General features: G+C 38.2%; 3 protein-coding genes across 6 annotated transcripts in view; 2 read left to right on the forward strand and 1 right to left on the reverse strand.

The window, feature by feature from the left end:
• Positions 1-1,865: 1,865 nt before the first annotated feature.
• Positions 1,866-16,306, forward strand: LOC116264481 (putative E3 ubiquitin-protein ligase LIN). 2 transcript variants are annotated; one of them, XM_031644747.2, is made up of 7 exons: positions 1,870-3,248; positions 4,226-4,343; positions 5,634-6,598; positions 8,467-8,611; positions 8,703-8,951; positions 15,196-15,505; positions 15,833-16,306. In XM_031644747.2, the coding sequence occupies exons 1-7, from the start codon at positions 1,954-1,956 to the stop codon at positions 15,982-15,984; spliced, it is 3,234 nt and encodes a 1,077-aa protein (XP_031500607.1). In that variant the 5' UTR covers positions 1,870-1,953; the 3' UTR covers positions 15,985-16,306. The 2 variants fall into 2 exon arrangements, with proteins under 2 accessions (XP_031500608.1, XP_031500607.1); XM_031644748.2 differs by lacking the exons at positions 15,196-15,505; positions 15,833-16,306 and having other exon boundaries at positions 1,866-3,248; positions 8,692-8,925.
• A 10,427-nt stretch (positions 16,307-26,733) lies between these two features.
• Positions 26,734-36,070, forward strand: LOC116263904 (dolichyl-diphosphooligosaccharide--protein glycosyltransferase subunit DAD1). The gene is made up of 5 exons (XM_031643724.2): positions 26,734-26,910; positions 27,031-27,078; positions 35,409-35,496; positions 35,629-35,672; positions 35,752-36,070. Exons 1-5 carry the CDS (start codon positions 26,827-26,829, stop codon positions 35,833-35,835), a joined length of 348 nt encoding a protein of 115 aa, XP_031499584.1. The 5' UTR covers positions 26,734-26,826; the 3' UTR covers positions 35,836-36,070.
• A 22,064-nt stretch (positions 36,071-58,134) lies between these two features.
• Positions 58,135-72,089, reverse strand: part of LOC116264635 (uncharacterized) — a 16,641-nt gene continuing 2,686 nt past the window's right edge. For 2 of the 3 annotated variants that reach the window (XM_031644963.1, XM_031644962.1), the window contains exons 2-9: positions 71,278-71,408; positions 69,394-69,482; positions 67,948-68,086; positions 61,169-61,243; positions 60,635-60,756; positions 60,471-60,546; positions 58,611-58,670; positions 58,135-58,454 (exon numbers count right to left, since the gene is read on the reverse strand). In XM_031644963.1, coding sequence (XP_031500823.1) covers positions 58,326-58,454; positions 58,611-58,670; positions 60,471-60,546; positions 60,635-60,756; positions 61,169-61,243; positions 67,948-68,086; positions 69,394-69,482; positions 71,278-71,391 — 804 coding nt within the window. In that variant the 5' untranslated portion in view covers positions 71,392-71,408 and the 3' untranslated portion in view covers positions 58,135-58,325. Of the gene's footprint in view, positions 58,455-58,610; positions 58,671-60,470; positions 60,547-60,634; positions 60,757-61,168; positions 61,244-67,947; positions 68,087-69,393; positions 69,483-69,706; positions 70,184-71,277; positions 71,409-72,089 lie in introns of those variants that run through there. The other variant, XM_031644964.2, reaches the window with a different exon arrangement.

Here is a 72,089-nt window from a genome sequence, read left to right on the forward strand (position 1 = left end):
AATGTCCTTTAAAAGGTTAGTTCAAAGTGACTTGCATCACTACCAACTCTGTTCTGATCTTCAAAAGGTGGGTGCATCAAACAACTTAAGAAGGATTGGTGAAAATATAGATATAACCTAATTTGTGGTAGACAAATTTACATCGACTTCCTAAACTGCCATTTTGGAAAATGAACTTTTTTATAGTGTTGTTCTCACAAAACTTATTTTGTCATAAGTGAACTAGAGTTTTTAGATTGAGGGATTCCGTGTCATCAACTACGTGCATGAGAAATATATATGGATTTATAACCTAACAACTTCATTATCTCTCTGTTCGTGTTCGTTAAATATTTGTCTATTGAACATTCAGCATATATAAATAAAAGTGAACTCACTTACTAGGATTACTAAAGTTGCTAGAATTGAAAATGTGGTTTATCTCTATATATAGGGAGGTTGGATACTATCAATTGTTAGGTGCAACCTCACAATTTCATCAGTTTTTTTTTTTTGGTAATATTCAATAGTAGAAATAAATGTATAGAGAGAGAGATGAACAATTTTTTTTTTGTATTTTTTAGATTAGATTGTCAGGACGGAGTTATATATAAAAATATATATGTAAATATGGAAGTTTATGGATCATTTAGTTTGGGTTGAGTAGAGTTGGTAAGCGTTATATCTCACTTTTTCTTATCTTATTTAATTCACTATGTTTAACTCAATCGAAATAACTAACTAGAGCTCTTTCATATCTGCACTTAGGTGCTTTGGAAATTAGGTATTAAAAAAAAATATAATGGAGGACAATACCAAATTTGATGTTGGAAAAAGTTTAAAAAGGGCAAAATGTTGCAAAACCTCTAAGAAGTCGCTTGATTGGGATGGAATGGTGGCTTTGCGCAGCACATGATGCCCACACCCAGTGCCCAAGCTAGAAGGGAGGGGAAAGGCGGCGAACTGAATTTTAAAAATTTTGCTGGGGTTAAACAATATTTTTCAAAAAAGTTTTATCACGGTCAAATCAAAGATTTTCAAAATGATACGAAGTACACCATGTGTTCTGTGAACGAAAATCAGACAAGATATAAAGACTACATGCACATGTATTTCCTCCTAAAGCTAGGACATGACAAAAGATCATAAAAGTGTTATGTTTCCTTCAAGGCAGGTCCAGCGTACAAATTAAGTTGAAAACTCCTTGTCTTTGTTAGTGAAAAAATTTAAGTGATCCTCTTAACCTTTGTGGTTCTGTTGCTACGGGCAATCGATAGAATTAAGACAACATGGTAAGGTCCCCCATCACCTGGAGTGGTGCTCCACTTCTCCAACTGAAAATTGGAGACTGCAAACGAGCCCAGTGAACCAATCTCTGACAGGTGGGATTTTTGGCCGAGTCGTTTGAGTTTTGGTGTTGACTCGCTTGGGTCTTGACTCGTTGTTTAGTGAGAGGATGATTCTAAGTCAACTTGGTGAATTTGGAGCCGATATGTCAAGCTAGCCAATAATATACAACACTTTTTTCCACAAGGTTTAGGAGAGTACCCACAAGAATCAAACTAATAATACAACCAGCACAGCACGAACAATTAAGGTATGCTATGCGTCCTAAAGCAATCCAAAGCAACTAAACAAGCATTCTTGAAGCAATCCAAAGCAAGTAAACAAACATTCTTCATATTTTGTGCATAAGATCCGAGTGTATAGCTATACTTTGCGGAACAGAAATCGGGAAACGATTCGAGACGACACATGGGCGTTTCAGTTTTCCGTTTCGAAAATGAGAATCTCCAATCGAAGGGTACTTATGTAATTTGCTTTGAGTTTAACAACAGTACGGCCATCGTCGTTTTTCATATTTGTCTTTCGCTCCCTCTCTCTCATTTATCTTCACTCCTTCCCCACTGGACCAATGGAGCTCACGGTTCCAAGGTTTTGCTTCGCTGTCTCCGGCGACCACCAGGCCGGAAAATGCCGCTCTCCCTCGAGGAGCTTCTCGCCCAAGAAGGGTTCCGGCGACGCCCCCCGACTGAGCGTTCCACGCCACGCCGTTCTGTACAGTCGCCGGCGGGACCCGACCCCGCGGGGCCGTCGGAGTGGCGACCGCCTCTACGGTCGGCCAGGAAGTCGCGGAATTCGGGGGCAGACTCCGCCTTTGGCATCCAGCTCTGCCGGGACACCACCACAAAGGGGAGGACGAGATCCCTGCGCAGATCAGAGTCGGGGTCGGGGTTCCCGACTCGGGGGAGCAGCGCTGGGACACCGGCGTCCGAGACGAGGAGCGCGAGGGACGCCAGGGACTCCGGGTTCCCGATCCAGATCTGTGGAGAGAGCAAATTGTTGTCTCAGGGATCTCATCGCCGGATACCGTCTGAACTGTCGACACCCCGGCGGTCGGTACGAAAACCGGTCCTCTCAGACGCCGAGTCGAGGATCTCCGCTCGCGTGTGCCGGAACGGCAACGCAGCCGCCCCCGTGACGACGGCGGGGTCGGCAGGCTGCGGTCCTGTCACGGTGGACGACGATTTCCAAGCGGTCGTCTCCATCCTGAGCGGGTTCGCCGGAAAATTCATCAAGGACGAGCGGTTCAGAGTCTCAATTAGGGATAGGTGCTGCGCGTGCTTGGATCTTGATCCCGATTTGGAGACATGGGGAAGTTCAGCGAGGCGGCCGGAGGACGCGAAGGTTCTGTCGAGCTTCCGTTCGGGAGTAGAGGCCGTGGAGCGCTCGGCGAAGAACCGAGCCGATGCCGCCGCAGCTGAATCGCTGCGCGGCCCGGTCCGATCGCTCGGCGCCGTCTCCGGTCTCGCGTCATCAAAGAAGCGGCACCTCGAGACATCGGGGATACCCAATTCGCGGCTTGGAGCCTGCGCGGAGCTATACCTCTCTGTGGCGTACAAGCTCGCCCGGGATGACCGTGCTTCAGCGAAGCATCTGCTGCAGGTATTCTGCGACTCGCCGTTCATGGCTCGCACGGCGTTGCTTCCGGAGCTTTGGGACTACCTCTTCCTGCCGCACCTGCTGCACCTTAAGGTGTGGTACAACCAGGAGCTGGGTTCCCTGTCGGAGGGCAACCACGTGCACTCAAGGAGGGTTAGGGTGTTGGGTGGGCTCTACAACGAGCAGATGGACATGGGCACGCTCGAGTTCGCCACCTACTACAAGGACTGGGTCAAGAACGGTGTTCGGAGCGCCGACTTCCCGTCCATCTCTGTCCCCTCCAGGCCCAAGCTCAGCAACGCTCAGCCATTGATCCGAAAGAGTCTGTAAGTTCCTCTTTCACACAGTCTGACTCAGTCACGTTCAAGAGCACTCGGAACACGTAATTACAGTCTTAGCTTGTCACACAATGAGCATGATGCCGGTCGTGATGCAGTCTTGCGTATAATTCTTTGAATTTCCGATTGTTGTGGCCTTCGAATATTTTCCGGTTTTCGCTCTGCAGTCCCTTTGGGGGAAAGCGAAGGGTAGTTTCCCTAGTCCCTAAGCACCGAAGTCACTCCGATGTTATGCGAACTCTTGGTTGCTTTTGTCTTTTCGAGGGAAATGGGATTCGCTTAAGGGAGGGTGGGACACGGACCACATGGTGCTTATCATTTGACTCATGATTAGGGGTGGTTTTAACGTAGACGGGGATAAAGTGGGTTTGGTTTTATCGCTACTAAACCTGGTTTTCGCGGGTTTTCTGGACAAGTTTGAATGTTCAATATAGACCCCAAGCAAGGCCGATAAAGTTGGCCAGCTCGAGATGTTAAACTCGGGATTGTGGTGGACCCAACACGTTGAATCTTATTTTCCCTCGAATAAGCGACCAGCATCTTACAGATAGAATAAGTCAGTGGAGTTCAACTTTTCGTTTAACAATAACACGGTCTGGTACCCAATTCCAATGCTGTTTTCGAACTTTAAACCTGCCCTTGTCGTTTTATCGAGTGCCATATCCAAAATATTCTCAAAGGTGCCTGTTTTACCGCTTAAGGAGGCCGAAAGCGTGGCAATCGATGTGCAGCTCATTTAATTATTCACCGTTGAAAGGCATGCGCGCTGGCTTGCTTTCGGAACCTAAATCGAGATTGGCAAATCCAAAAAAGTCACACGGTGACACTTGACTTGCCTCCGGCCCTTTTTCGTGCAAGCATGGAGCCTCAGTCATGGTCCGCTCTTGGTTGCCAACAGAAAGCCATGTCCACTAGCAAACCAGCTAACCGTTGCATATGGTAATAATCGACCTCCTCTGCTTTAGGTATCAGACTGTGTTCAGTCCTGCATGTGAAGTGGAGTGGGATGGAAATGGAGATCGCCTTCCTCGAAACCATGAAGAGCCCCCTGGTAAACGTCTGTTGAGAGCTGCATCCAGTAATGTAAGCGGCTCTCTCTCTCTCTCTCTCTATACACACACACACACACACACATATATATATATATATATATACCTTGCCTTCCCGCTGTGATCAGTATAGATGCGTTTAGCGTTTGTAGTGTACTAGCATGTTTAAAAAAGTAACGTTTTTCTTAGCCTAGAAAACTCAATGTATTTTCAGCTCTGCTTTTTTAATTAACGAGAAAAACCATGTCGCAGCTGACGTTCTGGTAAGTAGGGCAATAATATAAATCACACCGTCCCTATAAGTCACATGCTGTCGGGCTGGAGTTAGGAAAACAGCGGAAAGAGTATGGAAATTCAGGGAGATTGCATGCACAAGTGGTAGTAATCAGTTTTCGTGTTATTCCTTAGCTTTTTGGTCTGCTACTTTATAGGAAAAGTGGTTGTAAACTGATTGGTTGCTAATTTCTACTCCATCCGTTCAAGATTTGTGCATTTAGTCGATACCGTAATCATAAATACAGTTTTCGCAATTTGGATTTTCTTGGGAAGTAGTGGGAAATCTTGGAAGTTGAAAAAAATTATAAAGAACAAAAGAAAAAAGCTATACCACAAAGGTTTTTTGTTCTTTCGTGTAAAAATATAGAGAAACAAGTAAGTTTTTTTTCCTCTCGGAATATTTTGCCGATATTATGGGCCCGCTTCAAAACGGCAACAATGTGGGGATATTTTCAAAATATTGAGATATCTGTGACCATGATCGACGCTATAAACTTTATCGTTGGATTTGCTCGTGGGCCTGTGGTATCTCAGAAAGAAAGGTCTGAGTTGTATTGTGTTCTAGTTATGATTCTAGGCTTCTAGCATGCTTAGCTGAGTTTCTCCCGTAATGTAAATTGTAATGGAGGTGAGGCGTCGTTTGTCATGCTTTGCCACAGGATCGTTTTCTGTCCATGCAAAGTACCAACAGCCGAAAACGAGAAGGCCATAAAACTTGATTTACAAATAGATCCAAGTTTTCAAACATAAATTGAACTTGAAAGGCCATAAAACTTGTTTTGCCAATAGATTCCTCGAGTTAATTAACCCGAAACTGCTGCAGTTGTCGTCTCTCTCTGTGTGGATTATCTAAACTTATGTTTTTCTCTTCTTGTAGTCATCTTCCCTGTTCTCGTCTATTATATTTTGACGCTGTCCACTAGGCATTTATTTGCTTGTATTTGAGATGATCGGTTTTGTATTTCTTAACTTCAAATTGACAATTTTGTTCTCAGATATTTATATTTCTTTCCAATGTTGCTAACATTGTTAGTTCTTTCCAAGGCAGAGTGCACTGGGAAATCGAGAACAGTCCTCGACTCGCAAATGGGCAAACGCAAGACTGGATTTGACATCTGAGCTTTTGGCATCAGAATATTTTCATTTGTTTTCGTGTCATAGGCAACCAGAAACGGGATCTGCTATCTGCAATCACACTGAGAAAAGTAATGATTTTGGGGAACTTAATCTTGGTATTTCAGGCAACGATCTTTCTAGACCCATTAAGGTACTCTATACTTCCGATAATCTTAGCGATTGTGAAATTGCTGTACGTCTGATTGCCAAGGCCTGGTTGGATTCACAAGGTGATCCAATGGTAGAGTTATCTCTATCAAAAGCTGCAGTTGTTGAAGGGATCTTAGAAGTGATTTCTTCATCAAAAGATGATGAGATTTTGGAACTGTCTATGTCAATCCTAGCTGAATTAGTAGTGAGGAACAAAGTCAACAGGCAAATAATACTCAATGCAGATCCGCAGCTGGAAATTTTTGTCAGATTGCTGAGGAATGATGCTCTCTTTCTAAAAGCTGGTGTGTTGCTTTATCTGTTGAAGCCCAGGGCAAGGCAGATGTTATCTCATGAGTTGGTGGAATTGATCCTTAGGGTTTTACAGGATGGTGATAGAATACAAAGCCTGTTCACCGTTAAATGTAGCCCTCGAGTAGCAGCTCTTTACCTGTTAGAACAAATTCTTACTGGTTTTGACATTGATAAAAATGTAGAGAATGCCAAACAAGTGGTTTCCCTTGGAGGCCTTGAGTTACTGATCCGAACACTTGAAGTGGGTGATTCCCGTGAAAGGAAAAGCGCTACAGGTCTTTTAAACTCTTGCATCCAAGGTGATGGAGACTGCAGGCATTACTTGGCTGAAAACATAAAGAAGTCTTTTATTCTTGAGCTTTTGCTGAGCAATGAAGGCAAATCTAGCTCATCTGCCTTATCATTGCTGATAGAGCTGTTATGCTTAAACGGGTATGCCTGTCTCGTCTTAGGACTTATATGTATTTATCTTGCTGTTCTACTTCTTGAATATCGGCAGAGCAAGTATTTATCTTTGGATAACCACATCAGGACAAACAAGCAAGTATACTGGAAAAGCACAAGCATATCATAATTTTATATCATTTTGCATTTCATCAGATTGTTTATTTTTACATATTCTCCTCTACTTAAAAATAAAACAAGAACAAGTTGGTATATTATATGCAGAATAATAAAATGTGATGAGTATGAGTATTCATGTTCATGTGTCCTCTTTCTGTTGTTTGTTTGAATATAAAAGACGAAGAAGTTGACAAACTATAAACAGAACAAGAGCATGTGCAGAGGTGTCTCCTTCAGGTTGAACTTGACAAAATGCATTAGATGAACCGCTGCAAGGCCCACTTGTCTCAATGTGGCTCTCATTATGAATGAATGTCAAACCATTTCTTTCCTGAATTTTAAAGTTTTAAAACTGAGATCCAGGCATGTAAAAGATGACAAGAAATATTCATTTGTTTATGGTATGGTCAAAGGCCTAGATCCATGGGAAAATTCTCAAACTTCCAATTTCCCTTTCACAAAGTGCCATGTGTGACATTCTTCAATCTCAAATAAGGAAAGAGGACAATTGATCTCCATCTCAGTCACAAAGCTTTTGCTTCCTTAGAAAATTGTGCTTTTCTTTTATCCTAAGCAAAATCATGTCTATGAGACTTAAGTTCTAAAATCCATCAGACTGTCACAAATCGTTCTTTAGTTTCTCTGGAATAAGGAGTGCCAGTTTCCCTAATTGTATTTGTCTCCTTGCTCATTCTCCGAGTTGTTTACTTAACTCAACCAAGCTTTGTTGCAAGTTTCAGAAAATCATAGGAAAAAGCAAATGGGGGAATGTGGTCCACTTTGCTTTTTGTTTCTGTATCATGAAGAATGCTGCTTGACTGTTCAGGTTGATTTAGGGAGAGTCTCAATCGGTAGTAAAGAGTATCCTTCTACATAAAATGCTTCCAAATTTGTGTATCCTCATTCTCAATTTGTGCACATTCTGCTATCTTTAATGTCTACTTCCCACACAGCCTAATAATTTTAGGTCTAATATCTGTAGTTTGTAAGTTGCACTTCTCAATGTATGCGTTCCTGTGGAGGTGTAACTGTAGGACATTTCTCTGAAGTAATGGGACATTATTCTTCCTTTAGAGGAAGAATGTTGTTACATGCAGGAGTCAGGTTTATGATAACCAAAATAAACCCTAATAGACATTTTTTATGATATACAAAAATAGCCACTTGTTCTTATGGGAAAAGTCTTCATCTGATGTAGGTATTCACAATTTTCATTGCATGCTGAATGAACTTTACAGTGCATATGATGATAATTCCTGTTCGCTCTGGCAATTTTGTCAGACCATCATTGTGTTAATAAGTATATTGACGTGTTTGGGTCTCTCACATATTGTACACAATCAAAGAATGAAAAGGCCAATACTTTCCTTCTTCCATTTTTGAACTCATACAAATTGTTTATTTATCTTTCTCCAATTCCTCTTTGATGAAAATTTGACTGTATTTTCTTTTTCCTGTTTACATGAGCTAAACTGGAATGGACTCAAGAACATGCATTGACGGATTATTGTTCTCATTATGAGCATAGTACTTGTCTTTCTATATGGTTCTGTAAATTGCTTGTTCATGCTAGTTCATAGATAAAGAAGACGTTTCACTATTTTGGGTCCAAAGTCTCTTGGACATTGTTGTAGGAATGTCATAGATCCTTGTGAATATCTAGGTTACTGCAAACTTTGCTGTTTAACAGGACAATAAGGCAGTGAATTGATCTTTCTTGCCTGTACATCTGTCAGGAGAAGTCAGATCAACAAGTTCCTCGATGGACTGAAAAATGAAGGTTCAGTAAACACAATGCATGTCCTACTGGTCTACCTCCAACATGCGCCCATAGAGCAGCGGCCCTTAATTGCTGTTGTCCTCTTGCAACTTGATCTTCTGGTACATTTTCTTCATAAGCTCATTATTGAAATTCAGAAGAGCTATTTCAGAACCTCTATAGTCCCTATATGGAATGGCAGTTATCTTGCAGGGTGATTCTCTTGGGCACAGCATATATCGAGCAGAAGCAATTGATGCTATTATATCATTCTTGGACTTCACTTCGTATGATGTGAAGGTCCAAGAGCAATCTGCCAAGGCACTTCTGCTCTTGGGAGGACGTTTTTCTTACTCAGGAGAAACATCAATTGAAGTCTGGCTGCTAGAGCAGGCTGGCATGGATGACATTTGTTCAAACATGTTTGATGACAAGGTTGCTGTCATGGATGCTGCACATCAGGTATTTTTTGCCTGAAAATTTTAGTTCATCACTGAACATACATTGCATATCAAAAATTTGATGAGTATGGACATCCTGAAAATTATTCATTGGAAATTACTATCATTGTTGTCAATCTTGATTTTACTTGTTTATCCTCTTGAAAGGTCTTGCAAGACGTGGAGATTTGAAGTTCCCCATGCTTACTCTCGTTTTTCTTTAACACTCTTCAGCAGTTGATGAAAACTTTTCAGTATTTATTGTCATCTGCTCAGTTTTGCATAAAACTGGAAGGAGATGAATTTCTGCAGTAGCTTCTTCCTAAATTGAAATCATTGTAGCTCAATGATGAGCATGATAATTATGTCTCTACCATGTAAACGTATAAAATATGCCAAAAAACTCTGATCTTTTGTTATTGTTTGAGAATTGTCATTCCTTCTGATTTTTTACAGGTTTAAGTTTCACCTGAATTCTCATCTGTGGTTCTGCATATGAGTAATGGCCAGTTGGTCAAAACAGTCTTTTAACTACTATCTTGTACACTCATCATAGGCCTCCATAGGTGAAAAAGTCATAAATAGGTTTCTTGTCTTCTCAATCATGTTCTACCCTGAGTAAGTCTTGACTTGTGTCATTGCAATGGTACATTTGTGCTCCTTTTCACTGTGATTAATCATCCAGCCAAGTACATAGGTTGCTTTTTGTGCCATAGCTTTAGCATTTTCGAATGCTGTCTAGTTTTAAATGTTCTCATGCTAAATGCTACTTTGAGTTCAGGGTCACTTGTAGTAAAAGTAGTTATGGCATTAGAGCCGTTTTAGATAGGTTATGTGAGTTGTGAAGACACATTCTGATTTCTGATGTTCTGAAAGGAAGGAGTCCAAACCCCAGATGTTATTGATATGGCTGTGTATCTAGAAATCTAACTATTTCTGGATAACTAGTTTGTAAGTGGATAATGAGAAGTTCTCGGGCCAATAGCTGTGACATTGCCACATGTAGCAAATATACCAAAAAGGGGCTCATCTTGAGCAAAAAATGAAATAGGTGCAATGTTGATCTGAGAACAGGTGGATATTTTCACATTTTGATGGCATACAATTCCTTAATAGTATTTCTCATTGGAGGGCATGAAGTGATAAGAAAATTGTTGAAAGAAATATAATTTATAACGGTTTTGTTTGTAATTTTTTTTTTTTGTATTCTTAAGTCTCCCTTTATTTCTTTCTCAAAGATAATGGACTCCTCTGCAATCCCAATCACTATTTATGATGGGAATAGGGCTGGAGAAAATAATGACAATCTCTCTCTCTCTCCCCCTTTTCTCGTTCTTTCTCTCTCAATATGAACTTCAATATGGTATTCAAATGTGAGATTATGTGTGCCTACTGCCACCTTGTTCCTAATCTCTGCTGGCCAACAACGTTGACAGTCAAATCAGACCTTCATCCATCTGATGTTCACCAGGATGAATCTGTTTTACTGCTGCTGAAGTCAAAGATTTATTCCCTTGCTGAATTCAAGACCTGATTCTAGGAAGATTTGTTGTCGTATCCTATATCTGGGTTTCAAAAGGATGTGTAAATAAAGTTTAAATATCACTGCCTTAAATGGATGGAACGAATGGCTGCTGAAATCCACGTTTTTGGTATTTGTATTTCTGGTTGATACCTTCAGCTACCTTTTTGGCGTGTAAACCTGGACATCCTACAACATCTGAGCTATAACTCATCTGATATGTTTAGTTTCAAACAAATATATGCTCGATGGAGATTTTTGAAGAATCTGATTATTGTTAATTAGATCTAACATGAAGATTGGTTGGTTGATGGAAACTGTTTGCAGAACCTGATTATTGTTAATAAGATCTAATGGTTAAGCATGCATGCAGGTTATTCCAAATAGCTGCATGCTAGATAGTTGGTTATCAATCTACTTTTTGGCAGTTTGATGTTTACTGTTTAGCCATGGCTGCTTGTTTTAGCTAGAGGCAGTCGAGTATGCTAGTAGAAACCTGCATTTAGGAGGTCATCTTCGTCATGGTTGTTGCTGCAAGTGATCCTGTTCTGAAATCTGATTGTCTGCATGAGTTTGGGTATCCAAATTAACTATTCTAAATTTTGAATTGTTCATTGCCCTCGGCAAGTTGACTGGCTTTGACATGTTTGTTGAATTCAGTTCTGGTGGTAGTTTGTCTGGAATCTCTCCAGTGAAAATGATGACAGGTTCACGTGTTCAAGACAGTAAATAGAAAGGGGAGGTTCTTAGTGAATATACAATTTATGCAAACCCATTCTTTATGGGCCTTCAATCGAATTGGATGACACTAGTTGTGCATGCTGATCTCGTAACTTTATGATGATTGTCTCGAGGCATCAAAAGAAGTGTATTTTTGTTGAAATTTGACTTAAAAAGGGCAGAAAATTGTACTACTTGGCAAGAAGATAATGATGTTGTTATGTCGTGGATCATGAACAGTGTGCAGGCTCATATTATCAATGGTTTCATTTATTGTATTTCAGCTAAACAAATGGACGATAATCTTCATGACACCTACTCACATGAGGCAAATGAGAGTTATGTTCTGCAAGTTGAACATGAGATATATTAGTTATAACGAGGAGATTCGACATTAGCACAATAATTGTGCCTCCATAAAATCATTATTTGAGAGACTTCATGCGACCTCTATGTTGCACTATGTACAAAACACATTAGGAACAAACTGTGGTTGGTAATTTACTGTGGGGCCATCTATCGAGTACTCTATTGCCAAGGTTCAAATGTTGACTAGTTCATATATGCCTACCCTTGCTGAAGCTTATAATTGTCTAAGTCAACTTGCAATTGTTTTTCCTCAATCCCAACGTAAGACACAAACATCAGCCTTTGTGGTCTCCTCTAAGTCATGGACGTGGTGCCTTTATGAATTCCTGAGGATGCAATCATGGTAGAGGAAGAGAGGCAAAGGTAAACTTTAGTGCACCTTTTGTGGCCAAGTTGAAGATAATGAAGATACGTGTTGGGAGAAGAATAGTAGACCTCCTTCATCCTCTAATCAAATGTTCCTAAGGCTGAAAATTTGAAACTAGAGGCAAAGACTTTCTAGTGTATCCATCATTGATTAGATCACTCTGAATCAAGTTGAATATGATGAGTCATTGTCTCATCATCCATTTGGTTCCAGTGCTCCTCCTAATGTTGATGTTCCCTGTTCTGCACGTTGTAATTTCTCTCACCAAGGTAGTAGATGGATTATAGATTCTGGAGCATCTAGACATCTATGTGGAAACTCACAAATTTTCTATGCCAAATTTCTACTACTGAGCATTGTAATGTTATTCTAGCTGATGGGAGTTTCTCTGTAATTGTGAGTCAAAGAAATGTGTCCATATATTCTACTCTTCAGTTGACCAATGTATTACATGCTCCTTCATTTCCTCAAAACTTATTGTCTGTAAGCCACATTAACGAAGGGGCGATATTTGGCCCTACTTGTATCCTTTAGGATTTTCTGACAGGAAAGAGGATCGGTTGAGGCCTCAGGCATCTTCCATTGTCTAAACTTTGTAGAATTATTCCTCGAATTCCTCCTTTACTTTCCTTCCAATGTAAAACATGTCAATTGGGAAAACACCATAGAAGTTCATTTTCCTCTAGTTAAAGTCGTTTGAGTCACAGACTGTTTGAACTTGTCTATGTTGATGTATGGGGATCTGGTAGGATTCCAAGTATAGCCAGGTCCAATGCTGAATCATAATATAGGGTATGTCTCAAATAGCTAGTGAGACGATATGCTTAAGGTCAATATTGACAAATCTACAAGTGAATATTCCATCTCCCATGTTGATGATATATTGATATGTGATAATAAAGCTGCTACTGATATTGCAAATAATAACGTGTTTCATGAGAGGCACATATTGTTATGTACAGAACTTGGTGTAGTCAAGATATATCTATAAAGATTATGTGGTATCTGAAGATCTAGTTGCAGATATTTTTACTAAACTCATTACTAGTTTTGGGTTTTTCAGGTTTTGTAGCAAACTGAGCATAATTAACTTTTGGGATCTGATTTTGTCAATCTACTGTAACTTTTACTGAAAGTAATTAATTGAAGAATAATAACTTCAGCAGAGATGTTCTATCTATTAAATAGTTAGGCATATATCTTGTCTGAAAGAATTGACCAGTAGGTGCCTAGTCAAGCTACCTGGAGTGAAGCCTTACCTTTGGGACCTAAGATTTGATTTACATAGAAAGTTCAGTGTTGAGTCAACACAAATGATAATGTTTGAAAAGCAAGATTTGAGCATATTAAGAAGACAAATAATTATGTTATGTAGTTCTGCTTATACATTTTTAGAGTTTTAATTACTAAACTAAAACTAGGGGGGGTAGAGAAGGAGCAATTCTAGCTCTCTTGACACAGTAGAGGAAGCTCCTTTAGGGGGTGAGAGAGAGAGAGAGAGAATGAAATTTGTGGATGAATATGTATTTTTTTATATTTGTCTGCTTTATTTGTAGGTCAAGTCCATACACCATTGTGGTAGTGGAAACCACGGAGCCATGTTGGGTGAATATCTGAAAAATTTGTACTTCTTTATGGTTAAATCTGTACCTAATAAAATGTTAGTCATTCTTTAACAAAATCACTCTACATATGTGCTCAAATCCAGACTGGAATTATTCAAGATCTAGAACCCAAATCCCATGCGCTTGCACTTTTAGAACTCAAATATCCTGCACCTGCACTGCTAGAATGGCTAGGCTAAATTAATGCTCTTCCAATTCCATGACTATGAGACAATTTTATGCACGTTGCTTTGGGCACTTTTTAATTCACTGTGAACTCTCCACACCTCTCCCCCTGCCCCCCACCCCCCACCCCAAGGGAACATCTTGCAGGTTTGTCAGTGATGGTGCCTCCTGGTACATAATGAATCTGAAACAAGATACAGTAAATATTGAAATTTTAAATATTTCCCTTAACTGGAAGTACATTTAGGAGAGCGCCTAGAATTTAAGTACATACTTCATTTTCATGGACATGCTGAGTTTTAAACTTGATCCTAAGAATTTTATAGCACTGGTATTTTGCATCATATCTCAGAACAATTTTGACAGAACTGGGTTATTGAAGGCATCTGAAAGCCAGATGGTATATCAACTATCTCAGATGCATAAACATGGGTTCATGAAGGATACAATTATTCTGTGCATTGGTCTCTTCAATCCTGGCATTTGAAAATATAAACTCTAAGACATCCCGGGCTCTGAAATTAATCTCAGCACACCAGGTACAGTTTTCTGCGAATTTGACCATGTGAGTACCATCTGCACGTTCGAAGATCCAGGATTTAATGTATGTTTATGTAACTTTTGGTACATACATCAGATTTGATAGGCTTAAATTTACTGTTCTTTGTTTTTGGACTATAAAATCGGGTCTATATGTAAAAATCATGTACCATATGTTAAATCGTTGATTCCTGATTTTGACCATGTAGAATCTACATGTGTGGTCAGATTTTTCGGAGAACGTTTCTAAGCAAATATTACATTTCTGGACATCATGGAGTGTATGTCTCCATACAGTAGGATGGCATTATTATATCCTTATGCATGTACATTTATATGTGCATATGTATATATGCAACACATACAACCCCCCTTCCCCAACGCGCACACCTTAAAATAGCAAATTTCTCACTTAGCCTAATTCATTTTATCTTCCTGCCTTTCGGATTTTCAATCTCCCCAGCCATAGAGTGAGCTGAGCATAGCCTTATCAACGTTAATGAAATATGTAGGGAAAGTCCATAAGATGCAGGCTATTCATCCACTTTGCTAGTGAAGACAAGTTTGTTCATAGATTTCTGGGATTCAATTCTCTAAGGTTTGACCTTGACACAGAAAGCCTGGGGTGTGTCATTCCATTGCTGCCATTTTCTGTTCACATGGTTCTCTGCATTTTTATGTTCTTGTATTTACAATATTTGTGCCCAAATACACATCATAGGGCATAGCTTGCAGAGGTTGTTAATATTCAGCTACTGAGCTACATGTGCATACATGCTTAAAGTGTACTTTCAATAAGTTTTTCAGCTTGATCAATTAGGTATTATACCTTTGATAAAATATGACTTCTTGCATTCATATTGAAGTTTCCTAATCTCCTCTCCATATAATCTCAATGATATTGATAACTTTTTCCTCCTTTGGTTTTGTCTCTGTTCTCCTTTGATGAATGCATCAGGATGAAGAGGAGAAATTGATTGACGAGTGGCATATTTGTGTGGCAAATGTGCTGCTTATGAATGGTAAGAAGAGGTTGCTCGAGGCTCTTTCTTTACCTCTACGTCATGGGACACGTTCTCTTGCTCGTGCATGCCTAGTTACTATTGCATGGATCAGCCACACGTTAGCCAAACATCTGTATGTGGAGCTACAGTTGATGGCATGTTCTGTGTTGGCACAAGGTTTGATTGAGAGCTTGAGGTTTGACAGGGCGGTAGAAGAAAGGGTGTTGGCAACGTTTTCACTTCTGAATTTCTCTAAGAATTCAGGTACTTGGTCTTAAGCTTTCCTATTTATGAGGTTACTGAAATTGATTCATCTTCTTAAGAAGTATCCTCTCAGAAACTTATCTGATGCTCTTTTGTGTTCGTAATAGTTTTTTTTTTTCTCACTTTTCACTTCTTACTTTCAAGTAACCTGTAATACGTAAGCAGGACTCTTCTCATAGTTGGTACTAAGAATATTTCCATTTTTTCTCTTTTTAATAAATAGATTAATTGTGACAACAAGTTACCCTGGTTTAATTCAAAGTTCCTCAAGATTTCCGATCCCATAATAAAGGACATGCGTGCTAATTTTGAATTTTTGCTCTACAGATTGTCTTCATATGCTTTCTGCCTATCAGGCTGAGATTGTGGGTTCCTTGAGGAGTTTGACTCAAGTTACATGGACAGCTAGGGACCTTTTAATTGCCACAAACGACTCAATCTACACAACAAATAAGGCTCTTTCACAAAAAGCTCCTTGAATCATCATTTAATTGCTTGAAGCATAGTTTCACTTCAACTGTGCTACATCACCCGGGGAAGTTATGTTCCAGAAAATCTGGCTATGGAAAATTTGGAAGGCAGGCCTTTCCCAATTTCGACTGGTTCCTGATGGATCTTTTATCTACTGGGCTTCCATGTATTTCAGTGTTGCTTGTTCCAATTTCTTTTGTTTCATTACATTTTTGCTGCCACGTTGGAGGTTGCCTCCCTTGTGTAGATGAATTTATTTACTGCTAAACTTTTTGGTAAAATGTAAATTATGAGTGACAATAAAATGTGTATTAAGTATTTGTTATTCAATTTTTCGTGTAGTAATGATGGAATTTCTTGGTGTTTCCTGTATTGAATATTTATCATGTTAATTTACTTGCAGAAGTAACGTTTTGATAGATGGAGATACAAGTTTGCATAGTTTCTGTTTAAGGCGACTTTATCCATCCCTAGAAAGGAACCCTGAATCCAGTATGTCCAGAAGCATATTTCAAATCACCTTTGTTGTTAAGATTTTGGAAGCAGCGTTGTCATTACTGTGATATTCAGAACAGGCTGATACTAGGATTTGAAAATGACGAGAAAAAATTTCCGCTACTAAGGAACTTACGATATGGTTCTGGTTTTTTTTCTTTTTCTTTTTTTTTTTTGTTGTATGAGAATTGACCAAATCTGATTTTCCACATTATATTTAACGTGAAATATTTGCATCACCATCTGCAGCAAGCTCCACAAACTGCACGTAGAATTCAAACTTTGGATTTCTGCTAAATGACTAGATTTGTGACTATAATGCTTGAATACAGATGTTCGAATCTGCTACCATGTGGAATTGATATAGTGGCAATTTTTCATCATCAGATTTTGTGCAAAATATGCTTTCTCATTTAAGGATACCTTGTCGTGCTCCCATTTGCACCATTTTTTATAGCGGCTACTCATAAAATTTAATGAGAATTTCGGGTTTCATTATAGCTTTCTCGTGAGCACAAGTATGCTTGACATTGTTTTGTACAAAAGTTTGATCGATAAGGAGGAGAAAGTAAAAATTAGAACAGAAAATTATTTAATTCCTCAAAAAAAAAAAGGCCGTTTCTCTATTTGTTTTGGAAATTTAATTCCTCAAATAAAGCAAAAAATTTCATCATTGGACTGGAAATACGAATCAATGTAAAATTGCAAGGCTTATGTAATAGTGCATGTCTATGTTCCCATTTGCTCGCGTGTTTCGATCCGAAGACCTACATCTCATACCGAGATTTTGAGCCTGTCACAAGGACACAGCTTTTGGTCTAGTAAGTTACACGAGCAAGCATGCCTAATATACTGACATGCACTTGGATATTTAGACATCATGTTCATTCTATTTTGATTATTCTTGATGATTTTGAGATCATTTCACGGAAAAAATTGTTAAGTAGATTATTAAAATTTTCATTTTTTTTTATTGATAAAAATTGAGAAACCTCTTGCCTAATTCCAAGCTTTAAAAAAATTCAAATTCACGAGCCACACTTATTACCGATGCAAGGCCGCTGGGAGTTGGGCTTCCAACCTTTATTCGAAATAATGAACTGAAAGACTATTCAAAATAACAAAATAGATCATATTCTGTTAACAAAATCACACTACATGAATGTGATCCCATTCCAGCCCAGAATTACAAGGGAACTTGACTTTCAACAGGTTAATAGTTGCAAAATCTCGGTTGGAGGGTAAACCAAAATTATTCACAGCCATTAGTCGGTGCATTGAAGCCAAAACCAGCTCTCCAATTCTCCCTGCGGAGCTTGAGGAGGGATTTTCTCCACTTCGTTGTGCCACCTATAAGGTGTACTGTGCCATTAAGATCTGGTAAACGACGTAGCAAATAGTTGAAGAACTCAGCAAAATTCCCAACGAGATCCACCTTGCCTCCAGTAAGACCCTGCAAAACCATTAAAAGGGGCCACTACTGCTACTCTTGACCAAGGTGTTGACTCCACACAAGCCGTAAATATATGCCATCCAGGTCGGTGAAATGAAGGCCAGTGGTCCGTTGTTATGGAAATTCCAAGCCATAACTTTAATTAAAGAGTGTAAATTTTACTCCACGGAGCATTACAGAAAATAGTAGCCAGGTCATTCCATATATCTATCAACACCTGGCCCATAAAGGGAACTGTGCATTCAAAAAAAATTGTGTTATTGTACTTCCATATACCCCAAAGCACCATTGGGAAAGTAGTCGACCAACAACGCCTAAGCCATTTGAATTTGAAAGTCTGGGAATTCCACCAACTCCAATACTCAATGACCGATGTTTACGCTTGATATTTTTATCAAATCTCCCTTCCATAAATTGCCAAAATTTATGCCAACCTAAAATTCAGAAATAAATGCTATAAAGTCTTTAACGTTACATTTACAGATTCACACACCACGAAATCCAAAGTGACTCAGCCACAGCTCAACGAAGGCCTTCCTTGTGAAATGCTTTACTAACATCAAGCTTAAGTGGAGCAGATTTTTCCTTCACTGAATTCAGAATATTAACCAACTCATGTATGAGGTGCATCTGATCTTGAATAACTTGATTTTGTCCAACTATCCTTGCCACCACTGGCAGATGTGCCTCTTTCACTAGTTTTGGCGCTGGCTAAATGTTAGGCCACTACTCAAGATAACCCGTCTGAGTCACACGATGAGGGAAGGAGCCACTACAAAAATCACCCTGCCAAATATATAACCTGGCCAAATAATCCTCAATAGGACAAGGGAGCCTCACAAATTCCTTACTACAACATTTTCATATGCTCCAAGTAATGTGAGGCTAGAACAATGCCTGGCGATACACTAGAGTCATTCACAGCTCACTCAAACAAACCATAGCAAAACACCCCATCATACATGCCTATGAATTGATCAAACCACACCCAATCCCTAAGACAGGTCCGAGTGCTAGGACCCTTCAATGATGGTCACACTGGCAATCCGTGGCCAAAGATGGCCCAAGTCAACCAAGAGTCCCCAATAAGGTGATCGGGGGTAATAACCAACCGGGAGACTTGCCTAGCGTTTCTACGAAACGTACGGTTGCTGAGTACTGCATGCTCCTATCGTGGGCTTTGGTCACCAGATACCGAGGGACAGGTGGAAGATGGGCAGCGACCAAAAGGTGCCCAACTATGGCTGATCTGCTTTAGAAGACTGGTGTAGGGGGAGAGAATACACTGGAGAAGAGGATGACACATGCCAATAGAACAAAGGGGGACATAGTGCAGCGGGACTCGAAGAGGGGCATGATGAGTTTGGAGGACACGGTTATGCCGGATACGACTATGTCCAATCATCAAAGAATAAAAAACATGTTGGTATATTCTGTCGAAAAATCAAGATTCATTGAAAAACTTAGAAAACACTGAAAAAGACGTTGAAGTCCAGCTGAGACTTCTTAAGGATGTTTCTCCCTCAATTTTGGTTAGATTTTGGCATGTAACCACTGGTTTTGCTCATATCGACCTAGGAGTTTGTTTCTGGCATCTGATGGAGGATGCAATGGATGGATTCACAGGAATTTGGCCAGAAACTTGGGATTCCGCTAGTAACTTGCCTAAACCCACAAACTAACTTTGGGCACTCTAATCCGGTAATTTACATGCTCATTTGATGCATATTTATACTGTCACACCCCAACATTTTTACCCCTAAATGACTTTTTTTTTTTCATTAAAACATAAAACGTCGAAGTGTGACGACACAATAATTAAAAAGGAGCTATGTGCATCAAAAGATAATGGGACAAACATTTTATTATGTAGTAAATTCAGTTCATACAAAATCATTTCATATTTCTCAATAAGTTACATGATAAAAGTGCCCCAAAACATCAACATTGATATCTAACAAAAACATGACATCAATGAGACCTAAAACATGACACGCCGACACTACAATAGATCTAAAATCTCCTCAATAGGATGTGAGTGGAACCATTTGATCAACCTGCTGACCTAGGTCCGCCATAACCTAAAAAAGTAAACAGCAAAAGGTTTAACCTTTGCAGTATGGTGACAAACTAAATAAATCTCTAACCCTCTAAGGTAAGGGCTCAAATATGAGATGTAACAATACAAAAAACATAAACACTATAATATCATGATAGGAGCATGCATTCATATAACATGTCATGGTAGCTCTTCACATATACCACAACATGTAAAGACCACTCAATGACTATAATTAACACACTTAATAATCACATTCATTTTTTGTATATTCACTTTAATCACATTTGTTTCATTTACAATCATATCATTTACATTTGCTTTAGTGAATTGATAACTCCTGTGAGTGCAAACACAGGCGCATGCACACTACGGGTGACCTACAGTCGGGATACAACTTCGGTGGTGGCTTGAAACGATACAGATCCATTCACACTGTAACGGTAGAGCAATCATCCATGGATGTGTGAATTCCAATGAGAGTTGTTCAGCCTTCCTTACGACATCCATGTTAGAAAGGCAGAAGTCCAATGCTCCAAGCACATCACACAACAATAACCTAGGGCATTTTAAATCTCTCAAATCAAAATATTTTACACTCTCAAATGATTCTTCAAAACTTTATCAAAATCTTGAAACATCAAATCTTCAACATTTTCTCAAACACTACACCGCATTTAGAATGAAAAAAATATTTAAGCAAAAATGAAATGCATCAAGAATAAGCATAGCCCTTGGATTAATTACCCCTGGTAAAGGCATCGGAAACGGTCGATCCTCATACTGATGGGCGAGTCATTTTCTTTCTCATTTTAAAACAAAACCTCATTTTTCTGAAGCACTCCAAAAACCAAAAAATTTTTGGGATGCAAATAGATTCTAGGTGGATAGAGGTTGAATATATCAAGTCAACAAGAAAGCTTTAAGCATGCAGTAGGGGATAGGTTTTGGCGTGATTGCTTACACATAAGAGGGTGGTTCATAGAAATGATGGTATAATATATGGTAGAAATTTCATATTGAGAAATAGAAACTTGCATCGTGGCCATTGTAGGTGGAATAGAATCATCTAAACAATAGAATTTCAAGAAGGGAGGAATGAGACAATGTAGGAGTAGGAGCATGAATGGAATGAGGGAGCAATAGGTATGAGTTCAAATGGAAGGGGGAAGAAGGTTTAAACTGAATGTGAGAGGGACACCAGTTGGAAGATGAAGAGAGAGAGAGAGAAGTTGAGTAGTGTGAACACCCAAGTTCTCACAAGTCCAAATGACAATTTTACCACTCATCAAATGGATTTTTAAAGACCTAACTTAAGGGCCACATGAACCTATGTTTGTTTTTTATATAGATTTTATGGATCTGGTAGGCTTGAGCACAAGCTCAACCACCCTAATTTCTTATCAAAACTGAATTTCACAAAGACATCACCTATGCTACGCTTGCACGCAGCCTAGGTCTGAACCTAGGTTTGAAAAATGAACTCAATACAGGTGAACCCCCTTAATCCAGCTCGAGCCTCGTCCAGGTCCATGTTGTTTTCAGATTCCCATTCAGAGCATATGTTCAAGTCTTATTCCATGTTTAGATACCAAATTCAAGTCTCAGATCCGAATTATTTTTATAGATATAGATCCATTATTCTCATTTTAGATCCTAGATATTAAATCATATCCAAATTCCAATACCATATGTGGATCCATCTTCTAGAATTTTTCTTGTATCTAGACCTGGAATTGGATCTCATCATCAAACCAAGATCCAAGATTCACATGTGAGCTTAATGCACATTATATCTCAAAAATGTATCAGTATTTTCTCACTCCATGCTCAATGTCATTCACACATAAATACATGAATTGGTGTTGAATTCTTTGTTGAGGGCTCTAGCACAGACAGAATCAAAATCGGTATCCATATGTAGCTGGAATGAACATTTTTCTGATTTATATTAAGTTTTAGAATAAGGTTTAAAAGTGTGTTTTCTCCTCTTCATATTTTCACATTGTTCATTCTCCACACTTCATGTCAACCTAAATACTTTGTCAAAAATTGATAAGCATTTCTCCATGCACGCGTTGCTTTTTACAAAATCAAATTTGGAGTCTAGACGAGATCGCAATGAGCAAAATGCAATTCAAAATATGCTTTTAACCTATGGTTTAGAGTGTTAAAGGGGAAAGAGAGTGCCAAAAGTTTAGTACTACATCAAAAATTCCAATGGAGTTTGCCCTTTTCTCTCTTATAAGCCACCTTCATTTCTTTTGGTGCTACACACTTTGAGCTATTCCTTGAGAAGCTCAAAAAGTTGTGAGGGTTGTGAGAGAGGGCGCAGCCAAGGCGTGAACTTTAGGTAATTTTTTTTTCTCTTTTTTTTTTCTTATTTGCACTTTAGTTCTTTATGCATGTTTAGTTTAGTTTTTACTTTCAAGAATGTTTAGTTTAGTTTTCTTTTGTCTGTAGCATGCTTAATTTAGTTTGTTTTTCTTAGTTCCTTTAATAATGTTGTAGTTTAGCATGTTTATTTTCTACATATTTATTTTAATGTCTTTAAGGTAGACATAAGGATCAGGTATGCCCATCTCTTCTTTGTTTCTTTCTTTTAGTTTCATGTTTTTTGCTTATGTATTTTTACTTAAGCCATGCATACAAAATATATATTTCTTTTATATTTTCTTTAATCATGCCACCTTTGTTTTGACATGCACTGAGCCACCTTGCACCCACATGCACTTCTTGTCTGAAACCGAGTTGGGTTAGCAAAGTAGCATACCCTATGTGCATCAACCCATGCATGTGAAAACCTAAATCTAGCCTAGTCTTCATACAAGGATCATTTTCAAATCATAGTTGTTCTCTAAAATGTTTTAAAAAGCAATCTATTTAAATAATTAAAAAAAAAAGGTCATCTAGGCATGGAGTCCAAACCTAGTTCATTTCTCCAATTAAATTTCACTAAGATAGTTTCATTAGCTCCCGAAGTATTATAAATAATGAACGCTGGTAGACCAGAGAATGGGTAGTAAGGTCTCTTCCAGCTACTTTATCCCCACTTTGATTTTATGTCTTTGTGAGATATATACACGAATCCTGTCTGGATTATAAATGGAACCCCCCTTTTTTTGGCCCCACCTCACATCCATAACTCAACCTCTTCCACCTATAGGCAATGAGACCTCGAAAAATGAACAAATTCCTTTTATTAGGAACACATACACAATTCTTCACTACAAAAAGGATGATGGTAATCCCACCTAACATATATAGTAATATAAATATATGTCCTACCAAGACCGAATTTGTAACTTACTATCATCTTGACTAGCAGGTCCTAACTCACCCTCCATGGAAAGACTGATTCAGTCGGATCGACATGAGGGTCTGACTACATTGCATTGCCAGAATCCATGTTGTATATTTGAAACAGGTTGACCTCATTGCTCTCTCATGTTACAATCTTCTTCCTGCTGAACTCCCCTTTTTCCTCAATTCACAAAGACAAAATGTAGGACTGGTGCCAATAGTTCATCATGGAAGAAAGGACTCACTGAGCTGTGGTCAGTAATTAATACTAAGTTAATAGAAAGGAACTGTCTTTTCTGTACACTTTCCCCGGTTCCGTTGCTACCGTGGGCCTTGTGCAATTGATCGGATCATATAGATATCCCTTCAACATAGGTCATCGAAAGGATCTTAGACGACGCACCAAAGCACGAAAGCCAGGATCTTTCAAAAAATTGATTCTTCGAAGAGTGCATAACCGCATGGATAAAATCACGCCATCCCATCAATTTGGGATCCAATTAGGGATTTTCCTTGGAAGTATAAAGAAAGAATTGGAATGTAATAATATCGATTCATACAGAAGAAAATTGATTCAAACATTATACCTATGAGATAGAGATAAAGGGAGAGGAAAGAAACCAAAGATTTCACATAGTACTTTTGATCAAAAAATCAATCTAATTGGTTTCGTACCCTTCGTTCAATGAGAAAATGGATCGGATTCTACAGGATCAAACCCATGGAACTTAGGCCCCGTTTGATGGCAGAGAAGAATTTAACGTGGTAAATTTACCATGGAAAAGAATGCTGGAAAAAAATACAAGATGAAAATTTTCCCTCTTCCAATCTGAGGCCATGTTTGATGACATGGTAGTTTTTTACACGGTAAAATTAACTGTGTTTGGTGCACATGATAGTTTTTTACAGGGTAAAATTAACTGTATTTAGTGCAGAAGGTAAAATATCTGAGAGCCTTTTTTCCTTACCGTTAGAAGTTGTTGTTTTTTTTGTTCTCCTCTAATTTCACGTGGGTACAAATTGGAAGATGATCTTTAAAAACAACAAATTAGTTAAACAACATTCCAATCTGGTTAAAACATGAAAGCTACAACACCTTTTCAAATAAAACATGAAAGACAAGGCAATCCAATTCGATTAAACAACAATCTAAGGTATTTGTTAACAAAAAGAAGAAACAATAGTATTGGCATGACCTAATCTTGCTACACACAGTTCATGCATTCCTCAAAATCGACTGCGTCCAAATACAGATGGACATACAAAAACAAGTAACATGATTTCATACCATCCACAAATAATTACAGAAGTAGTCCATGACATCCACGAGTTCAGTGTAGTTGACCAACTACAAATTAGAGCCATAACACACTTAAACCTGTATGAAAGTTATAAAACCTTAACCAAAACGTGTACTCCCATCCAGTATATAAGTTTAACGAGTACAGATCTAACAAAGAAAACATGTAATCACAAAATAAGTAATCCAACATTTCTGGCTATACTTCCATTCAACAAACTTCATTTTTTCTTTTTTCTTGCTTTGTGATGACATTGTCAATGTCTGTGCTTCAGTCCACGTAAGATTCTCCTTTGATGGACCGTTGTCTTCCATGGTAATGTTTTTGACAATATTTCTTCACAACTACATTTTTCAGTATGAAAAATCTTGCATAAAGAAAGTTGATAGATGGGTAATATGGAAAAGCAGACATGAACCACCGGCTAACAGGTAAGAAAGTTAGATACCTACTCATGAAGAAATATATAATGCAAACAAATGGTGCTTATTTTCTTTTGTTCATAACTAAAGCTACTAAAAGAAGGATGGCTCTAGAAAATTGCACAGCAAAGCAGGTTACTAACCCCATTTGCATATTGGTTTTCTGTATAATAACAACAAAACATATGCAGCAAAGCAGCAAAACAGAGAACTAACAGGTAAAGAATGATGAATCTAACATTAGAGAACAGAAAATACACTAGACAAAAAGAAAGAAAAATGAAAAACAGTCATTAGAAAACAGAAATATATAAACTGAAAACAGTAAAACGGAAAACATACAGGTAAAGAATGTTGTATCTAGGATCGGTGAACAGAAAACAATCAGTGAACAGAAAACACAATTATAGAAAACTGAAAACATATAAGCTGAAAAGAGATGACACCAGGCACAGATAAAGAAACAATTGAAGAATGAAGAGGAAAAGAGATCAAGAACCAAAGGCCAAGCAAAATGTGCACTCCACTCGATGTTTGGTGAGAGAGAGAGTCAAATCAGTCTATTCTCAGATTTGAGGTCCCTGATATTCATATAAGTATGGAGTTAGATATTCATATGAGTTAGAGTTCAATTTTTTCAAGACAAATGGTTCAGATCAAATACACATACAATTGAAAAATAGCCAAAAAAGGTGCAGACTATGCAATGGATGTGGATCTCCAAAATGCACACATGATATCTATTGAAGGAGAACGTGCGTGTGAGAGAGCGACAGATAGACACATAGGACTCACCTGGGTCTGCAAGCGGGCGATGTTGGGGAAAGAGGAGAGGAACAAGAGAGCAGTGAGAGAGCGAGAGAGGAGAGGGGAAGAGGCGCTTCGATGGAGGGGAAAGAGGAGAGAAAAGGAGAGGAACGAGAGAGTCCTAATGGCTCTAAAAAAAGTTTGCGGAAAAAAGTCCGACTTCCTGAGGTCGGACTTTTTTGCGCGTTAAATTTTCCTTTGTCGTACGAATTTTGCGGGTTAATTTTTTTGATGTTTGATGCACTCACCACAAACCGCGTTAAATTATCCTTCGTCGTACGATTTTCACCCGATGCACAAGATTTTTCATGTGCATCAAACATGGCCTTAAGGAATGATGGAAGAGAATAAAAGAAAAAAAGAAGGAAAGAAAAAGAAACCAGATTTCAAATGGACAAATTCAAACTTGATAAAGTCCTTTTTGATTCTCGAAAAATGAGGGACAAAGGGATTGATGGAGAAAGATCCTTTTTTCTTATTATAAGTATAAGACTATAAGATCATGATCAGATCAACAAAATTTGTATTTAATCAATTCATTTGCTAAGGTAGATTCTAAAATGAGATTTCGCTTAGAACAACTAATAAATGTTATATACAACTAGTCGTCGCGGCTATGTAGACGTTTATTAGAAGAAAGTGTTTAGGGGTGTACGAAGATTAGCTATTTTTTAAATGGCCATCAAACATGTCGAGTTTTTAGGGTCAGATTGTTTAGCCTCGGAGAGTAAGCTCAGATAAAAAATCTAAAGCCATCAAACATATCTCTACCGTGATCTTCCCTATTGTTTTGAAGGAGGGATGAAAAGGGAGAATATATTATCCCACGTTTTTAGAATGCCCGTCAATCAAACACGTCGAGTTTTAGGGTCAGATTTTGCAACCCCGACCTAAAATCGAGGTTTGAAGTCAGCGGGGATCTGAGATCCGAGGCCATCCGAGGTAAACCTTATTTCTTTTTTCTCTTTGTAACATCGGGAGGGAGAAGGCGAGGGAGAGGGAGAGAGGGGATGGCGAGATCGACGACAAAAGACGCGCAGGATCTTTTCCGGTCGCTTCGTTCTGCGTACAACGCGACCCCCACCAACCTCAAGGTGTCGCTTCTCCTCTGCTCCTTCTCATCTTAATCCTCATTAAAATCGTAACCCCTAATCTTAGACTTTTCTGTTTCTTCTCCCACTCGTTCTGATCCACAAAGGTATTGATATTTTCAGATCATCGATGTCTACATTGTCTTTGCGGTTCTCACCGCTCTCATTCAAGTAAATCTCATTCCTTTTACTTTTCCTTCTATTTCCTTGTTATGCTTTCTATTACCATGTACCATGACAGTTTTTTTTTTTTTTGGATTTTATTTTTCTGTAAGTTATGCAAACAATTGATGTGTTATCCGACCAATTTCTCCTTCCATGTTCTTTTTCTACTGTTTTACTTCCCACAATTCATCCCCTTTTGTTCTACAAGCCGTCTGGTGTAAGAAAAACATCATCTATTGGACAAGATAGACTAGGAACAATTTTTTTTGTCGGTTATCTTGTTTTACAGTTTCTATTTTGATGGTGTATACACCTTTCTTTGCGGGTGAAGAAAGTATAAATTTTAATTTATTTTGTTCGTGATTTATTCTTGGACTTGGCGTCGAGACTTTTCATGAATATAAATCTCAATCTGCGATCCGGAAAATTAAAGAGATCCGAAAAGGATATTCTGTTGCTAGGTTGTTTATGGAGACCATGTACGTGAACTTCTGAAATCATAAAGAAATTCCTGGGAATACTTGTGGTTTTACTTGTCGGATTATCTGACTGTTGCATTGGGGCTTTACACAGTCTACTGGATACAAATAGTTGAATTTCCAATACAATCTGATACAAAAAATGAGCGATTTTCCTATTCTATCCCATAGTAAAAATGATCAGCCGTGGGGCCATATAATCAATGAGCTTGGCCAAAGGAAAGATGTCGGTCTTGGTTCTATGTGATTTTTGTGTCTTGATGGTCTGTGAACGTGTGTTCGGCCTTTTATTTGTGCACATTAAATTTTCGGGTTGGTTTATCAAACTTGAGGTTGTGATCTGGGTCCTTTTTCTATTACATTCTTCATCATCTTTAGAGAGTCCACCCTTAGCTATAAATCTGATGGTTCAAACATATTGATCTATGTTGAAACTGAGTGTTGAATCATCGTGGTACCTTGCCACTCTGATGATCTGAAGTGGGTAAGTCGTGTTGCTTACATAGTGACTGCACAAGATTCATGAACCTTTCTTATCATCTCTGACATAACATTTGATGAAAATGCATTTAGAATAAACAACCCTTAGCTGTTTAAGGTTCTCTTTTTTGGCTGTGCCTACAGCCTGGTGCATTTCTTTTACATTGCTTCCACTGAAACATCGGCCACAAGTGGCCAAGAGGGTAGTGGCCCTTTCATAGTCCTTGTGCACATAAAAGATGATTTGCTTATGATACTTGCAAAAACCAAAGCTTCCTATCCATAAGTGGTATTTATTGTCACATTGCACATACTTTTAGCATGATCCTTGCAATGGACATAATGGATCCCTTTAGAAAAGCCAGTATATGTCATTTATGTTGCACTGAACTACCTATTGATTGTCCTAATTTATTAGGAAGATGTTTGTTGACGAGCATTATGAACCTCTTTTTGACAAACAAATTAAGTGCAGACATTCAACTACTGCAGACTTTGTTGACAAACCAAAAAGTTGGAAATGGTGAAATTCTAGAACCAATGTTATCATTTTTCTTTCGACTTTTAGTTTTAGCTAATATCATTTCAAGAATAAACTTTTCTTTTGAAGTATATTTTAGTAAAAAAAATTGAGAGAAGACTGTCTTCCTCTTTTAAAGGATGATAAGCTATCATCCTCTTTGAAAAGGATGATAATCCTTCCTCTTAAAAGAGGATTTGTCATCCTTTTCGAAGAGGTTAGCAAAATGTCCTCTTTTTTAAAAAGGACGAACCCCTCTTGGAATGAGAGAGAGGGAGGGAGGTTTTTGCTTTAACCCAATACAAGGGTGGGTGTTGGTAGCTGCACGAGGCCACATCCACACCCAAACCCACACCCTTGTTGCGCCAACATGGATGTGGAACCTATTTTGGTGTGTCCATGGGATTTTTAGCAGCTTAGGCTGGATAATGGGCTGCGTCTGTTAGCTAACCTGATATCTGTATGGTCTTGGCTGGGCAGGTTTGGCCAAACAAGGCCTGTCAACTCCTGGTCTTTGTTTAAACTTTAAACCTAGCTGTAGTCAGGACCAGTTGTAATTTGCTGACATAAAATTCAAAAATATATCAATTAATGTAACTTGCCAAGTCAATTCATTGATTTGGGCCCCTACCAAGGGGCCTTGGTTTTATTCGAAGCTCAAAAAGACTTGCCGAAACTCGTTTCACTCATCCAAAAACTTGTACGAGTTGTCTAAAATTTGATGATATGTGTCATCTTTACTTTAGTTCTTGTTTATGTTGAGTAGTTGTTTCTCATTGATATGTTGATACTTGATACTCAATTATGGTGAAGGTGAAGTATGCAGCTATACACGAGTAAATAACTAAATATAACTTAGTCATGCCTTTATTTGATATTAATATGCTTTTTCAGAATATACAAATAATTGGATCATTCTACAACTTTCTTTTTATGTTTAGATGATAAGTTTACATTATATTCTTTAGAAAACAATAGTTGATCAAACATGGCTTGAGTCACTATGTTTGACTTGCCGAGTCATGAGTGGACAGTCGGACTGCTTGAGTTCCAATTCACTTGGTTTTGAAACATTGGCATCAGTACACATGATTAATCATGAGTGGACAGTCGGACTGCTTGAGTTCCAATTCACTTGGTTTTGAAACATTGGCATCAGTACACATGATTAATCATGAGTGGACAGTCGGACTGCTTGAGTTCCAATTCACTTGGTTTTGAAACATTGGCATCAGTACACATGATTAATCACCAATTAAAGGGTTGAACACATAATGTGCCTCAAAGCACAGCAAACATAATTGAAGAAGACTTTAGGTTTCACATAAAGTGCTTCAAAGAAGCAACAATATGAAAAAGGGACAAGAGTCCCCAAACAACAGCTTCTCTAACTGTTGGAGGCTGTCTAGTGGCTAGAGATCTAGTTGTTGGAGGTCTCTAACAGCTAGGAGACTACAGCTGACCAATAAAAAATACATAAGAGAAAAAAGAAACACAAAAAGAGAAAACAATGACAAAATAAAATACAGCGAAGGATATACATACATGCATCCCTTTATATAGGAGCTGAATCCAATCATGGCTGCCCAATGCATTGCATTGGGCAGGTGGATTAAATATTCTGCCCGATGGGTGGTGTGCTGTGAGAGGCCAGAGGTTTGCTCCATCCAAAACTGGACATTGAAATCCACAAATCCTATATATATGTGTGTGTGTGAATTGAAATCAGCCAGCTACTTCTGTGGCAGAATATACTTTTTCCTTATCCTGTATCACTAAAAACCATCACAATAGATGCATTGGTGATGTTAGTTGCTTGGCTACGACTTTTAGCAATGTAATGCACCTTTTGCGATGCTTTTTAGCGACACCAAATAAATAAACCATCCAGCCACAGAGGTAGCCAGTTGATTTCAATTTCTATATGTGTGTGTATATATATATATATATATATATATATATATAATACATAAAATGTGTATACATAATGTATATGAATACATAGTGTATATCCTAACTATACACACACATATATATTTATATTGGTACAATCTAAGCCCCTCAAACTCATGGTGTTGCAACTAAAAGTTTGTCAGAAAAGAACTAGAAGTGATGTAATGCAAGAGCATTAGTGAAGAAACTGGCTAGTTGAAAATTGAAATTCTGAAGGTATGTAAGGCCTCTCTATAATCCTCTTAAGCAACTGTTTGCACACACCATTGGTTACTTAGGCTAGTTGTTCTTAGGCAACCTATTGCACTTAGGCCAGTTGTTCTTAGGCAACCTATGTTAAGCTCATAAAGTTTTCTTCTTGAACTTGTTTTTCCCCTAAAAATAACTTTGTTAGGAACATGCCATTGTGGTTCAAAAGTAGATAGCTCATCCCATATTTGATTTAGTTCTTCAAAATATTCTTTCATAGTTTTTCCTTATTGCTGAAGTTGAATATTTTCAATTGAACCCTGCATTTGTGAGCAACATCCTTCACAGGGTGCATTTCCATAAGAGACTGACAAGCCTCATTAACATATTTAAATTGGCAAGTTGAATGCTGAGATATAACTGTTTTCCATTCTTCCCACTTCTCATAATCTAAAACCTATGTCACACAGTACCCGCACGGTATGGGTACGGTACCGGTATCCCGTGGGTGCGCCTCTAGTGCGGTCAACGTACCCGGGTTCAATTTCGTCCAATTTCGGACTCGGTCAACTTTGTCCGAGTCCATAGTTGTCCATTTTTTATTTTGATGATTTTAAGTTTTTAACGTTTTAACATCATCTAACGTTAAAATGGTTGAAAACCCTAAACCCCAAAGACGTCTTCTTCCTCCTTCGATGCATTTCTCACCGACTGCGGCAATCTCTTTGGCGACCGGCAACTACAGTGGACGAATGGCGGCGACGGCAGGCGGCGTTGGCGATGGTATTTTGCTTATTTTTTGTGAATCCTCTCGACTGACGCTTGTGTTTTCGATGGTCGGCAGCAACTTGTTCCTCCGGCGGCTATTACAACCATACGTTCGGTAGTTTTTCCGGTAGCTTTCTTTGGTTCTTCAAATCCCATCTTACAGTCCATTTCTTTGTTTTATTAATCTATTGTTTGTCGTTTTGATTTTCTTTTTACGTTTTTTTGTTTTCTTGTTGTTTTGGTCTGTCTTCTGAATAAGTGAATGTTCTATGGACTGTTTTTATTTGTTTTCTGTTTCTGTTTTCTTGGTTTCGGTCGTCAAGACACTGCCAGACAGTCACTCAAGGCTTATGAGTGCTGCTAAGCCTGCTATAAAAACACTTAGAACAGAAAAATAGCATTATAGGCTATAATGCTGTGTTTATGTTCTAACAGTTATGTTTTTTTATCATTAAAATGATTAAATCAGTAATTTTTGGCTGCAGCCTGCACCGACTTTTACTGTTTTACAGTTTGACTTGTTTAGCATGTTCTGTTTACCTGTTTAGCATTTCCTCTTTAACCATGGCTTGAGTTGTGACTTGTTTATCAAGAAAGCTGAAATATTTGTATGTTAATTACTTCCACACTGTGTTTTGGATCATGATTTATGAATATGCTATTCTGTTTGTAATTTTTTGATATATATAATATGTGAATATGTTATTCTGTTTGAAATTTTTTGATATATATATATATATATATATATATATATATATATATATATATATGGCCGCATGTGTGTATGGCCGTACCTCCGCACCCAATTTTTTTGAAAATGGTCCGTACCCGTACCCATACCGGCACCGTACCCGTACTTATGTGACATAGTCTAAAACAAATATTGTTTGCTAATTTCTTCCCAGTTGAGCTTTTCTTTCACAATTTTGATATGAAATCAATTGAGTTTCCTTTTTGGAACCTCCAATGAATTCACTCTTCCTCCTATGTGATGCTGTATTATGGAGGCCCATGTCACGTGGTAGGTAAAAGTTTAAGAATAAGGAGGCATGGGTGTTGCTCATCTTCCATTTGACTTGAGAAAAATGAAAAAAAAGGAAAGAAGGGCACACCAAAAAGGAGGATGTTAACAAGTCTATAAGAGAGTTTTTCCCAAATGATCTTTAAACTGATCAGCCACTCGACAGATGCACATGTCCTCCTGTACAGTAGTTTGAAGTTGGATAAGAAAAAAAAGGTACTGAACAGGCCAAGAGCTTCAAGTTTGAATTGACCAAGAAATCCTTCTCTTATGATCACTTCTTAAGCTCTGATACCATGCAAGTTTGCTGATATAGATTGAAATCTGTAGTACAGCTGATAAACTACCAATGTACACACGAAATCATAAGAGCTGCAATACACACAATGACACAATGTGTGCATCAAAGCACAAAACAGAAGAAGGAAAAAAACTTGGTATTTCACATCTAGTGCTTCAGAGAAGCAACAGTACAGAAAAGGGAAACAGTCCCCCATTATGGAGAAGCAGTAGTTTCTACTTTCTGGCTGTTGGAGGCCATCCAGTGTAGGGGTGGGCACCGGGCCGGGCACCTGGCCCGGATCGGCCCGACGGGGGCCCAATCCGCCCCGATTAATTTTTAAAATTAGTTTTTAATAATAATAATATATATTTTCTTAAAAATATAATTTATATTAAAAAAATAATTTAAAATAATTTTTTATTATAACCGGGCTGGGCTTGGGCCCAACTTTCGAACATCGGGCCGGCCTGGACCTGGTTCTTAGTGGGCCAGCCCGATGCCCACCCCTAGTCCAGTGGTTAGAAATGTAGCCAATGGAGGCCTCTAACAGCTAAAGAGAGTTTGGTTGAGCAACAAAAAATACATAAAATATGTAAACATATATATGTACATCAAGCATGTATATGTAATGTATACAAATACAGTGTACATACCAAGCATATATATATATATATATATATATATATATATATATATATATTGGCTAATTTGAGACCAATCTTATTAGGTGCCCATGATATGTTAAGCTTGTTGACCTGAATATATATATATATATATATATATATATATATATATATATATATATATATATATATATATATAAACTGATAAGATCGGAGTGGTAGCGGTCTGAATGTAGCATGTCCATGGCTGATCCTCTCCCAAAGATTTAGGAGGTTGTCGCTGGCTTATAGGGTTTAAATGTTAAATACACAAGATGGTTTCCGCCGGACGGTCACCCCGGCTTAAAAGTAGGACAAGTGAGTACAAGAATGACTTCCGCAACCCGGTTTGAACCTACTACAAATGTCTAAAATGGGGGTGAGGCTTAATACAACCGATGCGTACATAAAATTCTCTCCTCACTCAACCATACATCACATAGCAAACCACCCTAGGATAAATGAAGAAAAAAGGAAGGCTCCAGGAAAGATTACTCGTCTCCCAAATCTTCTTTCTACAAAGAAAGAAAAGTAATTTTCCGCTCTTTCGTTGCGTCGAAATAATAAAGGTTCTTTTTATAGAAAGAAGATTTGGGAGACGAGTAATCTTTCCTGGAGCCTTCCTTTTTTCTTCATTTATCCTAGGGTGGTTTGCTATGTGATGTATGGTTGAGTGAGGCAAGAATTTTATGTACGCATCGGTTGTATTAATCCTCACCCCCATTTTAGACATTTGTAGTATGTTCCAGTCTGGTTGAGTAAGCCATTCTTGTACTCACTTGTCTTACTTTTAAGCCGGGCTGACTGTCCGGCGGGAACTATCTTGTGTATTTAACATTTAAACCCTATAAGCCAGCGACAACCTCCTAGATCTTTGGGAGAGGATCGGCCATGGACTGCTACATTCAGACTGCTACCACTCCGATCCTATCAGTTTATATGTATATATATATTCACGTCAACAAGCTTAACATATCGTGGGGCACCTATTAAGATTGGTCTCATATATATATGTATATATATATATATGAGACCAATCTTATTAGGTGCCCCATGATATGTTAAGCTTGTTGACCTGATATATATATATATATGAGACCAATCTTATTAGGTGCCCCACGATATGTTAAGCTTGTTGACCTGAAGTGGACTGGAGAGGATATGTACACAACTGGAAATATTCGTAAATTTAGTCCCTTGTAAGAAACATTATTTATTTTCACCGGCAATGTATTTACTTTAGAAATCAGAGATGTGAAAAAATTTAATGTATGTAGTTTTTGATTAACAATGTAGGCATTCTGGAATTCCAATCGAACAACAAGGTGTTTTTTTTAGTTGGAAGGCGTTAAGAATTTATGATTTAGGAGCTTTTGCTAAAATGTCTATTCAAATAGCAAAAGCAAATCACGTTTTAATGGAAAACCTGGCAGACCTGTTAACAATTTTTGGGTCTTATGTCATTCCAAGGTAACTGGCCATGTTTTCTTGTTGAGCTCAGTTTGAGATATGCATTATCACCTATTGCAGGCTTTTAGTAATCTTTGCTCTTAATGCTTCTTCAAAAACATTCTTTGAAGTTCAAGATGCTGACGAGGTGTCCAGGGTAAGTGGTAAATGCTATTCTATGAACATGGGTGCACTATTGCTGCTAGATGCAGATGTCAAAGTATCTGAGATAATGAGAGACTGAGCTTGACCCCAATTTGACTTCTTTACAACGGAGAAGTGTTTGGGGGGAGAGGGGAGTTACTTTCATCCTTGGTATTGATTTTATAATTTTTTAATTGCAACATATATTTTGAAGGAACTAACACACATCCCTAGTTGTTCTATATGCTTGCTTTTTTATGAATTTGTTGTCATGCCTAGGAGATCTTACTTGTGTTGCTCCCTTCCTACTTTCTTTGTGTCTTCCTGCATTTGATATCTTATTTTCTAGTTTCTAACTTTTCCTTCTCAATTTATTGGTTCATGACAGGTTGTTTACATGGCAATAGTTGGATCTTTTCCCTTCAACTCTTTCCTTTCTGGGGTTCTTTCATGCATTGGTACTGCCGTTCTAGCAGGTACCTTTCTCCTGTGGCTTGATGGTGCACTCACTTTCCCATTGAGAGAACATTTGCGATAATATATAGCGGCAATTTGAATCATTATGTTAAAACACCCATTAAGATAATCTTCCTCATGTTTTGCTCCAGTCTGCCTGAGGATACAGGTCAACAAAGAGAACAAAGAATTCAAGGTACGGGTGTTTCTTGTGTCACATTCCATTAAAGCGTGAAAATCTATCTTCTTTGCGTGAAATGCCTTTTTCATGTCAGGATTTATCTCCAGAAAGAGCTTTCGCGGATTTTGTGCTCTGCAATCTAGTTCTCCACTTGGTAATAATGAACTTTCTGGGTTAGATTGGCTTGTAGTTTTTCAAAATTTTTGATGACTTAATACTGAAGAGTGAGTTGCTAGGCTCTTTGACAGTCTTGCGTGTGCACCTGTAATGCAAAGTGCCACATTTTCATGTTTCATTTGAGCACACACTGTTGTATGAAAAGGCATAGCGCGCTTAGACTTTGTTAGAACCATGATATTGTAGGAACCACCTCAACGTTAGATCTAGTGCTTAAAATATTATGGAATTTTCTATGTGTGGTTGATGGTGCTTTTTTTTTTCTTCCCACCGCATGGGTTCTATAATTTAGTTTTCTCTTGCACATTGCAGCAGGGCTCTTTTGTCTGTTACATTGTCACCAAAATATCTCATCTTCCTAAAAAAATACCCAATATTTTCATTAAAAATGCTTGAAAAGAATAAAACTGGAAAAGACGCTGTTTTTGAAAATGTTAAAGTGAATTCAGCGCATTTTTTTTCATGTTTTTTTCACCTTTTTTTACGTTTTTCCTTGTTATTTTTGCTTTGAAATTTAAAAGTCAAGTTAAAAAATTTTTATCTTCATTTCTCTGATTACGAAGGCATAATTTTTATCACATATTCAGTTAGTTTTATGTTTTTTTGTTGGTTTCTCATTTATTTTCTTTTTACCTAATTTTTTATGATTTTTTTTAAAAAATTGCCAATATTTGCATAGCTGGCAAAAATATTGCCGTCTAAATCCCGAGACCGAAATTTGTGACAATCGTTAAAAGAATGTGTGGGTGCATGTTCATATGAGTGAAGTTATTTCCCTTCGCCGTGAAAGTGAAATATGGTACTGTTTTCCTCTTTCTTTTGTGCATATTCTGGCATTATCTATGCATCACTTTACCGTTGCTCTCTTCTCAGCACAAAAGGGTGCGTGAAATGTTTCATATTATAAAGCAGTTTAGTGGCTAATAGGCTATGCCTGTGGTCAATATCTGCATGGTTGCTTTTGGAAAGCTCCATGCACCAAGCACACAATTGGATATGCTTATATGCATGCTTCTCTGGAAAATCTGAGTAAAGTTGGTAAATGGCATCGAAGAATACATCGACAATTTTCCTATACGTGTCCTGGTTTGTAAGATCCGTATCGTTCGTAAATAAAGTGCTTCTGTGCTTTACAGTATTTGAGGAAAATCAACTCATAAAAGGTCCAAATCTACAAAAGACCGGCATTTCCCAAATTTTTGATGTAACGTCATTTTTCAGGACTTCATCTTTTTTTAATGTGAATGACCTTGCTGAGTCCCGGAAGGGTTTGGTGCAATGGTTTGGGGTAAAGATGTAGTCTGTCTCCATCTCCATGTTGGGGGCATTAACCTTTTTTGCTTTTAAAGTTGAAACACAGTGGAGGGTAACAGTTCGACTCATCGAAAGCAGGTCAGTAGAAAAACGAAAGGGTTGGACGAGAGTTTTAACCCGTCAGGCAATGAGATTCATCTGCTTACCCAGAATGACCTTGCTTGCTCTAGGGATCGGCTACATTCCATTTACTGTATGTCCAATCGATTCAGCAAGGACCTAGACAGGTTGTCGTCGTTTTCTTTTTACGAGGAAATGGTAATAAGTAGTTATTTTGGTTGGTTCCTTCGCACAATAGTAAAATTCAGGAGCTTTATTTAGATTGCCACCACGGTTCTGAGTTCAATCATGGGGAGGAGTTGAGCTTTTTCACATTTAAGGGCCGGTTGAATTGCTAGAATTCTACTATAGCAATGGAACTTTAATTCAAATTATTGAAAAAATTTAGCACTAATCAAACATGGAACAATAGTTATGTGGGTTTTTGGTGTAGATGTGGAACTTTAACACCGGCACATAACCCATGCTTGCCTTGCCGACTGGGTCTAGCCCCTTGGATACTTTCCGAATCAATGTCATGGTTTGACATTCTACTTGAGTACCAAACAGCTAGTGATGTCTGCAGGATTTTGCAGGTGAAAAAAATATATATTTCAAGCATTTGATTTTTAAATTCGATATATTCTGGACATGCCAAGACACGGTTTTATGTTGATTCTTCGGTTTTTTAACGAGGAGATTGCATCTGTACGGACACGGGAATAGCGTATATTTGGTTAAGTACCTATTTTATGCGATATGTTCCTCCCAGTTGTTTTTCTTATTCCGTCACAAAATTTAATACTTAGGATGCTGTCCATGAATTTTTTTTCATGCATCGAGAAAATGCCTTTACTAAATAAAAAAGAATGCTATCCTTTTCATTTTTTATAAAATTTTGAAATTCCATGTCTTTGTGTCATTTTGATTTATTTCATAACATTTTGAACACGTGAATGCATCATACGACACATTCCTCTCATATCCTTGTGGTATGGTATCTATCTGTATTTTGTGCATGGAATTAGTCTGTTAAAAACTTTAAATTAAAAAAAGAAAAAAAAAACAAAGCTAATAGAAAAAGAAGCCATGGTATTCTTTTTCTCCAGTCTTACACTTTGAAAATTTATTCGGAAAAAAAAAGAGTAAGCAGTTGGCAACGCGCAAAGCAACTGAAATGGTTTGTTTAGTTGCCCGAAACTTTGGGCACTTGAAACATCCTTCCTAAGTTTTAGTGCCTGAGAAACCCATCCTTGTCTTGCCTTTCGCCCAACATTCAAAACTTGAAGCAAAATGAGGTGGTTTCAACTCTGTTCCCTTTTAACAAAAGATAAACAATAAAAAAATTAATGCTCCAATTTAACTAAAGGATGTGCTCAAAATATTTCTGCTTAATACAGACTTAGCTATCAAAGCAACTCGTGAGATATAAAGGCATGTGGGATGGTAAAAAATTAATGCTCGGTAGATCCATTCTTGCTTGATGCATCTAAGAATCTCATCGATTGAGAACTCCAACGAGGATCTGTGCGCAGGTCCAAGCTCAGGATCAAAGGAAGCACACGTGAGAAGGTCCGCGCATGCGACCAAAGGGTTCAGCCCTCCGGGACTAATTAGCCATTTTGAGAACTTATTTGGTCATTTGGACCCTTGTTATCCTTTTGGATCCGGATTTCATAATTGTGGTTCCAATTCTCCTTTGTCTTGGGTGGAGGTGCAAGTACCTCACGTGAGGATTTAGAGTTTCAGTTTTTTGGAGAATTAGAAACGGAGGAAAAACGTGGGTTAGAGAGAGTTTTGGGATTATTTTATTGATTTCTATTGTTATTCTTTTATTCTTCAATGGTGATTCGCTGTTACCACTAGACCCGGGCATTGGGTCGGCTTGATAAGAGCCGGGCCTAGGTCTGGCCGATGCCCGAAACCCGAGCTTGGGCTCGGGCCCGGCCTATCCAAACCCGAATGATATACATTTTTAATGATAAAAAATATTTTATTATTAAATAAAAATAATAATAAATTTAAAAAAAATGGTAATCGGGCCGAATGGAGTCCCATCAGGCTGACCCAGGCCCGATCGGGCTGACCTAGGCCCGATCGGGCTGAGTACGAAATACCTGTCAAGTACTCAGGGCCGTTACCCAGGCTTACTTACCACGGCATCACCTCACCTTTAGACCAAATAATGTCTTTAGCTCTAGTTACCTAACACAAAAAGGCTACAATAAAGCTCCATTTGATTGGTGGGTTTGCATTCTTGTCACAGTGATCGACTCTTAGGCTTTCTATTGAACTCATGTAGTGAACTTCAGGTCGACAACTCCAGTGAAAATTCCTCTAACTTAAACTATTTGTTCAAATGCAAATGGCCATACACACAACAAGTAGACAAATGGTCATAACGATTTTTTAAACTGTAGGTGCAATATATAAATTAAAAACCTCATTCTCCTAGTCAAGGAAGCCTGACAGCAAAATAGTTACACTTGCCCCAACTTTTTGTTGTTCTTTTCTTTTAGCACTTTGAGGTTTTGGAGGAAACCCACTCCACCGCCACCTTTAGATCAGCTATAGTAGAGAATTTTCCACTCTGTTTTTGGAGCCTTTACTTTCTTTTGGCAAAAGCTACCATGATCTCATATAACAAGAGGGTTTTCTTTCTAAGTATTTTCTTGCTAGATCATTGCTGGTATTGATTGCGGAAGTCAACATAGTTTCTCTTTGTACACATACCCTTTCATTCTCATATACCCCTCTCATATACCATAATATTATTATCTCATTTATACGTTGTACGTATAAGGTGAAAGATATACATGTAATAAAAAATATTTGTAGTTATTATTAATAAATAATAAAAGCTATAGATATTCTGATTACAATTTCCTTTATTTAATTGCATTTTTGACTTGATAGAAGGAAAAATCCTCTTTTCCTTTTGATTGGTCTAGCAAAATATTTATTTGTTTGTAAACAGCAGTCTTTCAAAAAAATCGACTAATCGCAAGGGCTCAAGATTTCCTCCTTTTCACACAAAAATATTAAAGCTAAAATAAAGGTGTAGCTTAGTGAAACAACAAGGAAATCTTTTGAATATTATTAGGGCTAGCTAAAGATTGAAACTCTTGATCACGTTTACATGAAAGAAAATGTTTGACATCGAATGGTATGCTCCTTGAATAGACTTCCTTTTTCCTCCTAAAAACAAGGTTCTTACGAAGTTGACTTTTCAAATAAAATTAAGTTTTTCCGGCGATGTCCAAAAGCAAAGACAAAAGTAGAAAAGAAGCGTTTCGGTGATGCATCTAATGCCGGCAACTCTGTTGGATAGTGGCCATTGAGCCCTATCCAAATATCTAGTAACTGCAAAGCAGTTACTAGAAGTGCTCCTAAAATATCTCCTAAGATATCTCTCAAGTAACCGCAGCTAGGGTTGGGGAAAACCTAAGGGGCTAGGCTTTAAATTCCTAGCAAGCTTTTCTTGAATGTATGAAAACGAGTCGTGAGCAGCCCTTTGGAAGTAAACCCCAAAAGACTAACGTCTCCTTCTTCTTCATTCTCTTGTACTGGTTCCTTTTCTCTTCTTTACAGAAGTAACCGTTTGTGACTGCTGCACTTGATTGTGGACAACACTTAAACACGAAGGAGGCGGTTCAACACTTTCGCTGCTACAAGATCTGACTCAACAGTGGTATCAGAGCCTTGTTTGCGAGTTTTCAAAATGACATCAAGAGTGGGAGCTTCTGAATTAGCTAAAACTGAAAAACTCAATGGGACAAATTTCCATGCATGGAAACGTAGGATAATGTTGGCATTGACTTTAGAAAGACTTGATCAACGAACCTTTTCCTACTTTAGGAGAAAAACACACAGATGAAGAGAAAAAGACATATGAGTCATTTTCTTCTGATGATCTAATGGCTAAAACTATTATGTTAGCCTTCATGGAAGATGATCAAATTAGAGTCTTTGAGGATTGTCCAACTGCCAAGGATATGTTTGATACTATCGCTTCTAAATACAATACCATGACTGCGATGCACATACAGTTACTACAAGAACAATACAATTCCTATAGGATGAAAGAGTCAGATAATGTAATGGACCACGTTAATAAGATGTTGGTCATGGCTAAAGATTTAGCCGTGGTAGGGAATGTCATATCTGACAATATGCAGATCAGCACAATCCTGAACAGCCTACCTTCTTCTTGGGATGTGGCAGTTACTGCTTTGAGTGTTCAATTTGATACACTTACTTTAGAAAAGCTTCCTATACAGTTAGCTCTACAGCAACAACGTCTTACCAAGAGAAATAGAGCAGAGCTAATGACAGTCCAGGAAAAACCTGCTGGTAGCCATGTGCCTGTAAAACCAAAACAATTTAAAAATCGAAACGATGGCAAGTTCAAGGGCAATTATGCAGGTACTAAGAAATTTCAAGGAACTGTAGTGAAATGCTACAGATGCGGGAAGCCTGGACATATAAAGAAGAATTGCAGGACAAAATTCCCGAGTAAGAAAGACAACAATGGTCGGGGCAACTACAACAGAAGGAAGCCTCAAGGGGACTCTGACAGAGAAATCATCTGTGTCGTGTCAGAATGTCTGTTTGCAGATGGAGATTTAACTGGATGGTGGGTCGATTCAGGAGCTACTCGTCACATTGCGAAGACTAAAGAAGGAGTGATCCACATGGAAAATCTGAGTCCGGGAACCCACAAAGTCTATATGGGAAACAACTCTTATTGTGATGTCATGGGAATTGGGGCATATCGTCTAAATGTTGGGGGTACAAGTGTTGTACTTAATGAAGTTTTGTATGTCCCCTCTATGAGGAGGAATCTAGTGTCTGTTCCCGCACTAACTGGGAAAGGTTTTGAAGTACGTTTTATTCCAGGGAAAGTAACAGTGGAAAAACATGGAAGGTCCATGTTTGGTGGAAAATTTGTAAAAGAACATGGTATGTTCAAACTGAATGACATGAATGAAGCTTCAAGTTCTGCTTATTTCGATTGTGCAATGAGTGTGAATGTAAACTTGTGGCATAAAAGATTAAGCCATATAAGCATCAAAAAGATGTAGACTCTAGCACAACAAGGTTTAATACCTGACATAAATATAAATGATTTTGCGAAATGCGAGTCATGTGTATACGGAAAAATGACAAGGAAACCTTTTCCGTCTGAAGTAATTCGGGCCACTGAATTATTAGAGATAATTCATACTGATATCTGTGGACCTTTCAGGATCCAAACTCATAGTGGCAAGTTATATTTCATAACTTTTATTGACGACTTCTCAAGATTTGGTTACATATACTTAATCAGATATAAATCTGAAGCACTTGAGAAATTCAAGGAATACAAATCTGAAGTCGAGAGACAACTTGGAAGGAATATCAAAATCATAAGGTCTGATCGAGGAGGAGAATACACTTCTAGTGAATTCCTCGAACACTGCAAAGACCTTGGAATTAATAGGCAGAAGACAATGCCTAGGACACCACAACAAAATGGTGTGGCTGAGAGGTATAACAGAACCCTCTTGAACATGGTGAGATCCATGTTGGCAGGAGCACAATTACCAAAAGTTTTTTGGGGAGAAGCTGTGTTAACAGCTATGTATACAATAAATCGAGTGCCCTGCAAAGCAGTCCCAACCACTCCTTATGAAAGATGGGCTGGTGTAAAATCAGATCTGAGATATTTAAGGAGATGGGGATCTGTAGCACACGTGAAAATTCTAGATCCAAAACTGGATAAACTAGATAATAGATCAGTGAGATGTATATTTATTGGATACCCAAAAGGATCCAAGGGCTACAGATTATATCATTCATCTATGGGACTTATAGAAAGCAGAGATGTAGAGTTCATAGAAGAACTCAATAATAAAGATTATGATCCAGTGGAATATCGAAATGATACACTGGATGATCTGATTTATTCAGATGAACAGTCTGGTAATGAACCGACTGGAGGTCAGTCTAGAAATGAACCGACTGGAGTTCAGTTTAGCAATGAACCAACTGAGCAAGAATCGTCTGAGGATCAGTTAGGCAATGAACCAACTGATATGAATACCTCGTCATCTCAGACGTTATCAGGTTACAAAAGACCTAGAGCTCCTCCTTCATATTTGAATGATTATTATGTATATCTGGCAGAGGAGCTATGCTATTCAGCAGATATTGACGAAATGTCTGACAATCTGACATATGATGAAGCAGTTAGCTCGCATGAATCGTCGGATTGGATGAATGCTATGGATGAAGAAATTGAATCCATAGAAAAGAATAAAGTCTGGGAATTAGTAGATCTTCCTAATGACAGAAAACCCATTGAATGTAAATGGGTGCTAAGGAAGAAGTATAAAGTTGATGGATCAATTGAAAAATTTAAAGCCAGACTAGTGGCGAAAGGTTTTTCCCAAAAGGAAGGAATTGATTACTCAGAGACCTATTCGCCGGTTGCAAAGTTCGCATCAATCAGAATAATTTTGGCTATCGCGGCATTCTATGACTTGGATATTTGTCAGATGGATGTGCAGACTGCTTTTCTGAATGGTGAGTTGAAAGAAACTATATATATGACTCAACCGCAAGGATATGTCATCAAGGAAAAAGAAGACAAAGTGTACAAATTGAATAAATCGTTGTATGGACTGAAACAGTCTCCGAGACAGTGGTATTTTGCTTTTCACAAAGCAATTACAAAACTTGGGTTTGTTGCAAACCAACTAGACCACTGTGTGTACGTTTGGAAAAGTGGGAGTCTTTTCTGTATTCTATCATTATATGTTGATAACATATTACTAACAGGAAATGATAATGACATGATATACAAAACGAAGACTTGGCTAAACAAAAACTTCGAAATGAAGGACTTGGGTGAAGCATCCTATATATTAGGAATAAAAATCACTCGAGATAGAAACTCAAGAATTCTGAGTTTAAGCCAGGAACGGTATATTGATTATATGTTGAAGAAATTTTGTATGTTAGACTGCAAACCAATTGGAACTCCTATAGCTAAAGGAGCAAACTTAAGCAGGAGTGATTGTCCCAGTGAAGGACAACAAAAATTAAATGTTCCATATGCACAAGCAGTTGGCAGTCTGATGTATTTAATGCTTTGTACCAGACCAGACATAAGCTTTCCCATCGGTCTGGTAAGTCGTTATCAAAGTAATCCTGGATGGTCTCATTGGCAAACAGTCAAAAGAATTTTTCGGTATATTAAAGGAACAAAAGGACTGAAATTGTCTTATCAAGCGGATGAGCTAACTTTAGTTGGCTATTCTGATGCAGATTTTGCAGGCTGTAAAGATGATAGTAAATCCACTTCAGGGTATGTTTTTCTCTTTGGAGGTGGGGCGATAGCCTGGTCCTGTAAGAAACAGGGATGTGTTGCTCAGCACACACAAGAAGCAGAGTATGTAGCATGCAATATTGCAACTACTTTTGCTGTCTGGATAAATCGGTTCTTGAAAGACTTGAAATTAGATCTTGCTCATGAACCGGTCCAACTGTACTGTGATAATCAGGCAGCAATATCTCTGATGAAAAATGGAGCTGTTAGCTCAAAGAGTAAACATATAATGGTGAAATACCATTATGTTCATGAAATGATCGAGAAAAATGAAATCTCAGTTGATTACTTGCCTACCAATGATATGGTGGCTGATCCGTTAACTAAGGGGATATCTGAAGATTTGTTTTCAAAGCATGTAGCCCATATGGGGCTAAGATATATTTGAAGGTTGCGAAGGAAAAACCATTGAATGGAAAACCTCGCTGTAAACCTTGAAAAAGGTTTGAATTACGTTGGATAAGCCAATTAAGGAAAACCACGTAACAAACTGAGCAAAGAAAACCCACATATAGTGGAAGAAAACTGGCGGTCTTATGGCCAAGTGGGAGATGTTGGATAGTGGCCATTGAGCCCTATCCGAATATCTAGTAACTGCAAAGCAGTTACTAGAAGTGCTCCTAAAATATCTCCTAAGATATCTCTCAAGTAACCGCAGCTAGGGTTGGGGAAAACCTAAGGGGCTAGGCTTTAAATTCCTAGCAAGCTTTTCTTGAATGTATGAAAACGAGTCGTGAGCAGCCCTTTGGAAGTAAACCCCAAAACACTAACGTCTCTTTCTTCTTCATTCTCTTGTACTGGTTCCTTTTCTCTTCTTTACAGAAGTAACCGTTTGTGACTGCTGCACTTGATTGTGGACAACACTTAAACACGAAGGAGGCGGTTCAACACTTCCGCTGCTACAAGATCTGACTCAACAAACTCCACCTGAGCCTCTTCCGCAACTCCCACCAAGAAGAAAGCCCCCGCCACATGCTATGTAGATTAGGCAAAAGAAGCAGAAGGAAGTGTATAACGATGATGAGCGAAGTATACTGCAATCCGACATTAAAGTCACACCTAATCAGGCATAAGTTTAAAGCTGGTATAATACCGGAACCCACCAAAAGCCCTGGCAAACTGATTTTTGCATTTGATGGCCTGTGGTTTTTTCTTTTTTGTACGTTGGAAGTATTATTCCACTGCTGCAGTGGAATACTAGGCATTCAAATGCCCCTAAAGGTAAAATAAAGCGGCATCTTAGTGAAAGTGCATGAAAAATCTTTAAATAATGATGTGGCTAAATTTTGAAATCTTGATCACTATTACATCCTTAAAAGAAATGTTTTACATCAAAGTGGTGTACTTCTTGAATAAACTTTTTTTTTTCCCAAAAAGGTGTTTATGAAATTAACTTTTCAAAGATAATTAAGTTTTCATCAAATTGAACTCCCTAAAGTCAGGTCCACTCTAACTAGGCTTATCTTTCGAAGAATGGCCTATAGAGTGGGTTGAAATAGCATCTTAGCAAATGTAGGCTCCTCTACCTAAGGGGAAACCAAAGATTGGAATTGAGGCCACAAAGATAATAAATTTATCATCAAGGCTTTCCCATATGATGAGGGCCCTCTATGCATAGAAATTTGAATTTCGTGCATAGATAGTCGATAGAACTTCTTCTTCCCCAAAGAAAAGCTTACGACTAATCTTATATGCACGAGCATTTTCAAAGAGAAATCAAGTTTTCGTTAAAATTCACTAAAATTAGGCAATCTCTAATGAGACTTTGCTTCTAAAAATGACGTAAAAGAATAGAAGCATGGTCTCATAAGATTAGTTTGTCAAACTTTCTTGTAAATTCTATGGATCTAGGGTTGTAAAGGACAATCAGAGTGGAGATGAGGACCCAGAGAAACTGCGTCACTGTAAATAATCTGCCACAAATATAGAGTTCCCCATGTATAGAAGGATTTTGCAAATTAGTAGTCGGTTGTGTGTAAACAAAAAAGTTCCCTTCAAACTCTCCCATAAATCTATGAAACTAGGGCTGAAGAAAGATCACAACGAAACAAACTCCCCTAAATTCTCTTGTAAATCTAGGGTTCCTTATGATGAAGGGAAAATGGATCGTTTGAACTGGTCGGTCCGTAGCTAATTTTTGAAAAGAATCTAGAAAACCAATTTCAAGGTTCATTTTACAAACATCAATCTAAAGAATGAAACTGAATTATTTGACGTTGCTTTTGGAAATGCCAACCCAATGAGTGGATTTGAAGTTGCTTCTAAAATAGTAACCCCATAGATTGATAATGAAATTGGTGCTTGTCAAGAAACTGGTCTTTAAATTGCTTCAAAAATATTTCTTCATTCGAACACTATTATTCAAAATTTGGAAGAGAAAAGGAATCTTGAAAGTTGGGTTAGAAAATACCAACCGAGAAACTGAGTTTGAAATTGCTATTTTTGATAGTGCCAACACGTGCCTAGTTTTGAAAATACTAGTTCTTGAGCTGGTTTTTGAGATTGCTTTTTGAAAATAGTAGTATGACGGTTGGCTTTAGAATGGTAATTTTTGAAAGATTTTTAGTTTGAGAGCTAGATCTGTTTTTTTTTTTTTTTAAAGATTTCCAGCATGAGGGTTGAATTTAAAATTTCTTTTGAAAACATTCCAGCATGAGGTTGAACTTGAAATTTCTATTGAAAGATTTCCAATATGAGGGCTGGATTTGAAATTTCTTTTGACGATGTCAGACCTAAGATTGGATTTGAAAATGGATTTCAAAAACATTAATCCATAAGGATTTTTTGAAAAGGATTGTGAAAATGCGCGCATAGAGATTGAGATTGAAATGGATTTCAAATTAAGTAGCATTAGGAAGGCTAGATTTGAGATCCGTTATTGAAATCACCAGCTCTATGGTTGATTTTTGAAATCGAATTTAAGAATCTCCTTTCAAAAGTTTTTCTTTAAGGGGGACTTTGATGGGCATAGAAAAAAGTCTATGGCAGGCATTTTCTCAAACTCTTTCGAATTCTTTTCCATGCATTTCAAACGGTACCGAAAAAAATTTCTCAAATCTACATTGAATTTGGGAAACAGATTAGTGGAAAAAAGTGATTTTTTTCAGCTGAAAATCTTAATCTTGGCTAAAGTGTTGTATCCTTTCGTGTGCCAAGTGTTCTCCCTTCTTGTGCAAAGTCTTATTAACCTAGTTGTATGGATAGGTTTGTGCAAATTTGCATTGTGTATAGGTTCATGTGCATGTCATGTACCCATAAAAGTAGGACAGGAACAGTGGGCTAAGGATACAGTTGGCATGCTTTAAAGACTGTGCACCATAAAAGTGGGCCAAGGGTACAGTTGGCATGCCTTAAAGACTGTGCACCATGAAGTGTACATTACTCATTGTCAAAGTCTTTGTTTTTTGCTTTGAACCTTCACCACTTAAGCCTGACTCTCATCTCACCCTTAGCTTTTTTGCATCTCCAGCAAAGTCGAACACCTCAGCCCCTATTTTGGTCCAAACCGACCCTATGCGTGCAGGTTCTCTCTCTCTCTCTCTCTCACACACACACACACACACACACATTTCTGAGGTTTCATGTAGAGGCAAAGATAACCACTAATAATAAATACCTATGTCACCTGAGTGTAAGGTGCAGCACCGTGCGGGTGTAGATGCAGGTGCTGACGTGACAATTTTTTTAAAAAAATTAGGTTTAGTTGCTGTGAGAATGCAAATATATATGTCTGTGTATATATGTATGTAAATCATTTGCATTTGTTACATAGTTATTTAACTGTTTGACAAGCTTATTTATTTATATTTATAGATTTTTTGTATTGAAGATAATTTAGTTATGTGAGCATTTAAAATGGTCAGTTTTACCCAGTTCAACTGATTGAACTGAACGTGTTGTGTTGGAGAAACACCAGCACCAGCACCAACGTAGACACGGGTGTGACACAAGTGTGGCAGCTATTTAGAAGCACCCATGTAACAGAAGTAAATACATTGCAGGTGATAACCAGGAACCACTAATAGAAAATAGAAAGAACGAGCATTTACTTGCAGCTTGGCACTCAGTTCCCCATCGGGCCAAGATCTGTTTATACAACGGCAGCTAGGTTGGTCAGCAAGAAAAAAATGGTACAGGCACAATCAAGGCAGTCTGTGAAAAATGGCGTAGAAAAAAAAGAACTTGTTGAGTAGAATGATCTTCCCAGCCTGCAGGTTCCTGGTTGTCACCTGGCAATATTGGCTACTGTTGGTGGTGGTTGTGTTCGCCTAACCACAAAATCTTGCAATGAGAGAGAGAGAGAGAGAGAGAGAACATGTATGAAATAGGGTTGGGGGGACGAGAGTAGGAGCCAAGGCATTCGGCCCCAGCTAGGGTCCGGGATATACATGAGTCGAGTTCGAGCGGAGCTGGGCCAGTTGGAGCTCGTCCCCAGTTTCAAAACTTGTGGCTTAAGTTCGGCTTGAGCTCTAATTGACTAACTTGAGCTTAGCTGCAATTTAATATGGCTTGATTTTGGTTCGATTAAGCTTGAGCCCATTTCAGCTTAGCTAGAGCTTAGTCTATCCGTTTATCAAAAAAGTTTTCATTTCAAAGTGAGAACAAGGGGACTTGAACTTTGTACTTACCTGCAACTCACAAGGCATAAACACTCAAGACCTTACTTTTTTTGACAATGAAGTGATACGTCATTTACTTAATTCTCTTATCATGAGTAGTGAGCTTGAATGATTTTAATCGAGCTAAGCCTATCTAACAAGAACATGACTTTTTTTCTTTAAACAGGGGTGGAGGGATGTGTGGGCAATTTTCCACACAAACCCACAAAAAAGTGTTATTCGTATATTGAAATTTCATGGTTTTAAATTTAATATAGGTGCCCTTAAAAATCTAAAATTATATAACTATTGCCCCTTTGTTGAATTTTTCTGGCTTCGCCCCTATCTTTAAGCAAGTCTATTTCTGACTCCAACTCAACTCATCTACTAAATGAATCGAGCTTAGCCAAGCCAATTACAGTCGAGCATGATAGCTCAACTAGTTATACATCGTTAGGGGCAAAGCAGAGACAAAGACTCCACAAAAGAAGGGGAATGACTCCACACAGGAAAGGTGGCAACAAGAAGGGATGCAATACTCGAGCCAGGCCGAGTATTTTCCAGTGGGGCGCTCAGACATACAAAACTAAAAATTAATGAAGTTTTTCGTATGTAAATAATGTATATTTTCTTGAGCTGGTGTTGCCCACACCAGCAATAATGTAGATCTACTACTGACCCGGCCTTTGTCCATAAATTTTCCCTGAATCTATTGTGGATTCGAGAAAAATGGATTTGTATTTGAAGTGCATGGAAAAAGATTATACATAATTTGGAAAAAAAAAGAGACTTTTTTCAGTGCTCATCCAATGTCCCCTTAATTGATAATCATTTAATGAACAATCCAGGAAACCATCATCCTTGCAAAAGGGAAGAAAAGGACGAGTGAAAGAGCAAGAAAACTAGCTTTAGGGGATGCAGTATAGCTGGTCGGAGCAAGAGTTTGTGTGTAGACCCGTTATAATTTCTGTAGTTGCTACTCTTTAGGGCCATAAAGGGCAGGTTGTTGAAGGTGGCCCGCACCCACTTCAGCCTGGACGCAACCCAAGACCCTGGAGGCAGGAGGAATGAGACAGGCCTTAGGGTCTCATCTGGTGGATTACCTCTAGCTCACCAAAAAAGAACGAGAAATAATTTTAAAAGAGAATGGAATTGAACAAAACATCAAGAATCACATACGCCGAACCAAATTTCCTCGACTGTCGTTAAGAGTCAGAACCGATTACAGGGGGAACATGATAAAGTACTGTATCAAATTCACATGCTTATACTTCAACTTTATTAATCGTGTATGAGTTGTTCAGCGTAAAATGATTCATGGGCACTCAGTTCAATTGTTGATTTCACAAAAATGAATTAATTTAGACAAAACAAAGTAAAATCCTAATAGCCTTAAGCTCAGGACTACACGTCAAGGCCATGATTTATTCTGTATCAGAGAATCAAATAAAAGCTGCAATCCTGTCACATAAACAAACTAAACTTAGAACACAAAATTCAAACAAATTAAGCACAAGTAAATCACAGAAACACAAATGGACAATCATAATACAGAATTGACTAACAAAACTCTCACCACACTTCCCTAACAGGAAGTAAAAACCATGAAGGGGCAGTTTTATATGGAAAGAAAGGACTGCCAATTTTCTAGTGGTTGTCTTTTGTTGGGTTACTTGTATGGTGTGATGAGGGTTGTTTTGAAGAGTAAGTTCTCCATCTATGAGTTCTCGTTCCCGTGGGCGAAGCAGGTTATATATACACCCTCGTTCCCTCCCGCCGAGCCACATTTGAACTCATAAAAATTTTCAATAATAATAACAACAACAACAACAACAACAATAATAATAACTCTTTTATATGTCTACATTTTTTCTAATTACAAGTTACTAGCTGGATGGGATGTGACAAGTTTCGAACACATATATAAATTTTTTAGGATTGAAGTACTGGGATCCAACCTTTACCAAATTTCGCCCACATATAATCATGTTCTAGTTACTCCAAATCAGATTTTGATTTGGGTTCAAACCTTATTTTTAGAACCAAATTGGGATACAAATTTTGTTATGCAAATTTAAATCGGTGCAAAAAACATCTCTTAATTGGAGATGCGAGAAACGGAACAGGTCGGTAATTGGGTCTTCACTGACGCTAAAATAAGTGGACTAGGGGCTCTTTATCTTCTCTGCAGCTCGAGGTGCTAGCTCTTTTTACTGACACTGTTTGTAGATGTGCCATAAACAGTCTAAACAAATAAACTTTAGTGATGTTTTTCAGAATGTGTCAAAGGTTGTCCAAGCAGTAGTGTATATTCAGTAGCACTCTTTTAGAAGGCACATGGTCCGACAATTATTGGGTCTTCAGCGATGCTTTTTTTGAAAGCGTCACAGATGCACTAAGCGATATTGGTTCTTCAATGATGCTTTTCAAAAAGCATAACAAATACCCCAAGCAGTATTGGATTTCAATGACACTTTTCTAAAAGCGCCACAGGTTCTCCTAACATATTAAACCTTTGGTATTTCTTCAAAAACAGTGGTGGAGACAAGTGTGGGCTGATGCAGGTAATTTCTTGCACCAGTCAACAAAAATTGCATTATTTACACGTGAAGACCTTAGTCATTTTTATTTATTTATTTATATATGATTGCTCCCTTCAAGTTTAAAATATATACCATAAGTACTCCTTAGCCAGAAATTTCTATCTCTGCCACCATCCAAAAAGCACAACGAATGTTCCAAACAGCATTGAGTCTTCAATGTTGCTTTCCCAAAGGCATCATATATACTCTGAGTAGTTTTGTGTCTTGAATGATTTTTCTCAAAAATCCCACATGCGGGTTTTCTCTTTGGTTTCCATAAACATAGTATTAGTGACTCAAAGTATCACGTCAGCAAAAAACTAGTCATTTCCTCAAAATTTTTTAAGTATTTTAGCAACCATAGTCATCTGTGAAATGTTGTGTTAGAGAAGGTCATTTCTCACATTTAGAAAGGGCAACACACTCCCCTCTTGCTACTCTCGTTTTCTCCCTTTCACCTTCTCCCTTATGTTCCGGGCTTTCCCAAACTCACACATGTATATAGGTATGTATATAGGTGTTCAATGCTGCTATATGCCGGATGTTGCTTGTTGGTTAAAATTTTATATTTATTATTAAAAAATAACTAAATTGATATTAGCAACAGTATGTATGTAGTGCAGTGGTAGTTTATTATATCTTTAGCAACGATTTAGAAACGATTTATGATTTTTTAGTGATGAAGTTCTAAGTTCCAATGGTTTAGCAACTATCCAACATACGAAAACGTTGATAAATGTACCACTAAAAAATTCTAGATCATTAGTCACACTATCTGTTGCATCATTGAAGGCCAATAGACGTTTCAGTAACACAATAGGTTGCATTATTGTTGTTTTAGCCCGTTACTTTTTGGCGGTTCTGGCCTACTTTTCACAACGTTCTTTCATAGTACTTTTTTTTATGCAATCTTAATGTTAGGGTGCCTCTTCACTAGCGTGTGTGCATGTGGGCATTAAAATTATTAGTGGTACGACCTTTAGTAAACTTTTATTGATGTTTTTTATCATCAGTAAATGTAGGAATTTTGTGAATCAGATTTAGCTTGATGGGGACTTTTTACTAAACACTAATAAATAGACTTGCAATCATATCATATGAATAATTATATATATATATATATATATCTCCCTGGCTGGGCATCAGGCTGGCCCACAGCCTGTGCCCATGCTAGGCTTGGCCTGATCTGACTGTAACAAAAATAATATAATATGTAAATTTAATAAATATAATATCTATAGAGTCGCTGAATGTTGACTCTAGCTTATACTCACATTCAGAAACATCAAATCTGAACCGCCTGATTTTAATTAAACGGTCCAGATCATCCTCCCTCTCTATCTCTCTCCTTGGCGATAAAAAAAAAAATACAAACCGTTGATTTCACAAGATGAAGGGTTTTATTTTAACGTGTATATATATATATATATATATATATATGTAGAGAGAGAGAGAAAGAGAGAGAGAGCAAATGGGTGACTTGGCTGACTATTAGCTGAGGATCTGACTTATTGTGTATTCCATTGTCACGGTGTTAACGCTAAGATGCCTTGACATGAATCACATGATCCCGAGCTATTACACTAAGGATTTGCTTTGATTATGCAAACTGATTCAGGTGATCTTCATGCGTTGCATCGCAGGTTGCAAGAGCCTCACACACTCATCGGGCATGTAGAATTTGTTGTCATGTTCATCGGGCATGTAGAATTTGTTGTCATGTGGAAAGACTTGGTTATAAAAACCATCTAACAACATAACATGTTGTTGCTACTGAGTGTTGCGACTGGAGGACCGGAGGGAGCTATGAGGAGGGTTAGAGGAATCTGACAGGTATAACAAAACTATCGTGCAATGAATGATGTGGTAGGTGGAGAGAAATAAACAAGGGTCTAGCTACTCAAAGACAAAAAGGGAACAGTCTTGGGCAGAAATAGTCAGTGGAGCTGAGAAACCAAACTTGTCAAATATACCGGAAGCAGAGATTAGAGAGGAAGCAGGAGAGGCCGTGGTGAACTTGCATCCTTTTGGCGCTGCAAAATCTGATGCTGTGCTTCAGATTCTCAGTGGTGGTAAGTCTCTAAGAACAGGGGTTGATTTTGCTTTTGTCTTTCAATCCCTAAAACGACAGTGGACAAGCGTCTGAAACTCTTTGTTCTCTATAATCAGGAATGGACAATTCGGGTGTGGGTAGAATTTGAGGAGGAGTTCAAATGGTGCTAAGGAGCTTGGAACGTAGGATCCAAAAAGCTAATAGCGAGCAGACGGACTCCAGGGTCTGAAATGAAGATAAAACAGAAGGAGCTAGTGACCATCTGGGTGCAGCTACCAGGTATGTCTCCTATAATATGGAATAACTATGTCTTCCGTGTCATAGCACGAGTTCTGGGAAGGAGATACGTGAATGAAGAGTGAAGACCCCTGTACCAAGCAATGGGAGCACTTGGGATTCGCCCATATTGAGGTTGAAGTCCCCATCGGCTTTGTCCCCAAGGAACAGTGAAGCTCAACTTGGGCGACGCGACGGGAATGTTTTACACCAAGAGATTGTCTCCAAAACCAGAATGGTATGCTGCGTGAGATGTGCGGCAACGACTCACTTCATGGCTGCCTGTAAACGTGTGGTGGAGGGGGATGAAGGCATGGGCAAATGCAAGGCCCATGGAGTATGGTGAAGCTGGTGGAAAAGAAAGCAAGGATCAAGGAAAAGGGAAAGGTCCTAGTTCTGGCAGAGGGCACTCAACATGGACGGCAAAGGAGAAGCAGCATTTAGTGAGAGAGATGTAGGAGAATTCTGTGGAAAAGGGTAAGAATGGGTCTGCGGCTAGGAAAGGAGTTCAAGGGCCTGCTCACGTCATCGAGACCTCTACAGGCTTGAAAACAAAGGAAAGGCGAATCAACTGGACCTGCAGCAAGAGATAATAGGGCAGGTTACCAGAGACCGATCAGGTACTCCCCCTTTGAACTTTACGGTTAATCCATTTGCTTCCCTGTCTAGCTTACATGTATTTGAAGACTCAGATAAGCCTACTGCTGCTCTTTGTTTGCATCTAACAATGCTTGAGATAAATTAAAAGATAAGAGGGTTCCAAAGAAATTGGGAAAACAAGGCAAAAATCATGGTCAGAAGAGGGAAGGCAGGAGTCCAAAAAGGGGAGCTTGGGAGATAAAAAGAATACCAAACGCGGAGCAGGACCTCACTCGAAGAAATTCAGCAGCAATTCTTATTGTCAGAAGGGTGGACCTTAGCCGGAAAAAACGAAAGGGTAGAGGGAATGATTTAGGAAAACATGACAAGGAACATGAGTTCTTCCCGGATAGGGATGATTCCCTGATATGGTGGCTAGTATGCAAAACATCCTCCGCACATTATAAGTAATAATCAGTTTACTTTTGTTAAGCACAGGGTCATTCATGACCAAATTGCTCGGTAAAAAGATCGTTTCGACCTCGACGGGGTCTCCACAAACCCGTCCATTTCCCCCTTTCTCATCTTTCTCCTTTCTCTTCTGCTCAATCTCTTTCTCCCTCCACCTCGTTCTCATCACCCTTCCTCTTCACAGTCCATCCGCAATGGCGAAGCTATCCACCATCGATGACGTACAACGGTGAAGCTACCCATCATCACTGGTTGATGGTCACCGGCATTTCAACAAGAATGCACTCCAGTCGACAGATAACAGGAGAACGGCAGCCAACAAAACCTCCTTCCTCTGGTAGAAATGAAAAAAGATTAGGTACATGAAAAAACACTGTTGCCCCCTGGTACCATGCGATGGCCCTTCCTCGGTGAGACCCCTTAGTTCGTCAAACATGGTCCAGATTTCAACAAGAATCATAGAGCAAGGTAATCCTTTCCACCACACCACACCACACCACCCCGCCCCCCCTCTTTCTCCGCCACTGCCTTCTTCTTCGTTTGCCCCACTACTCTATCCAATCTTCTTCTTATTTTGCCGATGTCTTCTCATTGTTGCCATTAAAAGATCACAAAGAAGTCCACCTTTTTTAGTGGGTGTCTTTAACTTGGGAAGCATGATTCAAATTCCTTGCATTCAACCAGTAGTTGATGCGTAGTACACATAGTGCAAATATGTTTACAACATATGGTTTCCAATTCAGTTTCCAGCTGCTTTCGATTTGATGACATTCTGGTTGATGCTGTTTGTGGGATTCTAGGCTAGGATTCAGCATAGTGAAGCCTTGTTCTATGGATACTTGAAGCTCTGGACATAGCTTTTCTTAGTCTTATTGACTCTTTAACTACTGCTAATCTGTAGGAATGCATCCTAATCATTAGGAGGGGCAAATAATAATGTGTTTTTCAATATCGTCAAACCTAACAAACATAGATATGAGTGGCACATGGTAGATCTGTCTACAAAGCGTTCCTAGATATTCCCATGGCATAACGTTCCCAATGTTAGTTTCGCCTCTCTATTTCTCTTCATCCCGTCCTCCATGTCATGATCGCTCAAAAAAATAATAAAAAATAAAAAGTGAAAAAAAAAAACACATTAAAAAAGAAAGAAAAGAAGATCAAATGAGGACCAGCCATCAAACGAGACGAGTTTGCTTTGACAAATGAACTCACTTAATTAACGAGTTGAACTTGAACTGAGTAGGTTGGGCTTGGTCAAACTCGATTAAGCTCGTAGGAAAAATGTATATGATAGCTGCTTCACATTATAATCAGACATTATCTCTTCTTGTTCAAGCTTAGATTGAACAAGGTAGTGTTTGGTTGTCTCGGACGTAAGATCCAGGGCTGATTTTCATATAATCGGATCTAAGATCCTTGGATCTTGAAATTTGTGGTATTGGAAAAACACGTTGGAGACTGTGTGGATCTCTCTTCTTTTTCCATTTTGCCTACGGGCGGCGAACCGTTTGCTTCTCTCTCTTCTTCCCTCTCTCTTCTTCCATTTTGCCTGGAGGAGGCAGGCAGAGGGTTTCACCATGGCAAAGGGTTTCTGCCTCTCTCTTCTTCCGTTTTGCCTACAGGCGGAGCCGCGCCAGTGAAAACCTTTTGCTCTTCCCCCCTTCCTCCTCCTCCGGTGTGTGTGTGTCTCGCTATATCAATGAAACCCTCTACTAGAGAATCTACGAAGAAAGCAGTAACATGTGCTCTCTCTCTCTCTCTCTCTCCGTTGGTCACGGCCGACGTCATCACTGTGTAGGCGAGAGACGGCCACGCCTCTCGAACCAATATTTCTCGTGTAGATCTGTGATCCGTGGAAGAGATCGGCCTCGGTTTTCAGTTTTCTTTTTTCCTTTTCTTTTTTTTTTGTGGATATGAAATTCAATGATTTCAAATTCCACGGTCAATGAAATGTGGGATTTCCCACAAAATCCAGCCTCGGATGTCGCACCCTAAAGGGATTTGTCCATCACTTAGAAAAGACCTAGACAACCAAGAAACTGGGCCAACTACTTGTGCTCTTCGCAACAGGTGTTTCGGCCAAACTCCAAAACATGAACCACATCTAAGCACCGATCAATGGGAAGACTGCATTAGCACATTTCATGACGCTGAGACAAGTTCTTAACCCACTTGCACAGTAGGAAAATTTCTTTTGTAATTTGTCAGATTAGTGTTAAGCCATAAGCCAAAGTTCCTGACATGGTTTTAGTTTCATCCAAACGGTACCAAATGTCATTTGAGAACATGTCCAGTAGGAAAAGCCAGTTATTTGGGGCTTTTTCCATGTCTAACCCCCGCAACCTATGTCACCTGAATGCGGGGTGCGGGTGCCGGTGCGACACATCTCAAAAAAATTAGATGCGGCGGTGCGGTGAAGTTATTTTATTAATATTAATATTAATATTAAGATTATTATTATTATTAATTTTTCGTAGAAATTGAATAATACAATTAAAATTATACATTTTTATGATAGTGGAAAAAAATCAAAAAAGAAATGTTTGAAAAAAAGGCAAACAGATCGTTTTATGAAAGCCACCATTCTTTAGTCCTGTATCGTTTTTTTTTAAAGAGAAAAGAGAACATATAATATATCTATAGATGTATTAAATTAGATGCAACGGTCGACGGGGATTTGATTTTGTGGATTTTTAATCTGGTTTTATCCCGAAATCAGATCCAGATCCAAACCATACACGCAGATGAACTTGGTTTGGATTTGGTTTCGACTCGAAACTTGATCCAACTCCCCTGGGTGCGGTTTGGGTGCGCCTCATCATCGGGTGCGGATTGGGTGCGCACCTGGAGCGCACCCGCACCCGCAACGCGTCGGTGTGGGTGCGAGCTCCTGGGAAACACACCCAGGTGACATTGCCCGCAACCCTTTCTGGTTGAACTATACGATATGTCAACAGGAAAGGCAAGAAAATACATGCCACAGTAAGTGCTTGAAGACAAAAAAATTGCCAAAGGCAGAATGCTTATAGTCTAACCAGGTACTTTTTACATCAAGGGAAAGTACAAGCATTGTCTATACATATATATACTTACATTGCTGACATATACACCTTTAGAGAGAGAGAGAGAGAGAGAGAGAGAGAGAGAGAGAGGGGGCAAGAAAGGAAAAGATCATTAAGGAAGAAGAAAGGACCGCTTGATAATTTACTGCCTTTTTGCTAGTGTCCTCTTCAGTCCTTTAATTATCTTTCTAAACCACATGAGATTCATGATGGCAAGGACGAAAGGGACAACAAGCACCAGAAAGAAACCAAATGAAGAGATACCTTCCGCCTGTCAAGGAGGATAAGAATCTTAAATATGGTTCAGAAACAATAATATTAAGAGTAAAAATAACAATTACATGAATAAAAAACAGAAATGATACCAAGACAAATATAAAGAGAATGATCATGGTTACATTTTCCAAATCTTTTTAGGTGTTAATACCTGATCATAGTGTAGATACATGTGGTGGTACATATAGACAAATAAAAGGATTCGAGCTACCTGCAAACAAATTATTATATATTGAGCATTTCACTGAAGGGGGAATAATTAAATGATCTGCAGACAAGGTCAAATCAACAGATATAGCAGCCTCTTAATAGCTTAGTGTCACGAAGGTTCTAAATGAATCTAAAAAATATATTCTATCTTATTGGATCTTACCACCAGGAGTTAGACTGAGACATCTACATGTCTAGGTTTACATGATACACTTAATTATTCTCAGGTAACTAGATGGATGCAAAATGTTTGAACATGTAATGATAAAAAAACATATATAAAAGTTCACAGTTCATAAAAAAAAAAAAAAAAAAACAACAAGAACAACAACATCAGGATGCATACCTATTACCTATTCTCCCCATCAAAATTTGCTGCTCATTATTGAGCATCTAATAAGGAAGCAGATGTCACAGTATCCTACAATGGTTGTTAGATCTAAGTCAAGACATACACAGTCACACACACACAAGAGCATCTGTCTATCTGATTGCCACTTTGCTTTCAGATTGTTTTCTGATTTTGTTTTATAAGTTCAACATATGGATGCATTTGAAATGCCCAAAACTAAATGATTGGAAAAAAAAAAACACAGTATGTCGTGTGTTTTATTTCTTTTCCCTTTTTGGATCAGACTTCATCAGGGTTGAAAATCAATGTTCTTAAGCTTTGTAGGCCATAATCTCTAACTTACACAACCAAAAGATCATGCTTCTGGCATCTGCCCATCTGATTGCTGCCCTGCTTTTAGATTGTTTCCTGATTTTGTTTTATAAGCTCAACATATGGATGCATTTGAAATGCCCAAAACTAAATGATTGGGAAAAAAGCAGAAATGACTAATATGTGGATCAAACTTTATCAGGGTTGAAAATCAACGTTCCTAAGTTATGTAGGCCATTACACAAACAAAAGATCATGATTTTGTTACTCATATTAGAACATCCAACCAGACCTGAATAGTTAGACTAAAAACAAACGACCAAATGGCCAGATTGTCACCAGAGCAGACAATTTTTGGATACCCAAATCTCTGCATGTATATATGAAAACTGGATGCTAACTTATTATACTTTCTTATGTCTCCTCAAGTTTTTTTTAGAGAGGCGTCTGAGCCATTCACATAGGAACCTTAAAAACAATGAAGAAGTGAGCATCCTCTCTCCCCCTTTCTAAGCCTACCCAACTACTTTATGACCTAGATTTCATTTTCTTCCTAGCAAACTTATGGTCATAGCAATGCAAGCTTGAGAGAGGGATAAGTAAATAAGTGCGTACATATGTGTGTGTGTGTGTGTGTGTTATTTTCATGTCTTTGTCTTTTCTTTTCTTTTTTTACTTTCTTTTTCATTTTACTTTTATATTCTTTGTCGTGGTAAGAAATTAGACCTTGACCCAAATGGGAAGTGTCTTTGTGCATACATAAGAAGGCTATTGTGCCTTGAGTGTATGTGATTGTCAACAAGCCTTGCACTGTGACCTGGTATTTGCCAATTTGGTCAACTAATCATGCTTATGATTTATATTGGTTATGTTCCATTTTTATCATTTCACCTTTTTTTGAAATATGTTTAGAAATGGATGTTTTGGTTTTAGAATACTTAATAAATGCTTTCAAAACTATTGTATATTGTAACACAAATTATTATCTAATAATACATATCGCAATAAACATATTATATTAAGCTCACTGTAACATAATATCTGTTGTAGCACACATAATAGCATGTTTATTGTCACATAGTTTCTCTCTCTATCCCTCTCTCTGTTCTGCAAATAAGAGGTTAAAAATTGCCATACCATCCATGTGAAGAACATCATGATTCCATTTAGAAGGTATAGCCTGGACTTCTTCATACCTGCTGTGTCAAGATACCTTTACATAGGGAAATGCAAAGCCTTGTTAAGTAACAAAACAGAGAGAGCTTGCTTTATAGAGGTCTGCGTGAAATCTTTAAAATTACCATCTCAGGTTGACACAAGGAGTTGTCATTTCAGAGATAAGAACCATCAATGTATATATCTGGCCTTCCCCTGAAGACATAGAGTAAGCTACTGAAACCACAGAGAGCAAATGATGCACAACCTGCACATGCAATTTAACTTCTTAACAGACATTGATAAATTTGACAATTTTTTGACAGGACAACTGTTCCCAAGAACTTCAACTCGTAGAGAAAGCAGAAATTTTTGTCCAGAAAGGAATTGATCCACAAGTATCATCAGAGACCCAAATATTTATTTTTCTTTCACGTTAATAACAGAAAAATGACCAAAGCCGGAAAGCACTCAGAATATGAACATGTCTCATGAACAGATTTAGGATTTGGTCAGAACTTGAAAGATATATAGGATGCCAAGCTGAGCTGCCAAAACCTTTTCACATTGGGGATTTCAAGTTCAAGCAACAACTAGCAAAGGTAACAATTTCGTGAATAAGAATCCAGTGTCCATATTGTACGGACATGTGGAGGAAGGGCAGGTTCCAATCTACTTACATACTCCATTCCACCAAGAGAAGGATATGACCAAATTATCATTCCTAGGTCAGATATGAAGTAGCCAACTGATACCTGCAAACATAAAGGTCCCATAGTTACAAAAAGAAAATGAAGACAATTGCTAGCAGGAACCAAAGGAGAGGAAATTATGTTTCCATGTTAAGACTTTCAGAATTTTTAAATTGTAGAATGATCACATCTAGTTACTGGAATCACTTACACTGCATGGGAATTGAGATTACATGGAGTGATGGAACCAGAATCAAACATTGTAAAGAATCTCGATTCCCTTAGGTGCATTTGATTGCCCTGGATCTCAGATCCGAGGCTGGATTTCAATGTGAAATCCATTGTTTTGGTAAACATCAGAATTCACAACCATGGATTTCAAATCTTCTATAGGGGAGGAATCCATGGTTTTGAGATCCGAAATCCGCCCCCTGCCCCCCCTCCAATCTTTCCCACAGATCATAGATCCGTGTGGGAAATGGATGCACCAAGCACCACTGGTTGGCAGGAACCAACCACTACCTCAACCTGCACACACACACACACACACACACACACACACAGAGAGAGAGAGAGAGAGAGAGAGAGAGGATTGATGGCCATCATCATCGTGGTTGTTTGAGAGAGATATTCAGATGCTCACTATCGACAACCAGTTGAGATTGGTCCAAGAAAACAGCTAGATTTGAGAATCTTAAATCATGTCCAGATCTGAGATCTGGGGATATCAAACGCAACCTTATAAAATCTCAATTTCTACAACATAAGAGTCTAAATTTCCAGCCATGGGACTTCCAATTTGTTTAGGAATTGCTTTTCTCCTAACAGCAGTATCCCAATTCCTTTGCAAGGTAATCCTCATTCTCAAGGTTCCCATGTTTAGGAATTTCAGTCCTCATGAGTCAAGGATCTAGGATGAGATATTTTCCCCTCCCATCTTGGTTCAGAGCTTTTGATAATGTAAAATAACTGTTACAGATTGAAGGAGACGAGAGAGAGATGTTGAGGAAAGGAGAGGATGAGAGAGAGAGAGAGAGAGAGAAAGAGGAGCCAAAGAGATTATCCATTAACGTAACCCTAATATCCTTTTAAAGAGATTAGGGCTGGCGGTACAAACTTTACAAAAACAGTCCAACTACTATAAGAAAGTATTTAAAGACCTCCTCTCTAACTTTCTAATATTTCAAAAACACTCTTTAACACTCCCCTTCAAGCTGGAGCATATATATCAATCATGCTCAGCTTGTTACAACATCTCAGAAAATCGCCTATGGGAAGAGCCTTGGTGAGGATATCAGCTGTCTGATCTTCTGAGGAGACATGAATGGTGCTAACAATTCCTTCTTGAACTAGGTCCCGAACATAGTGGCAATCCACTTCAATGTGTTTCGTCCTCTCATGAAAGACAGGATTGGTAGCAATATAGGTCGCTGCCTTGTTGTCACAATACATCTTCATTGGGAGATTCACTGAAACACCCAACTCTAGAAGCAATGATCTGACCCATGACATTTCAGCCGCAGTTTGAGCCATAGCCCTATATTCCGATTCAGCACTAGATCGAGCTACCACATTCTGTTTCTTACTCCTACAAGAAATAAGATTACCTCCCACAAAGACACAAAAACCTGTAGTAGACTTCCTGTCATCTACAGATCCTGCATAATCAGCATCACTATACGCTTCGATGTCAACACCTTCTCTCTTTTTGAACCATAACCCCTTTTCCCGGGGCTGATTTCAAGTATCTAACAATCATTAGAACAGCGTCCCAATGAACCTTCTGGGGTTTTTCCATGAACTGACTTAGCTTATTCACAGCAAAGCTAATGTCGGGGCGAGTGACAGTCAAATATAACAGTTTCCCTATCAGAAATCTGTAAGATCTAGAGTCAAAAGGCTCTAATTCATCATCATGTATATGAATGTGGGATTCATGAGAAGTGTGACAGGTTTAGCCCCCAATGAACCTGTTTCCTGCAGAAGATCAAGAGCATATTTTCTTTGAGACACTACAACTCCTTTACTACTACGAGCCACCTCAATACCAAGAAAATAACGGAGTTGTCCACAGTCTTTTGTAACAAAGTGTTGTTGTAAAAACTCCTTTGTCCGAGCAATTTCTTGATTACTTTCTCCAATGAGAACAATATCATCCACGTATACAATCAATATCACTATACGAGATGTGCCTCACTTGATAAACAATGAGTGATCAAGCTGGGATCGTTGAAATCCACACTTAGATAAAACCTAAGTTAGCTTATGGAACCATGCACGAGGACTCTGTTTAAGTCCATAAATAGCCTTCTTTAATTTGCATACCTTGGAACACTCCCCCTGTCGCTCAAAACCAGGTGGTTGCTGCATATAGACGGTTTCAGACAGGTCTCCATACAGAAAAACATTTTTCACATCCAACTGAAATAGAGGTCACTCTCGCTGGACAGCAAAAGATATAATCAGTCGAATAGTGCCCAACCGAGCCACGGGCGAAAAGGTCTCCAAGAAGTCAACGCCATAAGTCTGTGTATATCCTTTAGCAACAAGACGTGTCTTGAACCGTTCAACTGAACCATCAGAATGATACCTGATGGTGAACACCCATTTGGAGCCAACCACATCACAGTGCATCGGTGGATCCACCAAATCCCAAGTCTCCCGAGAGATAAGAGCATCCATTTCCTCCTGCATGGCTTGCCGCCACCTTGAATCTAACAAGGCTTGATGGTGAGAAGACGGGATGATGTGGCTAGACAAAGCTCGATCAAACTGCACCAAACTTGTACTCAAATGGTCAGTAGAGACAGAATTAGAAATCGGATGTAGTGTGCACTATCGCTTGCCCTTGCGAATAGCAATGGGGAGATCATCTGCAGTGTGATCATCATTTAAACCCGAGTCAGTCTTATCAGTGGAGCTTACCTCTTGAGAAGGTGCTGGTGGGCGGTTGAGAGAGGGACCCAGACGACGAGTGTAAACTAATGGAGGATCAAGGAAATGTTCACATGACATAGATTGAGATGGAGGGATCGACTCAAGTGACACTGGTGAAATAGGAAGAGGAACCGGTATAGGCATCTCAGACGAAGAAGGACTCGAAGGAGAAAAATAAGGATGTGATTCAAATAATGTAACATCCGCACTGATAATCTCTTTCTTGGTCTGGGAATCAAAGCACTTATATCCTTTTTGATTGGCAGAGTATCCAATGAATACACATTTGATGGCTTGGGCAGAAAGTTTGTTTTTGTCTGGGCCTAGGATGTGTGCAAAGCAGGTGCATCCAAACACTTTGGGAGGTATATGAAATAATGGTCGATGTGGATATAAAAGTTGAATGGAAATACGTTTTTGGATGGCTGACGAGGGTAACCTATTAATGAGATAACATGCGGTAAGAATCGCATCACCCCAAAAATAGGCAGACATGTGTGAATGCAACATGAGGGTATGGGTCACATTTAAGAGTTGTCGATGTTTACGTTCGGCAACACCATTTTGTTGGGACGTGTGAGGACAAGTATATTGAGGTCGAATCCCATGATTAGCATAAAATTGAAGTAGCACGGATGATTTGAATTCAAGAACATTATCAGTGCGAATATTTTTGACAATGAAACCAAACTGAGTTTTTATTTCTTTGACAAATTTCGGAAGAATACATATAGACTTCCGATCTTTCCCGTAACAAGAATACCCAATTGACTCTAGTAAAATCATCAACCAAAACAAGATAATACCGAAAACGTGAGTGAAAAGGAACCCGACTAGGACCCCACACATCCACATGAATGAGATCAAATGGACTTTGACTAGATGGACTCTGACTCGATGGAAAACTACTCCGTGTGTGTTTGCCTAACTGGCAAGCATCACATAAGAAGGACTCTGATGCAGTAATACCTGGAAACATGCGACGAAGTTTGGACACTGATGGATGACCTAGTCTGAGATGCCACTGGAAAGGAGAAGTCTTCGAGGAGAATGATGATGCAGCAACATTTACTGGGACAGACAAGAAATATAGACCCTCACGTTCATGGCCGCCACCAATCACCTTCCCAGTTAGTAAGTCCTGAAAAGAACATGAACCAGGGTAAAAAATGACTCTATACTGTAAGTCAATAGCCAATTGCTTAACAGATAACAAATTAACAGGAAACTGAGGAGCATAGAGCACATGAGTAATAGTGTCTAAATGTGGGAGATAAATATCACCGCTGCCCAACACAGGAGATAGCTTGCCATCAGCCAGTCTAACATGTTGTGGTGTAGAGAATCTGACTAAAGATGAAAAAATGTGTGATTGATTACAACAATGCCTGGAGGCGCCAGAATCTATCATCCACATCATATCTGGGCCATCGGTAGGAGCACCAATAGAGAAGGCTGAGTCTATTCCAGTATTGGCATATGAGAAGGAATTTCCAGTCATCTTGTAGTCATTGGAACCCTCGAACACATTACCATCAGTCATAGTAAAATTCCAATCAAAATTTTGGGCACAATATGTATGTATCAGATGCAGCAGTCAACTTCAATCAAGAAATGTATCTTTACGGATCACAGAACTCCAAAAAAAAAAGAATAATAATCAGTCCCAATGCCAATTGACCCACATGTGATTGCACACACCCCCAGCAGTCCACAATTCTACTCCACCTGAATATTAGATGGCTGCTACAACACCAGACTTAGTAACTCTGCACACGACTGCACATATGTCTAGCAGTCTACCATTCTGCTCCACATGAACTATGTGATAATCAGATCATGTCTTAATACCACCCACGTATGGCACACAATATATAGGAAGCAGGAGTCAAACACCACAGAAAAAAAATCTCTACTATCCTCAAAGATTATACGAATATCACATGCTATGCAATAAGAGAGAATCTGTAATCACAGAAACTAACCAAATCTGAACCGTATAAAATGGAGTAGATAACAAAATACAGAGATTTGAATCAATTGTTGCGGATGATAACAGGCCCATGAACAAAACTCCAAAAGACAGCTGCTGATCTCTGCTACTTACGGCTGACTATTGTTGTTGCCCCCCACATATGATCAACATAACACCATCCACGTCAAGTTGTTGCTAAAATAGCCTCCACAATCAGCAGATCATTTCTGCTCCACATGCCAAACTACACCCACAAACAGCAGCTAAAGCATCCACGATCAGCAGGTCATTTCTGCTCCACACGCCAATCAGCAGCCTTCAAATAGCATGACTCCACACACAACAGCAAAAATATATAACTTCAAAGGGCAGATCTGATATATAACTTCACAGATCTTCTTCCACGACAGCAAAAAAAAAACAGAAAAAATCAGATCTGTTTAGGGCAGATCTGATACAAGACTTCATAGATTTGCTTCCAACCAATCAGCAGAAAATCAGATCTGATCTTCCACGGCAGCAACGTCATCAAGGTTTCTCCATGTCTTCCACAGCAGCAGCAACACAAGGGTGCTAATCACGTTTCTACATGTTAAACATGATTAGTCCCTTTCACCAAACAAATTACTTGCTTTTCTTGAAATCAGCAAAAAAAAAATATAGACGTGAACCCTAACTTGGAGGAAGAGGCAAGAAATAAAGGAAGGAATGTGAAACCCTAGATAGCACAGTCTTAGGTCTAGGGCTCTGATACCATGTTCCAGATTGAAGGAGACGAGAGAGAGATGTTGAGGAAAGGAGAGGACGAGAGAGAGAGAGAGATGAGCCAAAGAGATTATCTATTAACCTAACCCTAATCTCCTTTTAAAGAGATTAGGGCTGGCGGTACAAACTTTACAAAAACAGTCCAACTACTATAAGAAAGTAGTTAAAAACCTCCTCTCTAACTTTCTAATATTTCAAAAACACTCTTTAACAATAACAAAGTGTCGTTCTTAAGTCTGATTTGAGATCCTTTGTTAATCCATGGATTTTTGTGCTGCCCTTGCCAGATTGACAACATTATGCCACAGAAGATCCATCGATTTAAAACCTTGGCACTCAAATACATCATTAGGTACTTAAAACTAATATGTTCAACAATAGCCAAAGACATACAGTATTGTTGGAACATTGGAGTACCAAGATTTATCAAAAAAGCACCATTAATATGAATCTATATTGTCACAAGAATATGTTAAAGGTAATGTTTTGTCCAAATCACTATTTTATACAACTCCACATTTTATACATTTTCAGAGACGACTTTCTTGAGACCCTTTTTAAAGGATTTGTTAACTAGTGAAACAGATTTTTCTCAATTATTTTTCCCAATTGCATATTGTTGTTTGCAAATAAGTCCATTCCCAAATTCTTTTGCAAGCAAATATATTCTTTGAGAAAAAAAAAACCATAAAAATTCTTTATCAAGAAATATTTGAACCATACACATGGATATTAGTTATCATAATTGTCTCAATAACATCATTTTTTGAGAAATCTTAAGTTTTTATAGTCCGAATGTGCATCCTAAATGATTCCTCATATCACTTTCTACTCTTTTTTCCGAATTCTTATCATCTAAAATTTTGAAATGACTGCTTTCTGGTTGCAATTCCAGTATCACACTTTCTTCTTCTGTCCCCCATTTTGGTAACTATGGGCCATATCAGAAACACAACAATCAAAACATAAGCAGTCAACTTATATCCAAATTCAACTAACATTCTATCAGATTAATAAATAAGAGCAGATGCAGCATGTACCAATGCATCTTAGAATGGTTAAGAACACACGAAGAAGAATGAAGGCCTACTCCCAAAGCGGAAACTGAAAGAGATGAGCTCCTCAACATGATTCGTCCATCAATTTCACTGTCAGAGAATAGATCTGAGAAGTAGATGAGGTACAATGCCATAATTGAGATGAAAATAGCATGCGCAGTTGAAGTCCCCCTGAAGTGTTTCAATTACAAACAGATTAGTAGACCAAAGTTATGCAAATACTATGTCTGTACACTGAGTTAAATACTGTAAGACATTAACACTAATAGCTTAGTTTGGATCCTACACTCTGTTGACCATATCAATGAAAAAACAAGGACAAATGAAACAAAAACCCATATCATTGGACTGACTGAACAAAGTAGGTGGAGAGATAGACAACACTAATCGCAACCAAATGATCTTAGGCTTTAATATCATGAGGCTATCTTGCCTTATGCAAGATTAAATATCCTAGAGACAGCTATCTGCACTTGTGGTATCATGTTGTGATTGACAGCAGCATGTTCCAGAATGTAGGGTTCCAATAAAGGGGCATTCGATTACTCGGGATTTGAAATCCATAGATCTAATGTGGATCTGACATCACATGTTTTTGCTGATATAGCTAAATATATACATGGCAAAATCCATGGTTCATCAAACTGAGGGTCTTAGGTCAGACCTAAGATCCACACTTAAGATCTTTATATTACTTCACTGCATTGAGAAAAGGTTAGATTTAAGATCGGAGGGGGGAGGGTTGCATCTTAAATCCATGGTTCTCCAATACTGAGGATTTCAAACCCGAGGCTATCAAACCCACCCCAATCATATGGACCTACCATAGAATGATAGGGTCTCTTGACCCAGTGAGAATCCAACCTCTGAAAATGGGAAGAATAGTATGTACTATGTGGTATGACTAAGTGACCATCTCAGTAAGGCACTGTTGTAAGAAACAGAATAAGCTGCAAATACTGTATGTTACTTTCCATATTTCTCCTAACAGGCACATAAAATGAGCATTGACACAAGCTCCAAGAACTACCTAAATAACAATAAAATTAAAAAAAGGCAGATAAGATGCAGCTCACTGCAGATGTTTATTCTTCGAGAAAAAACAATTGCAGATATTTTACGTTTAGGTGCCTGACATATGGCAATTTACATTTATCTGTTATTTTTTCAAAATACAGATTTAAATGCCTCCACTTCAAGACATTTGTCAGATAATGAGTAACTTTCTCGTCAACTCATTATGTTTAACTCTTTAAGAGCATCCTTAACACTTTTTTGAGTAAATGAATTCATTTTCATAGATCTTTTCTCTTATAGTTATTGTACAATTTAAAATAGATGGTTCCAGCAATTTATCGATGGGCAAACCTCATCTTTATATTCTAGAAAAGAATGACTAAATGGAATTCACCATAATCCAGGATAAACCTGGACACTGCGTAAAAAACATAGAAGTGTGTTAAACAAAGTAACAGTACCTGTTGCCCCATTCAACACGTTGAAGTTTTGTAAGACCAGCATAGCCTTTGTAGTACCAAGGTGTGAGAAGCTGAGTAAGGTTATATATCTGAAGCAAACAAAAGAAACTACAATAAACAATTAGCACGAATAAAGAACTAACCACATTAATTTCTTTTAGCAATAATGACATAACGATTACTGTCCTCACAGAATTGTCATTTTAGCTATGGAGTATGGACCAACGTGGAACTCTTAGTCTATCCAAAATTAGCTTAGACCACAAAGGGAGAGTAAAATATATTCTGGATGTTAGAATAAGCAGATACCTACCAATGTTAAGAACAAATCATGGGGCCCTAAAATCATCCCCCTAATAACCTTTCAAAGTTCATAGCTCATGCTCCATATTCATGGATTGACTTTGATCAGTTCTCTTCTTCAAAAAATGTAAGCACCATCAGTTGTCAATTGTAAATGTTTCTATAAAGGTAGCAAATCATAATAAAAATGTAAAGGCCACTTATACATTTTAGAATTTAAGATATAAAAACTAACTATTAGTCCCAAATCAGCCTCCTAATAAGTTTTATCCAATCTCAATATGGGTCCAATTAAACAGCCCTTCACCTATTTCCATTACCCAAATCTGGTAAAAAATGGGTTGGTTACCCAACGTCACCAAGTACCAGGTAGGCATCTTCAACCCTAGGTGCTGACACAAGTGTTGGATAATTTCAGAAGACCTTAGGTGTCGAGAAGACAGACTCTTTATACTGATACATACATGCATACATACATACATACATGCATACATAGTCATAGGTATCGTTCTTGAGTTCCTATAGGTAATACTTTTCTTGGATACTAATCTCAAAAAAACTCAAAATTCAAAAAATTAAAAGTTATACAACATGAGAAATAAATTTAAAATGATTTGAGATATCATTTCTATTATAAGAAAACATTGATAAAACTTCAAATGGTTATTAAAATATTCAAATAATTCTTAAAATTTTTAAACTATAATTAAAAAACATTTTCTGAAAAAATGAAAAACAAGAAGAATGTATGATATTTCCAATTTGGCATTTTTTTTCAAATCATTACAACTTTTCACTTTTTTGTTTTCCTTTATTTTTCTGGTTTTGTGAATTTAAAAAAAAATCTCATATTTGTGGCAATGGTATATATGTGCATGTATGTGTATGGGGTGTGTGTGTGTGCCTGTGTGGGAAATGAGTGGGAGCAGCTGCAATTTTTGGCTGGTCTGCTCATATGTGTCTGAGAGAGTTTTTCCACAACATCAACCACAAAAGCTGCAACTTTCGTGTTCTAAAGCTTAGGCTCAACATATAGATTGTGTTTTCTGGATATCTACACAAGACCTTTGAAGCTAAACAAAGTCAGGCTATTGACTTTTAAACTCTCAAGCCATACACACAATATGAAGCACATTATCCCGGTACTGATTTTAAGGCTTCTGGATACACAGATCATATGTATGATTAGTGTTGCTAAAATGAAAAACAAAGTTAACTTCTAAAGAAGGGATGGTTGGCTCAGCCTAAAGTAGGGGTTGGTCATGAGCATTCATGCATATGATAAAATCTGAATATGGGAATAACCAGTCAACAAGTGGTCATGGCACTCATGAAAAACAAAAAATTGTCATCTGAGGCCAAAGGGTTATTACAAGGAATATACTCATTTGCACGAGCAATTACTCTTAAAAAGCATATTGAATCCAACTATCTCATAATTTTTTTTGTATTTCAACAATCAAATGATCATGACAAACCTTTAGCCATTACATGCATAACTTGCACATAATGAGGACCAGCAAAATTAAGTAATTTTCCAAATAAATTCTATTCTTGGAAATTAAAAAATTGGGGTTTTACCATTTTGCATGATAGGACTCCACCAATCACAGAAGTATATGGAATAAAAGTATCTGCTAGTAAATAGTCATCAAGAAGCAACTTTGCTTGGTATTGATATGCTTTGATTGCCATAACTGTTGTTCAGAAATCTGCACCATTAAACAATTTTTACCAACAGATTCTAACAACATATGCAATTTTTTAGCATTACAAAGAAGAAAACAAACTTTTGTAAAATCTTGCCCATGCAGATCCGTGAAACCAGGGAATCATACATCAAATACAATTTATACAGAAAAGCTGGAAAGAATAGGAACTTCCATTTGAAAAAATGTACAATTCTATGGCTAAGACCAAAGAAAATCAGCAGACAAACACCAACCTGGAAAATAACTAAAACTTTGGCAAATGCAAGCAAGAGAATGCTTTTATCATCAAAACAAAATTTTGTACGCATCCAAAGAATATGGAAGTTACAGCCATGTTTGTAATGCTAATTAAAGCTTTGATCAACAAACTCCAAAATCAAACTCCCCTTACCTTTATCCAAAGGAAATAAAGATGTCAACAAAGTAGCAGTTTAAGCATGCAAGTCTTGAAAAGGTTCTTAAAGCTGATGAAGAATATAGATAAAACTGAAATCAAATCGGTTAGCATCATAACTTGTTACATTTCCTAATTAACAACAGTTCTTTAGGTACATTGGTCTTCTGGACAATTGATCAAATACATCACTGCACAGCCAAATGAAAGATGGATGAACTCAAACCAATTAAGATAGATGCAAAACACAAATAATGAAATAATGAAGTTGCACATTCAAGCCATTT

Source organism: Nymphaea colorata, chromosome 11 (genome assembly GCF_008831285.2).
Source record: "Nymphaea colorata isolate Beijing-Zhang1983 chromosome 11, ASM883128v2, whole genome shotgun sequence".
In the NCBI taxonomy this organism is placed as follows: domain Eukaryota; kingdom Viridiplantae; phylum Streptophyta; class Magnoliopsida; order Nymphaeales; family Nymphaeaceae; genus Nymphaea; species Nymphaea colorata.

Coding starts and splice junctions, on each gene's coding strand:
- LOC116264481 (XM_031644747.2), top strand. CDS start 1,954: ATGCCGCTCTCCCTCGAGGAGCTTCTCGCCCAAGAAGGGTTCCGGCGA. Junction 8,612..8,702: donor TCTTGCAACTTGATCTTCTG/GTACATTTTCTT, acceptor GTTATCTTGCAG/GGTGATTCTCTTGGGCACAG. Junction 8,952..15,195: donor TCATGGATGCTGCACATCAG/GTATTTTTTGCC, acceptor TGAATGCATCAG/GATGAAGAGGAGAAATTGAT.
- LOC116263904 (XM_031643724.2), top strand. CDS start 26,827: ATGGCGAGATCGACGACAAAAGACGCGCAGGATCTTTTCCGGTCGCTT. Junction 26,911..27,030: donor CGACCCCCACCAACCTCAAG/GTGTCGCTTCTC, acceptor TGATATTTTCAG/ATCATCGATGTCTACATTGT. Junction 27,079..35,408: donor TTCTCACCGCTCTCATTCAA/GTAAATCTCATT, acceptor GGTTCATGACAG/GTTGTTTACATGGCAATAGT.